Below are 60,948 nucleotides of genomic sequence, written 5' to 3'. Positions count from 1 at the left end.
TCGAGATCTTTTCCTTGAATCACTAGTAAGTTTAATAAGGTATATTACTTTAAGGAAACGAAGTTTCTCACTATGTATCTTGGAGAGAAGGGTTTGTCAAACCAGAAAAGCAAACATTCTGAGGAGTTACTGCAATTACTTTATGTGAATACAATTAGTAAAAGAGATGGATGAGGGTGGAGGGGGAAGAGGGAGAGAGAGGGAGAAATAGCTACACTCTGGCTCACAGAAACCTTTGGACAAGAGTATACATAGTAGTCACATGCAACTTTCCAATTGCTTATCATTCCTTGACTGACCTGAAATTATTATGCTACTGTGATTTTTAGCAAAAGTTTGGGCAAATGCATAAAATACTGTTGTTGTTGTATTTGTTTGTTTGTTTTTTACATTTTTATATATTTATTGTTGATTTTCAGGGTGATTCTAGCTTCTAATTCATTGGAAGTCATCTGCATCAGTCAATATGCTGCTGACTCAGAAAGCTTTTTAGAATAGGAGGGAGTGGGAGCAGAGGGGAGTATGTCACTTGCCTTAGCAATTCAATACCAGACTGATGATTTCTGTAGCATTTACATTTGGAATTTTGCTTGAGGAATCATATGACCTTCACCAGGTAAGAAACTCATGAGAGCATGTTGACTTAACATTAATTAATGCACTATAAACTGTTTGCCGTATCAATATTTTCATCAGTTTATTTAGGAACACTAGATAATTTGACTATATTTTAAGATGCTACTGACTTATTTTGCTTGTTTGTTTGTTTTTTTCCCCTAGAAACCTTGGACTGTTTTGTAAATAGAACCAGACAGAATCACTTTGATATATTAGAAAAAAAAAAATCTATATATTGACTGACAGTTCAAAAATGAAGCAAACTTGTACAATTTCTAGTAGTTATTGGTGGGTTTTCTTTCAAGAACTCCACTTGCAAGTCATTTCTATGTTTTTTGATGGAGCAATGAGCAGTTCTTGCAAGCAGTATGCTTTATCTTTGTAGAGGCCGGACACTTCGTATAAAATTCACAATATGAGCATCTCTTTCTTATTCATTACTACTATTTTTTAAGGTGCTGCAAAGCTCTAAAGAAAAGTTGTACATTGGCACCTACATAGGCTCATCTTGATGTTTTGACAGATTCTTTCACAGATATTCTGTCCTTCAAGCCCACCATCTTCATCTGTACATTCAGGGATTGCCTCAGAACAGTGATGTAATTAAAAAATGGCATATGGAGTGAAAATAAGAATACGCCATTGTACATACATGCAAAGTGACAGACTAGTCCATGGGAAAGAAGTTCATCAAAGGTCATGAAATCCGCAGAAGCCACTTCTGGCTTAGGCAGAACCAGAATTAATTGATAGAAGTTGAGAAAATACTTACGGGACTTATCAGTAACACTTGCTCCATTCTTCCCTGAGCACCTGATTTGTCTGCCTTTGTAGACATGCCTGGTATCCATATTTTTCAGAAGCTGCCATAACAACAGCCTGGTTCAAAGGGCCTTCAGAATACCACACAGTGTTTTTTCACAAACCACTGTACTTGCTAGAGGCTACAGACTAAACAGCAACATAGGATGGAAGCTGCGGATTTCTGTTGGAGACAACCAATTGAATCTCTGTTCAAGATTGTTGAACATAGTTCAAAGGTACACTTCAAGAATATCAGAGGGTAAGGAGCTGCCTTATCAAAGATATCTGTGAAAAAGCTAGTCCTTACTGTGTCGTATTTTACCCATACATTATGATGAACTGTGAAACTATGTTTACCTCTATAGATAATCAACATGGGTAGATATGAGTATGCAGGCTTCAAATCAGTTTTTCTTGTTCTTATTAAAAAAAGATGCTACTGACCTATATAATGTTACCATCAGTGTTTCCAAAATAATGCAAGTCTTTGGATATATCTTCAGCATCTCTTAGGTCTGTTTTGGGGACCTTCTCAGTTCCCATTTTATTGATTCCAAATTATTAAAAAATTAATTCCAAAAGGTCCTACCACTAATTGTACCATCAAGTTTTACACACAAAAGACACGCTACTCTCTGGTCAGGGAATCTGGAAAATGAATGTCATCCAGCATAATGTAAGTGCCAGTGTCTATAAGTATTGATGCCCACAGAGAGCAGGAATCAAGACAAGGTTAACATAGCAAAGGACTATTTGAGTCAGTTGTGACTTCGGAGAACGTGATCTTCCTTTGCTGATTTAGCTGTGCCCAGAATGTATCATAGAAAACAATTCACCTACAAAACAAATTCAGGGGTAAAAATGACCATAAAAGGAGTATGAGACAGAGAAGCCTAATGCAGGAAAAAAAAAAATGTCAGAAGACAGGCTGTACAGCTTGCTCTGCAGTATCTGTAAACGGGAGATCCTACACAAGGGTAAGTGGAGACAAGCCCACCACCCATGTGCATGGTGCAGCTTTATCCCTGCAGAAGCTGGGTATCACTCCCACGCAGGAGTTTTTGGCTGTCCCCCTGATGCCAGGCTGCCAACCAGGAAGGTGTGCAGGACTCAGACAGCACTCCCTGCTTCAGCCTCCTGTCTGACCCTGCCTCGGTAGTGCAGGCTCACGCTCTCATTGCTCAGGCCTGTGCCACTGCTATCACATTCAGGTCCCGCTAGAGTGATGCTGAGGCCATTTCATCTCCTTTGGAGCACTGACGGTTGTTTTCAGCCTCCCTTTTCACAAATTGCACTAGCCAACAGTCATAACAGACCGGACAGTTTTCTTGAAACCCTCCCTCAGAGGGTTTCACCAGATCAGGAGGAGGAGGTCGATGAGGCCTTCTACAAGCAGCTGGTACTAGCCTCACAATCCTGGGCACTGGTTCTCATGGGGGACTTCAATTATCCAGACATCTGTTGGGTAAGCAACTCGTCCAGGCACCGCACAGTCCAAACGGTTCCTACAATGCATTGAAGATAATTTTCTGACGCAGGTGGTGGAGGAGCCGACGAGGCGGGGGGTGCTTCTGGACCTTGTTCTTACCAACAGGGATGGGCTTGTTAGGGATGTGAAGGTTGGGGGCAGCTTGGGATACAGCGACCATGAGATGGTGGAGTTCAAATGGAACTTGGTGGAAGAAGTAAGGCTAGTAGCAGGATTGCTACCCTGGACTTCCGTAGAGCCAACTTTGACCTCTTCCGGGACCTGCTTGGGGGTATCTCATGGGCTAGATTACTAGAAGGCAAGGGTGCTTGTGAGAGCTGGGCAACACTTAAACAGCACTTCTTCCAAGCTCAGGATCGGTGCATCTCTAAGAGTAGGAAATTGGGGAAGGGGGGCAGGAAACCTGTGTGGATGAGCAAGGAGCTCGTCAACAAGATCAAAAGGAAGAGGAAGGCCTATGAAATGTGGAAAAAGGGCCTGTCCTTTTGGGAGGAGTATAGAAGTGTTGTCAGGGCCTGCAGGGATGCGACGAGGAAGGCTAAAGCCCACCTAGAGATGAGGCTTGCAAAAGAGATAAAGGATAATAATAAGTTTTTTGTTTGTTTGTTTGTTTTTTAAGTATGTAAACAGTAAAAGGAAGACTAGGGATAATGTAGGTCCTTTGCTGAACGAGGGGGGTGTCCTGGTAACAGGAGACGCCGAGAAGGTGGAGATACTGAATGCTTTCTTTGCTTCAGTCTTTGCTTCAAGGACTCCCCCCCGGGACTCCTCGACCCTGGAGGGAGAAGAAAGGTTCTGGGAAATGGAGGGCTCCCCCCTGGTTGATGAGGGAGTGGTTCGGGAGTGTCTGAGTGGGATCAATGATCAACTCAAATCCATGGGCCCCGATGGGATGCATCCACATGTGCTAAGGGAGTTGGCAGAGGTGATCACCGAACCGCTCCCTATCATCTTTGAAAGGTCCTGGAGAACAGGAGAGGTGCCTGAAGACTGGAGGATAGCCCATGTCACTCCGGTCTTCAAGAAGGGCAAGAAGGAGGATTCAGGAAACTACAGGCCAGTCAGTCTCACCTCTGTCCCTGGAAAGGTGTTGGAACAGCTTGTTCTGGAGGCCATCTCCAAGCAATTGGAAGAGAAGAATGTTATGAGGACTAGTCAGCATGGATTCACCAAGGGGAAGTCGTGCTCGACCAACCTCGTTGCCTTCTATGATGGCATCACCAGCTGGGTAGATTGGGGGAGAGCAGTGGATGTCATCTACCTTGACTTTAGCAAGGTTTTTGATACTGTCTCCCATGACATCCTGCTAGCAAGGCTGAGAAAGTGTGGGATAGAGGAGCGGATGGTAAGGTGGGTTGAAAACTGGCTGACTGGCCGAGCTCAGAGGGTGGTGATCGGCGGCACAGAGTCCGGCTGGAGACCTGTGACTAGCGGTGTTCCCCAGGGGTCGGTGCTGGGTCCGGTCTTGTTCAACATCTTCATCGACGACCTTGATGAGGGAATAGTGTCCAGCCTCAGCAAGTACGCCGATGACACAAAGCTGGGAGGAGTGGCTGACACGCCAGAAGGCTGTGCTGCCATTCAGCGAGACCTGGACAGGCTGGAGAGATGGGCAGGAAGAAACCAAATGAGGTTTAATAAGAGCAAGTGTAGAGTCCTGCACCTGGGAAGGAACAACCGCACGTATCAGTACAGGCTGGGGGATGACCTGCTGGAGAGAAACTCAGAGGAGAAGGACCTGGGGGTCCTGGTGGACGACAGGTTGACCATGAGCCAGCAGTGTGCCCTCATGGCCAAGAGGGCCAATGGGATCCTGGCGTGCATTAAAAGGAGTGTGGCCAGCAGGTCAAGGGAGATGATCCTCCCCCTCTACTCTGCCCTGGTCAGGCCTCACCTGGAGTACTGTGTCCAGTTCTGGGTTCCCCGGTACAAAAAAGACAGGGATCTCCTGGAAAGAGTCCAGCGGAGGGCCACAAAGATGATACGGGGCCTGGAGCATCCTCCCTATGAAGAAAGGCTGAGAGACCTGGGTCTGTTCAGCCCGGAGAAAAGAAGACTGAGAGGGGATCTTATTAATGTTTATAAATATCTGAAGTATGGGAAACAGAGGGATTTGGCCAACCTCTTTTCAGTAGTTTGTGGGGACAGGACATGGGGTAATGGCCACAAAACGGAGCACAGGAAGTTCCGCACCAACATACGAAAGAACTTCACGGTGAGGGTGATGGAGCACTGGAACAGGCTGCCCAGGGAGGTTGTGGAGTCTCCTTCTCTGGGGATATTCAAGGCCTGTCTGGATGCTTACCTGGGCAGCCTGGCACTTAAAACTGGCACTTTAGCAGAAAGAAAATGAAATTATCTGCTCAGCCAAGGGCAACAGACTGGCATCACAAAGCAGTTGTTTCAATCTCTTTTTGAATCTAGTTACAGGATAATCACAAAAACACAGACCTAAAAGGAAGATGTAATTTCAACAAGCAGGAATATGCCCCTTCAGACTCTCTCTCCAAGCAGTTGAGAGCACAAAGACCATAAAAATGATGAACGCTAAACAGCTGTCTGGAAATTTACCCTTGCTCTTCATTTTACTGTGAAGGCCACCACTCTCAGCTTTGCCTGCCTGCTCTGCCTATCTAGCATTGTGAAGTTTGGAGCCAGTCTTGACATGTAGGAGAAGTCAAATTGTGCATAAGAAACCAAGGAGGAGGGACATGGGACGCAGTTTTAGTGGACAAGTAGATCCAGGCAATAACCCTATAAAGCAGTTGAGCGCCCAGTTCACTGGTACCCTTTCTGAAGATTAGAGAGAGGGAATACTGAAATATATCCTTCTCAGTTTATTATTGAGGAGAAATGCAAAAAGGATTAATCAGAAAAATCTGCAACAGACCTGATCACTTTGCATCTAGCAGCCTAAGATCTGAACTCACTCTTTTATCTGTTAAAGAAAGGTCAAGGTAGCATCATAATTCCTCTCCCTAGGAAACACAAGCAAGAGCACATCCAAATTAAGATCATTAAAGCAGGTCACAGTCTCCTAAAGCAGTGAAGATTTTCCCAGAAAAAGTTTTTTTCTTCTCTCACAGGCAATCTGAGCAAGAATCTGCCAGTGCTAGCCTCAGTTCAAAGATGTCTGATAGAAATTTTGAAACCCAGTTCGAGTGGCAGCTTTTGTAGGAACCTATGCAGGACTGCGCGCAAGTACACAAGTTGACCCTAAAATTTATCATCAAACATAGTTGGCATTTCAGTGATGTTTTGGGGCATTACCCAGGATATATCAACAAGCAGCAACAGGAAAGAATGGATATTGTGAACACTGCCGCCCTGACATTTCATCCATTATCTTCTCCTAGCTTCTTGGTAGAGTTCAAGTTCAACTTTTAAAATTGTAAGTCAGTATCACTGGTAGTTCAGTCACTTGAAGACAAAAATTGTACACACTTCATATTATCTTAAGTTTGGACATTCTTAAAAGCTCCTAATTGAATTCTTAGCTTGACCATGGAAAGAAATGTTGAATATTTAAGAAACATTGTTGATGGATAGTCTTTCCACTCGATACAGATCTCTGTTCACGATCATATTTCAACAGTATGTGACCATTGAATCGTCTGGATTATTTAGCCTAGAAGGAAAGGATGAAAAGGGACAAAAGCTTTCAAGTTACGTGGAATATTATCATGCTTACAATGGTGCTCAGTTTTCAGGATGTCAAATATCCAGAGCTCTTTGCTCCAACAAAAACCTCATGATTGGAAGAACTTTTCAGTGGATACAGATAAGCACTACAACAGCCACCAAGAGAAGCTGAAAATGCTATGGTATAGATGCATATGCATCACTTTTCCAAGCACTTCTGTTAAACCTGAAGCCTAAACGAGTGCTGCCAGATCTTAATATGGGGGTTTAACTACTTTGTGATAAAACATAAAGGCTCATAAAATTAGCAAATAACACTATTTCCAGATTTTCATGACATACACTTATGCAGCATTTTTCAATGGAGTTTTTAATTTATTTATGTATTTTAATGTTACTATTTTGGTTCTTGAGATCTTAATTTAGCTTTTTACTGTCTTTCAGCATGTGTCTTTTTAGCATGTCTTCAAGCTCAGGAAACATTGAAGATTGTGTGTGTTTGGAACTAAAGAGCAACCTTAAGTCATGTATTCCTCTCCAGTCTTGTTAGTAAGGGGTTTCTTTTTTGGAGGTGGTGGAGGTCAATAAAAATCTAAACAGAAACCAGACACTCTACTGTTCTTTTCATGTCCCAGGGAATTACCAGATTTATGGAACAGCTTGAAAAGTCAGTGATGTTTTAAACAACCTCTGCAGGCTTGTCAAAGAAAATAGAGCTGTATTATTTTCAAACTGTTGTCTTACTTGTTTGTAAGATCCTAAACCACACAAATAGAATAAAGGAAAAAGTCAATCAGAAAAGGACTTAGGAAGATGACTCACTTTCCCCGGTGACTGGAGAAAGGGAAACATCACTCCCATTTTTAAAAAGGGTAGAAGGGAAGACCATTTACAGACTGATGAGCCTCACCTCTGTGCCTGGAAAGATCATGGAACAAACCTCCTGGAGACAACGTTAAGGCACATGCAGGACAAGGAGGAGATATGGGACAGCCAGCATGGCTTCACCAAGGGTAAATCATGACTGACCAATCTGGTGGCCTTCTATGACAGAGCGACTGCATCAGTTGGCAAGGGAAGACCAACTGATGTCATCTACCTGGCCTTCTGTAAGACTTTTTTTGACATGGTCCTACACAACATCCTAATCTCTAAATTGCAAAGATATGGATTTGAAGGGTGGACAAGGAATTGGCTCGATGGCCACACCCACAAAGTAGTGGTCAATGGTTCTGTGTCCAGGCGGAGGCTGGTGATGAATGGTGTCCTCAGGGGTCAGTCTTGGGACAGGTGCTTTTCAATATCTTCATCTGTGACATAGACAATGGGACTGAAGAGTACCCTCAGCAAGTTTGCAGATGACACCAAGCTGACTGGTGCAGTTCATACTGAAGAAGGAAGAGATGCCATTCAAAGGGAGCTGGACAGGCTGGAAAAGTAGGCCCATGTGAACCGCACGAGGTTCAACAAGTCCAAGCGCAAGGTGCTGCACCTGGGTTGGGGCAATCCTGGACATGAGAACAGACTGGGAGAAGAACTCATTGAGAGCAGCCCTGCAGAGAAGGACTTGGAGGTTCTGCCACATGAAAAGCACTACATGAGCTAGCAGTGCGTGCTTGCAGCCCAGAAGACTGCATCCTGGGTGCATCAACAGAGGGGTGGCCAGCAGGTCAAGGGAAGGGATTGTCCCCCTCTGCTCTGCTCTCGTAAGGCCCCGCCTGGAGTGCTGTGTACAGGTTTGGGGTCCCCAAGAAAAAGAAAGATGTGGGGCTGTTAAAGCAAGTCCAGAGAAGGGCTACAAAGATGATGGGATCACCTCTGATCTGTGCTGGAGCACCTCTCCTATGAAGACAGGCTGAGAGAGCTGGGGATGTTCAGCCTGGAGAAGAGAAGGCTCCGGGGAGACCTCATTGTGGCCTTTCAATACTTTAAGGGGTCTTATAAAAAAGGATGGAGAAGGACTCTTTACTCAGGTAGATAATAACAGGACAAAGCGGAATGGTTTTAAACTGAAAGAGAATAGATTTAGACTAGACATTAGGAGGAAATTCTTCACTCAGAGAGTAGCTAGTCACTGGTACAGGTTGCCCAGAGAAGCTGTGGGTGCCCCACCCCTGGAGGTGTTCAAAGCCAGGCTAGATGGGGCCTTGGCCAACCTGATCTAGTGGGTGGCATCCCTGCCTATGGCAGGAGGGGTGGAGTTAGATAACCTTTAAGGTCCCTTCTCACCCATGCCATTCTATGATTCTGTGATGACGTATGCATATCTGGAGAATTGAGCAAAGCAGTACCACACACATACTGGATGCACAAAAAAACTTTATATTAATGAAACATTGAAGAGCTTGGAGGTAACTTAGCAATAAAACATTCTTTTTCGTAATGCAACATCACCCTGTTATATAGTCGTTGCATAAAAATGTCATTTTTTTTAACAAAAAAACAATATTTCATTTCACTCAGTTTTAGCATTGATAATTTATTACTAGCTATGTAACAAACCAATCACCAAGGCTAAAATCACTTTTAAATCTAATTACTAGTCACGTCATAATTAGCCAGAAACAGTTGCCAAAAATTATCAGCAACATTGCAACATTGCTCTGCTTAGCCTAATAACCTAATTTGATTATACTATTATAGTTGCCCTGGTAATACTCCAGCAGTGACTGAGCCTGGACAAAGTACTCTGTTAATGGAGAGATACTGCTTCTGGTACTTGAAGAGTAGCCAGCTGTAAGGTTTTCGGCAACAGTAGGAAAAAGTGAAATGGACATGGAGGACAGAAAACACTGCTTCAGCAAAGCCAAGAATGTAAGAGACATATGAACACCCTGCCAGCTGCAGTAAGCCAAAAGAGACTCTGTAAAGTACAAAGGCATTACAAACATACCCTCACAGGAAACTCATGTAGATCTGAAAAAGCAACTACAGACCAAAACAAAACAAAAACTCAGCATTCTAACTCCATCCCATATGCTTGTTTTTCACAGGTGCAGTCACACAAAAAGTAACTTCTCACCTTTCCGTTGATTTTAAGAATAAAAGGCAAGTATAACGACTTTTGGCAGATGAGAACCTTTGTCACTTAGGCACAGCAAGTATTTCTATACCACAGTCAAATCTTTATAATCCCAGATGAGATGCTTTGATGGCTATGAGCCAGTTCTTGAAATGCTAATTCCTTTCCTAATGAATGGTTCATTAGCTTCAGCAGTGAAAGTAAAAACCATCACAGAAAAATCCTGTAAATATAAAGATGGGCACCTTTTAGAAAATTGCTTCATGAACTACAAAGAATGGGAAACAAACATTTTAAGTCTGACCATCTGCACACCTATCCCTACACAGATACTATATTTCTACAAAATGTCTGTTATAGTTTATATATTTATATACACATATATGCATATGTTGAAAATATAACAAGAGCTGCCAACAGAGCAATATTTCAGACTAATTGAGCTACATAACTTTCAAGCTCATCCATCTGATCTGGTAAGAGAAGATTCCTCACCCTGTGAGTTCACCAATGCAAAGCATACATTACTGTCTCAATGCAAAGTCCAATTTGCATCTTCTGGTGATAAATTTTGGCACATACTCTATGCATGTCATGGACAGCATTATGAAAATGTATGAGTACCCAGAATGACCTTCAGCTATTTGTTCATACAACACAGGTGAGGCATTTCATGGCTATGAAAGCACAAAGAAAATGTAACACTTGGAGTGGAGGGCTGGAGATCTCACCAGAGATATAAATGACAAAGACTTTCATGGCAAATATAAAAAACACAAAGAGAAAGAAAAGACAGGATAGAGGAGAAGGTGGTAGGCATGAACTAAAATAGAAGGTAGACAAGATGTTAAATAAATAAGCACAGAAATGGTATACAAAATCAGGCAGAAAATGAAAAAGTAATCCTAGAAAAAGAAGAAAAACTCTTCTGTGTGAAAATTGTCTCCTGTCGAGTACAAAATACTCCCTCTAAAAGAAGAGTTACTTGAAGTCAGTAGCTCAATAAATCTGAGACTTATACAGATTTTCCTGGGATCTTAATTATAAAAATCAAAACTAACACTTCAGGTTCTTATTTCCCCCCTAAAAATTCAAGCTAGAGTCAAAATCTGATATCAAGCCATTCTGTACACCTCCAAGGAGAAAGGAAATATAATTGACACTCATGAAACAGAACAAGTACCATGTTACTAATGATGACTGTATATGCAGTAAAGAACTCAGGCCACAAACTTCTGACTCGGTAGAGTATGCAGGAAGGAGATGGCAAAAAACTTAGGATCTGTGCAAATTACAGAAAAGGTACCTCTGGTAGTTCTGCCTCATTGGGAAAGAAGTGTCAGCACATACCACCTCATCTACTGCATCCCACAGCTTTGTAACAATCTCAGGGAATCCCTCCTATTCACCTTACATCATTCTCCAGATTATTATTAAACATGGAATGACTGATCTGCTAACTCCCTACAGTCTACCTATAGTTTGAAAATTTGGAAAGTAGCTATTGACATTTCATTTAAAAGAGAAGGAAACACACACACACACAAAACAAAAAACCAAACAAACTGACAAGGAGACTGAAAACTTGCAGCTACAGAGAAGGCAAAGGCAGGCATGCTCCACAGCAGAACCATCACAGTCAGGGTTTACTTTTGTCTCCATGCATGAGATGACCAAATTGCTTATGGTTCTCTTACTGTAGAAGCAGTAGCTTTAGTTTCCCAAGCAGGGTCAGTTACCATTTCCAATGAGAAATGCTGAAGCTGGTATAAAATACACAACTATTTTCATTTTTATGGAGTAACCAGAGAGACAATTTTCAGTGGCAGTCTATTTCTGAAGGCTGAAAGGCATAACAAAGAAAACACCGTTATTAGAGAATATTTATCAGACACAAACATATTAGGGGAAAAACATGCAAGTAAATTTCCACAGAATATATATGTTGGCAGGACACATTCATTTTCTTGGTAATAGCAGGCTTCATAAAGTTGGTGTGTAGTTGCTTCTCTTTATACTAGCCAAACCAAATGTAATTCAGTACATTTCAAAGCATGTCAGAATGGTTACACAAAAATTATCTCTACAATAGCAGCCTTTTTGCCAGTTTTTTGCTTGCAGTGGAAAGTGTTGTGGTTTAACCCTGCAGGCAGTTAAGCAACATACAACCATTTGCTCACTCCTCCACAGTGGGATGTGAGAGAGAATCAGAAAAAAAAAAAAAAAAGTTGTTGGTTGAGATAAAGACAGTTCAATAGGACAGAAAAGGAAGAGATAATAAAAATATTAAGAGATATACAAAACAAGTAATGCACAATGCAATTGATCACCACCCGCCAACTGATGCACAGCCCATCCCTGAGCTCTGCCCTCCTCCCCTGCACACAGACAATCCCCCTGTTTTATTATTCACCATGATGCCACATGGTATGGGACATCCCTTTGGACTCTTTGGGTCACTTATCCTAGGCGTCTCTCCTCCCAGCTCCTGGTGCACCCCCAGCCTCCTCACTGTCAGGGCAGCACCAGAAGCTAAAAAGGCCTTGGCTCTGTACGAGCACTGCTCTGCAACAACTAAATACATTGGTGTGTTATCAGCATTATTTTTCTCTTAAATCCAAACCACAGCAACATACAAACCACTAAGGAGAAAATTAACTGTCTCAGCCAGAACCAGGACAATATCTTCATCCAGTCCACACATCACACTTCCCCATCCTTCTGCATTATCCACCAAATGCTCCCAGGTCCTTGAGCAGAAGTAGTCCCACAGATAGGTTTGCTTTTGCTTGAGGCAGGAATAACCTAGACTGTCTTCCCTGGCATGTTGTTTACATGTACTACAAGGACTTTATCCTCTTCAAAAAGAAAACAAACAAAAAACAAAAAACATGTAGGGTGTTAGTAATTGGAGACTCCTTGCTGAGAGGCAGTGAGGCACCCACTGTCATACTGATAATCTCTCCAGAGAGGTTTGCTGCCTGCCTTGGGTCTGCATTTGTGATATCATTAAGAGGCTAAGAAGCCTGGTGGGGCCAGAAACTACCACCCATTCTTACTCTTACATGCAGGGTCAAACGAGTCTGCAACAAAGAAACTCCAAAATATCAAAAGGGACTTTATGTCCCTCAGAATGATGTTGAAGGGATTGGGAGCACAGATAGTGCTCTCCTTTATCATAGAATCATAAAGGTTGGAAAAGATCTCCAAGATCATCTGGTCCAACCATCCTCCCAGTTGGAGACTGGGACCAAAGAAGAAAGAGACAAACAGATCAGGTCAATGAGTAGCTGTGTGGCTGGTGTCTCACTCAGGGTTTTTTGGGTTCTGTGATCTCAGATGCACTTTTGAGAGACTGGGCATGCTGACACCAGATGGGGAGCACCTGACCAGGTGGGGCAAGAGTGTTCTGGGCAGCAAGCTGGCTGGGCTTATTAACAGGGATTTAAACTAGATGTGGTGGGGGAAGGGGTTGTACTTCTGAGTGATGGAAGTGAACCTGGGACCACCACATTTTAGGAAGCAAGACGGAAATATCTCTTCTGTCCCAGAAGAATTAGGAAGGGTTCCTCTGAAAAGGTTATGCAACTGATAGCCCAGCTGAAGTCTCTCCACCAATGCATATGGCATGGGAAACAAGCAGGAGAAGTTGGAAACCACTGTGCAATTAGAAAACTATGACCTGACTGCTATCGCAGAAATGTGGTGGGATGAATCACATAACTGGAACACTGCAATGGAAAGCTACAAGCTTTTCAGAAGAGATGGGCAGGGTAGGAGGAGTGGGGTTGTTGCTCTCTGTGTTAGGGAATGGATTAATTGTGAAAAGATGCCTCTGAGAAACAGCCATGGTTGAGTTGCAAGCTTGTGGGTAAAAGTTAAGGACAGGACCAATAAAGGACACCTTGACGTTGGGGTCTGCTACAGGCCACCTGATCAAGGGGAGCCTGTGGATGGGGCCTTCTTGCTTCATCTACAGGAAGCATCGCACTTGCATGCTCTCATCCTGATCGGGGAACTTCAGCCACCTCATCGTCTGCTGGGAAAGCTACACAGCAGGCTGTAAGCCATCCAGGAGACCCCTGGAGTGCATTCAGGATAATGTCCTGGTCCAGGTATTGGACAAACCAACAAGAGGAGAAGTGTTACCGGACCTGGTGTTCACCAATGCAGATGAACTCATTAAAGAGGTTAAGAACAGAGGCAGCGTGGGCTGCAGTAACCATGCCCTGGTTGAGTCTGTGATCTCAAGGAATATGGGCCTGGCAAGGAGCAAAGTCAGGACCCTGAACTTCCAAAGAGTGAACCTGCAGCTGTTTAAATACCTAGTCGATGAGATCCCCCAGAACACTGTCCTTAGAGACAAAGACGCTGAACAGAGCTGGCAACTCTTTAAGGACACTTTTCTTAGAGTGCAAGAGCTCTCCATCCCTATATGTAATAAATCAAGCTTGGATTTGAACCATTGGCTATTCTCACCCAACATCAAATCTCCTTCATGTACACACGAGACTTTTCTATACTACCACATTACCTACCAAGTGCACCCTGGTTCTTGAGTTAAAGCAATCCCATGGGTGGGTTTGCCTTTGCCCGAAGCAGGAATAACTCAGACTGTCTTCCTAGCACATTATTTACGTGCGCTACAGGGAATTTATCTCCCTCTACAGTACAAGACAGGTTTGATTGGGCAGGTCCAGCTTGGTTGGCAGATTCCTAGTGCTGACTAACCAGGTGACCTTTGCTAAACAAGTATCCCAATGTATGAAAGTCTCAGCACCCATTGCTCTCAGTGTAGTCTTTAACAATCTGTTGTATCATTTGATTTTCCCAGAGGCTGGGACCTGATAGGGGATGTGATACACCCACTCAATGTCATGCTCTTTGGCCCAGGTGTCTATGGGGTTGTTTCAGAAATGAGTCCCGTTGTCTGACTCAGTTCTTACTGGGATGCCATGTCAGCATGGGACTTGCTTTTCAAGGCGCAGCATAGTGTTCCAGGCAATGGCATGGAGCACAGAATATGTTTCCAGACATCCAGTGACTGCTTCAACCATTGTAAGCACAAGTCACTTGCTGTGGTGGGTTTGTGGGAGCACAATATAATCAGTATGCCAACCCTCCCCATATTTGTATTTCAGCTATCGTCCTCCATACCAGAGAGGCTTTAGCTGCTTGGCTTGCTTGCTTGCAGTATGTTTCACATCTGTGGATAACCTGTGCTATAGTGTCCATGGTCAGGTCCACCCTTTGATCGTGAGCCCATCTATATGTTGCATCACTGCCTTGATGGCCTGAGGTGTCATGGGCCCACCAAGCTATAAATAATTCACCCCTATGTTTAGGCCAGATCCATCTGAGCCACTTCAGTCTTAGCAGCCTGATCCACCTGCTGGTTGCTTTGATGTTCTTCAGTGGCCTGACTCTTGGGTATGTGAGCATCTACATGGCACACTTTTACAGCCAGGTTCTCTACCAAGTTGACAATATCTTGCCACAATGTGGCAGCCCAGATGGGTTTGCCCCTGCACTGCCAGTTGCTCAGCTTCCATTGCTGTAACCATCTCCACAGGGTATTTGCCACCATCAATGAGTCAGTATATAGAGAGAGCACCGGCCACTTTTCCCATTCTGCACTATCTAAAGCCATTCAGACGGCTTTTCACTTCTACTCATTGTCTTGTTTCACATTTTCCTTCAGCAGTTCTATGACTTGTGGTGTAGGATTCCACGAGCAGCCTTCCACCTCTGATGCTTTCCCACAATGCGGCAGGACCCATCAGTGAACAGGGCATATTACTTCTCATTTTCTGGTAGCTTGTTATACAGTGGGGCCTCTTCAGCAGGCATCACCTTCTCCTCTCACAATATTCCAAAATTTTTGCCTTCTTGCCAGTCCACCATCACTTCCAAGATTTGTGGTTGACGAGATTCCTATTCGAGCCTGTTGTGTGATCAGTGTGACCCACTTACTCCATGTAGCACCAACTGCATGATGTGTAGAGAGGACCCTCCCTTTGAGCATCCAGCCCAGCCCTGACAGTCGGGCCGCCAGGAGGAGCTGTGCTTCAGTACCAACCCCTTCTGAAGCAGCTCAAACCCCTTCATACGTTGCCAACGTCTCATTTTCAGTTGGAGTATAGCAGGTCTCGGATCCTCTGTATCCCAGACTCCAAACCCTTAGGGGCTGGTGTTCAGTGTCCCCCGATGCTTTCTGCCAAGGCTCCAGGTAGGGCCATTCTCCACAGCTGTTGTGTAGAGCATGTTTTTACATCTTGTCATGCCTGAACTGGCCCATGAACTACATGAACTATTTCCTATTTAATTTGTTCAAAGGCTTGTTGTTGCTCAGAGCCCCATCTGAAGTCATCTTCCGGGTCACTTGACAGAGTGGGTTTACAATCAGACTAATTTGGAACGTGCATTCTCCAAAAGCTGACAACGCCTAAGAAAGTTTGTGTTTTCTTTTTGCTAGTTGGTGGAAACATAGCTGCTATTTTGTTGATCACATCCACCGGGATCTGATGATGTCCGTCTTGCCATTTTATTCCTAAAACTGGATCTCCTGTGCACATCCCTTGAGCTTACTTTATCTTGTGACAAAACTGGCTATCAGAAATATTTGGACTATTATCTTCCCTTTCTCAAACAGTTCTGTTGTGTCACCCCACACGTTGATATCATCAATGTACTGCAGGTGTTCAGGAATTTCCCCCTGTTCCAGCGCAGACTGGATCAGTCCACAGCAAATGGTAGGGCTGCGTGTCCAACCCTGGGGCAGTAGGTTCCAGGTGTACTGGATGCCCCTTCAAGTGAAAGCAAACTGTGGCCTGCACGCCACTGCCAAAGGGTTTGAGAAAAATGCATTAGCAATGTCAGTCCTGTCATAACACTTGGCTGCCTTTGACTCCAGCTCATAGTGAAGTTCTAGCCCATCTGGCATGACAGCACTCAGTGGTGGCGTATCTTCATTCAGGCCATGATAGTCCACTGTTACCCTCCAGTCTCCACTAGGGTTTCACACTGGCCATATGGGATTATTAAAGGGTGAGCAAGTCTTGCTGATCACTCCTTGACTCTCCAGGCAATGAACCAGCTCATAGACGGGAATCAGACAGTCTCGGTTGGTGCAGTATTGCCACTGGCGTACTGTTGTGGTAGTGATTGGTACCTGCTATTTTTCAACCCTCAGTAGCCCACAACAGAAGGGTCCTCTGAGAGACCCAACAAGGTAGACAGCTGTGTAATTCCCTCCATCTCCAAGGCAGCAATGCCAAAAGCCTGCTGGTACCCTTTCGGGTCCTTGAAGCAACTTCTCCTGAGGCAGTCTATAGCAAGGATACACAGAGCCTCCAGGCCAGTCACCATGGGCTGCTTCTACTGCTCATTCCCACTTAGGCTTACTTTGACCTCCAATGCAGTTAGCTGTTGGGATCTCCCTGCCACTCCAGAAATACAGATGGGTTCTGCCCCTTTACAGCTTGATGGCATCAGGGTACATTGTGCACAGGTGTCCACTAGAGCCTTGTAATTCTGTGGGTCTGATGTGCCAGGCCATCGAATCCACACAGTTCAATAAACCTGGTTGTGTCTTACCTCCACTTGGCTGGAGGCACTGCTCCTCTAGTCCTGTTCATTGCATCCAAATTCATTACTCAGTTCTTCTAAGTGTGAATCAGACATCCCTTCATTAAGGTCAGAAATAAGATAAGCCCACCTACCCTCTCTGTAGAACCTCTCACTGGAAACTAGAGCAGCCATTTTCCTGGAAGAATCTCCTCTTACCCTTGTTTTTCCTTGCAACTCATGTACCTGTGCCTCTAGCATTGAGGTAGATTTTCCATCCTCATATCCTCCCTATGACCAAACAGATAAAACCACATAGTTGCACACGGTGTGTACCCACTATATCCTCTCTCTTGAGCAGAGGAACACTTACTACTAATAGCTTAGACACTGGCCTTTATGGGTAGAGGAGAAAACTTACTCTCCCTCCAAGCTGCTAAACCAGTTTCTCTACAATTGACATGCAGGTCTGTAGGGAGGAAGAGAGATTGTTCATATTTTCGGAGTTGGCCACTCAATTTACTCACTGTCTGTCCCTCTTTCTAGGTCATTACTGCCAATGACTTGGCATACGACAATGATGTGCTTCATACAGACTTCCACCATGTGGTTTCACCGCGTGCACTTGACTTCATCTGGACCTTTGGATATCTGGAAGGAAAACACTGAAGGCATATTTAAGTTCCTGAAACATGTAGCTACATGAGAAGTTGCCTCCTTCCTCCACTATGTGCTAATAACTTAAAGTGACATGCACATCCTTGTCAAGGGGTTTACATTGGTAAGCACACAGTTAATTTTTAGAGTCCTTTCATGTTTGTTTTTTCCCTTGTTTCATTTCGTATACATAAAGTTAGGCTATGGATAAGGCTCTCTAAAAGTCCTGACTGTGTTTGTGTTTTTCAGGACTAATAACCTTGCCTGTACAGGCTACAAAACACATCTGAATGGACATCAAATGTGTCACACAGACTTTGAATAGCACTGAATATGACTACTGTCATCCTGTCAGCTAGGAGCCAGGAATTAGGTCAACTGTGCATGTTGGTGCTTCTGGAACACATCCTAAGGCACCTAACTCTTTCTACATAACCTGCTTGAAAGCTCATGTATTGCATACACAAATTCAAGATCCATTTCAGGGATCAAATATTTCAGTGAATTATACTCACTGCTACAGTAAGCGTAAGTTTACTGCTTTTCTGGATGAACCCTAAAATCAAGAATCACGAACAACAATTTTTAAGCCTGTGTGGTGGTTTTACTCGGGTGGGCCGCCGAGCTCCACCACAACTGCTCTCTCATTCCCCCTCCTCAAAGAGAAAGGGGGAGAAAACATGACGCTAAGGGCTCAAGCTTTGAGTTAAGGAAGGGAAGATTGCTCAACAATTATTGTTATGGGAAAAACAGAGTAGGGAGATAGTAAAATGTATTGCCTATTCCTAACAAGCTAGATAAGTGAGAAACAAAGGAAAGAAACCAAAAACACCTTTCCCCCATCCACCTTCTTCCACCTCCTCCCTCCGAGCAGGGCAGGAGAACAGAGAATGGGGGCTGTGGTCAGTCCCTGATGCTTCATCTCCGCCCCTCCTTCACGGTCACTCTCTGCCCCTGCTCCACTTGGGGTCCCTCCCACGGGATGCCGTCCTTCCTGAACTGAGGCTGTGGGGACTGCCCACAGGCAGCAGCTCTTCAAGAACTGCTCCCACATGGCTCCGTACCACGGGGTCCATCCATCCCCCAGGAGCAAACTGCTCCAGCACGGGTCCCCCACGGGTGGGTGGCAGCTCCCCACAGACCCCCTGCTCCTGCGTGGGCTCCTCTCCAGGGGCTGCAGCTCCGGCCCGGGGCCTGCTCCTGCGGGGGCTCTCCATGGGCCGCAGCCTCCTCCAGGCCACATCCACCTGCTCCAGCGGGGGCTCCTCCACAGGCTGCAGCATGGAGATCTGCTCCATGTGGGACCCACGGGCTGCAGGGGGACAGCCTGCTCCACCAGGGGCCTCTCCCTGCACGGGCCACAGGGGAACTGCTGCTGCATGCCTGGAGCACCTCCTGCCCTCCCTCCTTCTGCATCTGCCTTGGGGTCTGCAAGGATATTCCTTACTCCTTGCTCTCCTAGCTGCTGTTCCACATCATTTTTTTTCCCTTTCTTAAAACTGCTCTCCCAGAGGCACAAACAACATCGCTTATTGGCTCAGCTCTGGCCAGCGGCAGGCCCCTTATCTAACATGGGGCAGCTTCTGGATTCTTCTCACAGAAGCCACCCCTATGGCCCCCCACTACCCAAAACCTTGCCACATAAACCCACTACACCCTGATTGATACTTGCAAAAATTGCTTGGGCAAAGATGCAAGGCCCCAGATGAGAAAGGAGTGAAGTCCTGCCCAACACATCCTTTCATCCAGGACACATTTTAAAACAAAGCTTAAGACTGAAGTAAGAGCAAGAGTTGGAACTTCAGATAACAGCTACACAATCCTCCATGCTTTTATTATGTTGGTGGGCACAGGTCATATTCTCTCCTGTTTTCAAAGTGCAGGGAGGGAAGACAAAATATCTCATCCAGAACAAGCTGCCAGAGGCAGTGTGTACTGCAGCCAACTCATTAACATTTTTACAAAAAAAAAGAAAACCAACAGTAACTGCAGTATCAGACTGATGTACTGTTATATGTTGGTATTTACATTCACTGAAACGGTGCTTTGATTATAAGGGAAAATGTAGGTGCCTGTTTCATATGGAAAAGCCAGTTATTTCAACTTTTTCCACCATGGAAAAAAAACGCACGTTGGGCTTAAAATGTTTTGTGATTTTAACTTAAAACTTTGAAGAAACAGACATTGGACATTTCTACTTTTTATTAATTTGGTGAAACTGCAAACATTGATTTTCAACTGTCGTAAATCAGCATTTTTGTGCAATTTCTACATTCCATTTTCAACTTTGCATCTTTCCCACCCTCAAGTTTTTTCATCATCTGTCAAACCGTCTATGAAGAGACAGGAATAAAGAGCAAATAGTTTTTACACCATCAAAAAGTAGTCGGAAAGTATGAAGTTTTACCCAACTCCTTAAAATCAGATTCGCTTTTAAAACACAGATGACAGCAGTTCTTGATTAAATAAAGATCTTACCTTATCCTGTTCCTGCTGGAGATTTGTATTATGTCTCCTAAAACAAAATAAGACAAATGGTTTACTCAGGTTTTGCACCTTTTTTTCCTGTACAGGGGAAGGAATGCTGCCATTATGTGCTGCTCTTGAAACTCTCAGCAATAAACATTTAGTCTAAAAATTTAGTGTGACTTTCCTTAAAACTCATAGAAAGGGTAAACAGTTTGAAAATGACCACTGCTAGCCCTTAATTATATCAACAAGAATCTTACTGTACACAAGAAATTGTACAGTAATGCAAAACAAGCCTCATTTATGCTTTCATGTAGTAGCTGAAAGACTGTATGCAACTTAAGGACCATCTCAGACGGAACAAGCAGCAAAAATAACATTAGTTTACATACCTGTCCTGTACTTTCCATTAACCTGCTGCTAGATCCAGAAGAGCTAAGAGAAGTATGTAATTTGATAGTCTCAAATTCTGCAGGTCTGTAAAACATGCTCCACATCTCAAGTACTACAGATTGGACACAGAGCTAGATCACTTCATACATGCAGCAAAATAGATCTGCTAAAAGGAATGAGTTTAGCTGAAACCTTGCTGAAGAATACAGTACTTTTCCATGACTTCTAGTACCAGCATCAAAACTACATCTAAAAAGCTCTCTTCCAACAAAGCCAAAAATTAAGACTGATCAGTAAGGCAGTTTGTGAAACAACACAGACAATGGTTTCCAGCAGGCATAACCTCTGAAAGTTTCCTGCCTGATCTATTATCTGTTACCTCACAACAAAATTTGCTTTTTAAGATGTATAGGTAAGAAGCCAAGTAATTCTTCACTGGGTGGGAACATTGAGTCATTCTTCAGAAGTATTCATCTTCTTGAAATCAGCACTTCAAAAAATGAAGAAAAACAATATACAAAAAAAAGTAATTAAGTTTGTATCAGAAAGAATGTACACAAATTTTTCAAATTCCTGAAACTTAAAAGCTTAGTTCCAACAGCAATTCCGTATTTTATAGTCTTCAGTAATAAATCCTGCTAAAGCCACTGACTGACTGCTCATTTGAGATTAAAACCATTTACCTGTTCTCTTAAACATAGATTTAAGAACCAAATGAAAATAGAAATACACTTATAATAGACTTATGATTAAAAGGCTAAAAGAGACTCCCCCCCCCCCCCAAATTAATTTTCCTTTTTAGCACGGGCAAGAATTGCAACTCTGAAAACATAATGAATTACGTTTTTTGGAAGGTAAAGCACATACACATGAAGAATCAAAATATGTTAATTCTAATTGATGGGAAGAGGACCAAAAATAATAGCCCAAAGCAAATTGCTTTGCCAGCACAGAACAGCTGCAGAAAGTTGACAGCACTCTTTCTCACCCTGCTTAAAGTTACAGATCTCAGCCTGGCAATGTGAACTAGAGCTGTAAACTCTTGGTAATGAAAGCATAAGTGTTTGATATAATAGTCTATATTAGATATATAGTAATCTTCTGAGAATTCTCTATCTTCCCTCTTGCAGAATACGTAACAGCATGTCCTCCATTTCATAGGACAAAATGCCTTCCCTAAAATTTTATTCCTAGAAAAATATTCTTGCCCCATTTCACAGAAACATCTGCATTGTTGGTCTCCAACATGCACCTAGTTACTTCTTCAAGGCAACTCTAGTTGGCATCAGTTGAATTTAACTTCAAAAAGGCTGTTTTTATGTATTAAAAGGTGGAATTAAAAAACGGAGAAGGGCCTGCACAATCTAGTCTGAAGTCAATGACGTCCTTGCTTAGAGGAGGAATTTGGAGCAGATGACCTGCCAAGATCCTTTCCAAACTGGATGATTCTCAGATATGGCTCATTCTTCATACTTACAGAAACTTTTGAAAAGTAAAAAAAGAAACAAGTATTTTACCCATGTTCTTGCATGTAGTTTTAATTCAACATGGTCTTGCACTTAGGAAGGTTGAGGAATTTGAAAAAGCCATTATGAAGTATATACAACAAAGCATAACATACAAACCAGGTTTCCTTTGGGTGCCTCTTCAGTGAATTACTTCAAAATATTTACAGTGAATTCTCACTTTATTTGATTGCTTTCATTCTATACACTAAATTCTCCATTAACAATATTTCAAAACAAGTTCCCAAGTTCACTACACTTTCCATTTCAATGTTTATGTATTTTAAAAAAACATGGAAGTTACTTTAACAGTAAAAGCAGACTTGCAAATTATTTCAAGTCAGAGCTTATGAACAGCAACACTTTTTCACTGTTTTGCCATTACTACTCTCCATAAATGGTAGGTACTATACAATGCTTAAAGATTAAATGCACACCAATTTACAGCATTTGAAGATAAAGACTTGCTACAGGGAAGTGTGAAGAAGGCAACAGCCTCTCATATAATTTAAAAGTGACTCTCCACATGCCTGCTTTATTTGCTAAAAATCACACCCCCCGCAACACTTTTCATTATATTCACTGATGAAACCAACGAGTAAGTTATTTAGAATGATCAAAACTCATTTTCAGACTGACAGACTTAATTTTTTTTTACTAGGTGAAGAGCACAAAAATGGTACATTTCAGTAGTTGCTTGCACATGAACAGACTGAATTCTGCTTCACAAAATATCTAATCCATCGGAGACTTTAAGCAAAGGACGAGTGCTAAATCTTAAGTAGGTAATTTTGTACATATCCCTCCAATCTAGCAAAAGAGAAACTTCAGAAATGGCCAACTGATCATTTTCCTTTCAGTACACTTTGAACATTGATACTAAATACATTTGCAAGATTATTCTACTCTTAGATGGAGTAAAACCAAACTGAAGTTATGAGTGGAAAGTGGTCTAAGAATGGCACTTACACATGCACACAGTAGCCCCTAATTTTCTTTATTCACACACTTCAGTTACTGTAAGCCTTGTGAACAAACTACAAGACAGCCACATTTTTACATTCTGTGCAACTTTATCCCCAAAAAAGTTTTTATTTTATATAAAGCAAAAGATTCATCTTCTGCCACACTGCAGCAAAGTAAGCTTATATACTTGTAAATTATGTGATTTATGTCTACTTAAGTTACTTTTACAGTTTCTGTTTTGCTCACAGGTCCATTAACAGTGAAGCTGAAAACACTTAAAAGACCATTAAGCCCAGTCTCACATTTCCAAGTTCCTACAACTTACGAAATAAATTCCTTTAAACTGTCTAGCTGTCCAAATTAAATATCAGATATGATGTTTATAGAGCAAAGATCAGGAATTCATATTCATTCTATAAGTCAGTTAATTGGCAAGAGGAAAGGTAAATCCTCATTCCAACCATATTTGAAATTATCCCCTTTTGTATGACTGCATATTATATTCGTGTTTATCATTTTAAGTTTAAACAGTACTTTTTGAATGGCATTCATCTAAATTTCCAGTTTTTAAAACAAGTTCTTTTACAAGAATCCACAGAGTGGATTCTTCAAGCTTTATTTTCTATGCCATTTTAACAATAATTAGGTTAGTAAATAACTCAATTTTGTCCACTGTGCTAAATCCACACCTGAACAGATTAAGAAACATTTTGAAGCAGTGTTGAGTAGATAATTTTGGTGAGCTGTAGAACAGCCACATGCAAGGTATACTGTACTATAACAGCTCCAAATCCTTTATAAAAACCTAGCATTCCTTCTTCACGTTTTATAGTATTTATGCAGTCTTTCATCCCCTCATACTGAGTATTGATTGGAAGCACTTCATAGCCAAGGTCTGTATTGTCAATTATTGTGCGTGTCCCTTGAATATGAAGGCGATGTAAAACTGTCTCCAGAGGGTAAAGCATGACATCAGCACAAAGGCTAGCAGCAAAGCTAGCAATAAGTTCAGGAAAATACGCATCCAGCATGCTCTGCACAGAAGTAGAGCTCTCTGTTGGAAGGTTGTGGGAATTATCTCTTTTCAGAACAAACAAAACAAGCTTCTGGACGATGGAACTGATGACATAGTGAAGAACTCCATGTACAGCAGTTGGAAAAATCAAGACCATTAGAGGAAGGAGACGCTTGCTGTGGGGTACTCCCAAGCCTACAACTCTGCCAATTCCTTCTTTCACACAGTCCAGAATACCAGGATTGTCTCGAATGATTTCACTCTACAAGTAAAAAGGATTAGTTACAACTTGTGCTGCCCATTTCCAAACCCTGCTGACATTACCACTGCTTAATTTTACCTTAAGACAGTTATATATTTGCATACTACTATGTCTACACAGCTTTACTGGTATTATAAATGCTCTGCTTTAATGTTTTTGATATGTAGCATTCTTAATAGCAACCTGGCAAACGTGCTTTAAAAAAAATGAACCCACCTTAAAGAGCTTTCTTTTCATCTACGTTCCATTTATTTGTGTTATTACCAAAGAAATACAGCTTTCAGCTTACCACTGAAAGTATCACTCTGCACAACAATGATCATGTACTGAAAACAAATAATTCTGAACTCGAATCCCAGGAAGTGTTTACCTAACTTAAAAATCCTTTCCTTTAAGGTTTTTAACTCTAGTCTTTGAACTTGTGTACACATAACAAAGACTTCCTCAACTGAACCTCAACCAAGTTGACTTGCAAGATCATTTTTACTTGGAATTTAATAAATTCAGCTATTGATATTTCCGTTTTACTTTTGGAGTCTAAAATAGCACTTTACACGTGCTACCTCTCAGAAAAGAAATAAGTTTGTTCATATAATATAGAATTTGCTTACTAATTATTTTATCGTTATATTCCACCTATGCTTGCAGGATTAAGCCAAAAGATGTTGTTTCCCTTCCTAAAGCTTATAAAGATTTGGTGTTTTATCATTACTGTTACATCCAAAATTCAAAATCTGGGAGTTCTCCTCAAGTACGAAGTCCATGCTGGCTATGTCTTGATCACATGCCAGTACAAAACTAGAATACTCCTAAGTATTTTGGGCAAAGATGAATGGCATTTATGATCTGTCTGCTGAAAAGAGAAGCTAGTTCAAATACCTCAGAATATTTTGTTGATCCAGTCTTCAAATGCAAGTAATACATTGTAACTCCTACTTAGTTCTCTTGTCCCTCATATCACTATCACTGCACTTCAAAACTGTGCTTGATTTTGTCAAACACGCCACCATGTGGTTTGAAATGTAAAAGACATAAGCAATGACATGAATACAAACTTTTACCATTTATATCTATTTTGATAAAATATATTTACTTGGAGAAGCATGTCTATTAATGGTAGGAATGGTAGGGTTTATCAGACTTAAGACAATCAAAGTTAACATGAAACTACTAGTAACAAATCCCACGATCTTTAACTTTGTTAGTCTGTAATTCACAATTGTCCTCTTGCAAGCACAGAAATATAATGTAAACCTGTTAAGACAAGTTGCCTCCCTGCAGTGACAAATACAGCATGTATTATGGACAGATGTTAACTAAGACTATTTTTTCTGTGTTTCTGTCAAGGAAATTAATGATTATGCCTCCAGGAACTGCAAGCTACATTTCATACAGCACAGATACATCTATTCAATAAAATACTTACACACAGCCGAACCCACTAAGCCTAAAATCCCATCAGATCTCACTACGATTACTTTCATAAACAATGCTTTACAGAGATCTTTACAGAGATGATCACTTGTTTAAAAGGTTGGGGGAGATGCTGTTTTGGCTTTTTGCTCATTTTCCAATTAAGCATTGCTTCCTAGCAAAAAAAATAAATAATTTGTATCTTGTAACCAGAAGACAGATTCTTAATCATGTCTGACTACCACTTGTTGGTCAAACTACCACATCCAACAACACAGCTAACATTCCCTTGTTCAAAACCACAAGCAGCACCTGAACAAAACATCCTTTTCTGTGGCTCAGTAGAACTCAAGAAACAGGAACATTGTTCTATCACTGTTTCAAGTTCCAGGATTATGATTTGCTCAGTGTCAAGCTCTTCCTCAAGATGCAAGAGCTTCCTAAGCCATTTTCTCAGTAGGAGACCAATTAAATCTCCCTATGGCTTCCACAAACTCTCAGAGATCCACTCAGGCTAGATCTCTGGAATATTGTTTTCAAAACAATTCAGCGAGAGGAAGGGTGTTTCTTAAATATGAAGCAACTTTAGAGAATGTGGGCTTGTTGTTTGGAGTCCAACTACCCTACATCCTCCCCATGGAGGCACCATCAATCTCACCTATCCTGTTAGTACAAAATGTTGCCAGATCATACAGCCTTCCTAGTGCCTTCTAAGAAATTTGGATCCTCTACATAGAGCAATCTATTAACAGTCTGTACCTCTACAGTACATTCTGGAACTAAGTCAGACTTTTTTGCCCATTCTCCACAGAAAACATACTATTTCATAGACACACACCAGTAGTCCAATTGCAGGTTTCAGAAGCTGGGTCTAAATCAGTCTTGACCGTACTTACAAATTGCCTAAATGAAAGTGATTACCTTGGAGACTGAATGACATGAGTGACTATCCTGCATCACCCTCCCCATGAAAGCTCAACCTACAGTAAAAGTGCCATTAGCAGCACAAAGATACTTTCATAATTAAGAGCAACTCATTTTATGGATATAGCTGGAAGAATTACTTTGACCTGTACTTACGTACTGTCTTTCTCTCCCCAAAGAGATGCAACAACTCACTGAAGGACAATCTGCAATATGCTATGGATTACTCCGTACTGTTACAGAGCAAGTATCCTAGATAACACATCCATATTTTCCCGAAATTTATTTTGATGGCTAAGGAAGAACTTAGGTGAAAGTTTAAAAGCAAAAGCTGACTGGATGAAAGCAAGTCTGAAATAGTGGAGTTCAGTACTTTAATAAAACAAAGCTGAATTACCAGAACAGCTTTTTAATTGTTACTGGGGAGTGGTCATGCTAATAACCTACCTAGAAAGCCTTTTAATACCTTCTTAAAGACTTCTCTATGATCTCTTCTAGCATGTGCAGATGTAACTTGTTCTTATTTCACACACAATATATTCCAACTGTTTGTATTAAGCGTGCTTTCTAATTCTAGACTTCCACTTAAGACAGCACAACCAATATACCTATCACAGTAAATATTTTTTTATCGGAGTTGGTAGGTCACACAGCCTCAAGTAAAGCAGATGCAAATGCTACAACCCAAAGCCTCACTTCTCCACATAATCTATTTCATAAAAAGAATAACAGTATCTTTTAAAATGCTGTATATATTTGTAAATTACCTGCACAGTTTCAATCAGGCTTGCAGAATAAAAAGGCATTGCTATCACATGCGTTAACCTGTAGAATTAACAAAAATGAGAATTATGTTCATGACAATACTATAGTTTTATCCAACTCTGCACCTGAAAGCAGATTCAGGTATCTACCTAGTCATGCCTGAGGGAAAACTATAACAAACCATAACTCAATTATTAGAACACAAAATAAGCCGCCAAGATGTTCTGACGTTCTGTTAAATTCTATTCTCATGTGACAGATCAATTAAAGGCTCTCAGATATCAGAATTCAATTATTAGAAGCATTTGAATTTTAAATTAGTCTGGGTCCATACAGACACAGGAGAGTCCAGTAGGAGAAAATCTGTCAAACTGGCACATGCAATCAACATGGTTCAAAAAAAAAAAAAAGCAGAATTTTAGAATTACCTTACCCTGTCAAGTAACCAGAGTTGCAGATTGCACTGCCATACATTTAACAGATTTACTATTATTGTTTAGACAATAAAAAAGGTAAGGTAATAACTACAGCTATACTTACCCTTTGAGCAGAAGGTGTCCACCTATCTGTTTGAGGTTCCATTTATGTGAGAGCTCTCTAAAAAGAAAAGCAGTATTTACTGTACTATGGATAAGAACAATTACCCAAGGATTTCTTTCATGGACATCAACATCCAGTTTTCATATTGGTATTCTATTATTACTCTACAGATGTGTCTTTTCACTATGGGAAATCCTGCAGGCACCTACACACATTAGTAAATCATGCTCAACTTTTAAAATTTATTCAGGCCTGCTAGATTTTAACAAAAAAAGCTTTAGATTACTAGTAAGGTGTCTGTAGCTCTCACAGCTACTACCTTTAGTGTTTGGCATTTATTTTGCATCCTAATGTACTACCTCTTAAAGTCATTTTCAGGCAATATTCGAAGTTTTAATATCTCCATAGTTTTCCTTTACCAAAATATTCTTTACTATGTTCTGGTTTGGTTACGTTCTTTAGGGAAGTACACTTGACTAGAACCCCGCACTAGCTCAAGGCCATACATTTTCAACATTTTCATACATATTCAACAGCCATACATTTAGTAAATACGTATAACGTAAACATATTTCTACTTGAGATATTGGACATATTTGACTTGATTTCTTTAAAATAAGCTCTAATGTATTCAGTTTAAGTTCTTGTCCAGAAATAACACTTGCACATTGCTTGCAGTTACAATAACTTTAATCCAAGAAAGGAAACTTTATTCTTTGAAGAACTGTTGATAACTAGGAGGTATCAACATCTTAAATACATAGAATTTCACTTCCTCCTTAAGAGGAAGTGAAGATTATTATATATTACAGACACTTTGATCATATCTAATGAGCCATTGAACTTAGAAAACAAATGCAGCCAAACTGATGTGTGAAAGCCTGACATGCCAATCTACCAGACAGAATAGTTCCTGCAGTGGAGGAACAAACACAGAATTAGTTTGTTTACTACAGAACAACATCCAACTTGCCACAGAAATGATAAAGTACATTTCCAGGCCCCTTTACTAACACAGAGGGATGTTTCTTATAATACCATGATATGGAATTAGAATCATCATTTCAGTTTTTGTCCTTTGGAGCTTAGTTAAACAAAGCTTTTGAGAACACCTATGGTGGCACTTCTGTTACAAGGAATAACCTCCACCTCCCTGTGACAGCCAAACGATGCGTGCTACCACTTAAAAGGAAAGCATCCAGTAGAAAACTGTACAGAGTGATGCATGTACAAGACAACCATTTTAGCCAGATGCCTTTCCCAATCCAGTTGTGACTGCTCACATACTGTGGTTGCACAAGGATGGGGGTAGCACCGAGAAAGGTGCTTTTTTTTTTTTTTTTTTTTACTAACTTTTGATTATCTCAAAGTCTCTCTGCATTTCACTAGAAGTTCTAGTGACTTTATATAATAGCATCTCTCACACATGCTGCATACTCTGAAAGTATCTGTAACAAAACTGACAGCATGCTATTACATACTGACATGCACAGTTGTCAGCCCTTACTGTTAAGCTCTGGACCATTATAAAACAAAACACTGATAAAAAGCCTACAGACAAAAAGGCTTTATCACACACCTCAAAGCAGAAAGACATCACTGTTTTAACATAACTTGGGAATTTTACTTCAAAATAGGAAGAGCTGCAAATCAAAATAAAATACTAAACATCTAAACTACTACAGCCTAGGATGGACACAGGCAGAGTGGTGAATCTCTTTAAATTAAGTCACTCATTTTTTGGTTGTATTCCCTTTGTTCACTATTCTGATAACAACATAGATATAGCTGTTGGAAAGGAGAAGAAAAGACAGTGCTGACAGCCACATGAACTCTTATTCAGCACATCTTTTAATTTATTAGTGCTGGCTACTCTATTTTCTCACCTACCACAAAGCAAGCAGTCAGCAACAGCTCATTAGCTATGCACATTTTCTGTGTTTAGATTAATGAAACCAGGACTTTATGCATCGTATTTGCTCATACCACAAAACGAAAAAAACCACGAATTTTGTGACAGTGGAATTATACTGAAGACCAACTTGGAGTATTGTTTGTGTAGTCAGACCAGTAGGCAAACATGGCTTCCAGAAAGTCTCTCACTGTTTAATTACAAAGTTGTCTTTGCCAGGACAACCCCACAATGCTAAAGCCATCTATTCAATGTCTGATTGCTCTAATCAACTGAAAAGTTTCAAACCACCTTGTATTTCTGTTTGAATATAAGTCAAAAATTGATGATCATTCTGTTAGCAGCAGTAAAAAAAAAAATGCAATACCTTGGCAATGGTGTAAATTCACTGACAATGCCTTCTGTTCCCAGGGTTATTCCCTGAACAATGAATGTGCTGCCCATTCCTTTCCAAAGAGCTCTTGGACCCTGTGTTTTGAAATACGTAGTTATATTCATGCAATGTAATACTCGAAGTCTTCTCACCATCTTACTATTTTTTATAGATTTTCAGCAAATCCAAGCTGCACAGAGGTACAGTTCTACCGTTAAACTTCAGTATCATCAAATCCAGGGGACAACTAACTTTCAATTCTGAATAAACTTGTGTTAATAGATAACTTCAGTTGTCAACAATCTTGGAGACACCTATCTTACCCTATGCCATAAATTTAACACTATTTCCAATGAACAAAATTAACTGGAGATGTTAAAACACTCTCATAAGGAATCCAGAAAGTCTTTTCTCAATGTTTGCTGATCTGAATATCAAAACTTTCATTCCACCCCATTCCCCAAGACTATGCAGAACTGGAAATTCATACAATACTGTCTTCAGAAGTAGTCATTTAACACTGGATAATCTCTTTATCTATGTAAAGATTAATGATTTTTTAGATTCCCAACTGAAAAACAACTAGTTTGAGGGACCCTTTTATTTACTAACATCTACATACCCTTCCCACCAAGTAACAATTTTCACAAGAAAAGGTTACAATTACCTTTTTGCAACATTTCTGCAACTATAAATATAACATTCCCTTACAATTGCCACCTATTTAACCATCAGCTGCATGAAGAGCTACAGATGTCAGTACACAAACATGTTAAAGAAACCTTCACTGCTCAGACACAGACTGGCACCACACACTGACCTGTGTCTTATTGATGCTGTACATAATATTGACAATAGTAAATGGAGTGAGATGATAATTCCGAGCATGATAATTAACCTGTTAAAAATATAAAGAGAGCAGCTTTATAAACACACAAGTTACAACTCTGAAGAAAAAAGCACTTCACTTTCGTAAAGGTCGAAGTGACCAACGTATGAATAAATTCTCAATGAAATTTAGGGAAACAGGCAGATCTTTCAAATATTTGTATGCTGAAAATGTAAACAAAAGAAAGCATAACACAGAAAATATTTGAAACAAAACATCCTGCTAGTAAATGGGATCTGAAAGTTGTTTCAGAGATGAAGAACTCATTTGCTGTAATTTGTTTGTCATTATCCAGACAAAAAAGAATGCTCAAGTTAAGTTTCTGAACAGAAAACGTGTACACTACAAACAGAAACATGACAATGCTGCAGCATCTCCTTAAAGTTATAAAGCTTCCTTATACTTCACAGAATATGATGACAAAAATATCATAGTACACAAAAGAGTGGACTGGAAGAGGTAATATAAAAGATATACCTGACACTGACGACGTAGAACAATGCAAGGATGTGCCAACACATTTTCTGTAAATAAGCTTTAAAAGAAAAGTGTATTTAAAGTATTGGAAGCAACTGTAAATCTATTAGAAAAGGCTTGTTATTGTTCTCTAAGAACATTACATCAGTACTTGAAAAAACTATACATTACTCAGTGAATTAATGAGGCATTTTGGAGGGCTACCTCACAGTATACCAATACTACACAGGAACAAATACAAAAATACGCAACACATATATGGCCTTTCTCACAGTGAATATATGCATATATGTATGTATTTCTCATACACAAAACAATGCACCAAAATTCTTAAGCCTTTCCTGTGTAAAGCATGAGGGGACAAGGCCAGGCAGAGGCAGGATATTGGAAAGATTACTTTCCAGTTTTATGTTAGTTCTGCACACCACAGGATTAGTCAAGACCTTTAGCGAGGCTAGCAGATTGGTACCAACAGCTACTTTTGAATTTCAGTTACACATTTCTCATCAGAAAATGCTACTGTCCCTACACCTTTCCTCCTAGTTCCAGGAAACAGTATTCAACCAAGCTTCCACAGGAAAAAAGTTTTAGTTCTAAAATAGGATTTCTAGTCACAATCACATACAGAAACTCTTAATAGATTCTTAAAGTATCTGAGTGGGGTCAGAACACTTATCTGCATGTGGTTCCAATCTGGACTATTGTTAAGAAAATTAAGACCTCCAGACTTTACCAGCATTCCAGGTAACAGCTCTGACCACCAGCTTACTGGATCATCTGGGGCAGGTGGGAGGGACTCTGGATAAACAAGTATTAAATTACACAGAAAAGTACTAAGCCTGCAGTTTCATAAACTATTGAGCTAATCAGCAGTTTGCTGCTAACAAAACAGGTAAAGCTTTCCTCATACACCATTTGCTATCTATTTAGCTCTTCTGGTAGCCAACCCAACTAACCTTGCAAAAACTAACCTTTTCTTTTGGGTGTTTTCTATGAGATTTCTGACTCAAACCATGTCACAGCGGGTCTGATGAATAACTGGCCTGGTGCAAATGCAAAAGCATAAGCTAGTAGAATTGCTCTCAGCAGTGACATGTTGATCATCTCTCTTGACCAAAACCACATGCCTGCTGTATAGTCCTGGAAGACATAGTACTCAGGATGTGAGAAACAACTGTCAGGCTTCATTAATTTAAACTAAATGTTTTGAAGGACAACAGAGCCATGCTAACATCTCTCTGAAAAAGATCAGCATGTTCCTGCCCTATGGCTTCACTCTTTACTGCTCACACCTGAGCTCATTAGCTTGATAAGTTTGGAAATAAACAACTCTTAACATGTCTGGCCTGATTTCCAACCTCTTCAATACTACTGTAACAAAAAGGCTGATCCATGTGCAAGCTGAACCACTGTAAGGGAAGAAATGGGAGAAGGAAGACAGACAGTTTCATGACATGGGAACTCATTGCTTGCCAGAAATGGTCATTCTTATTCCCTCTTCTTTATCCCTTCCCTCTCTGATCCACTGCTGGCACTACTTCCAGGTGACTAGCTGGCTATTGCAGAGTCAGCTCCCAGGTCAATTAACCTGCTTCACAAAACAGCAAAAAATCATCCAGCTCTTTTCCCTGTCTTTGCCTTTTAAAGGAGTCAAAGTGGTTAAAACAAGTTCTTAGAGTCATCAAGGGTGACAACAATAGGGTAGGGAGCAGGACAGGCTAGAGGCCAAGTAAGAGGTCTTTCTCTTTGAACAGTATACGATAGGAACCTCAACTGCACAGGAAGCTGTGCACATTTGAATCCATCACTTTCAAAAACACTACCAGTAATTGGTATCACCATAATAATGAATAAAATGGATATTAGACTACTTGGCTAGATCAGTATCACTAACCCAAGATATATTGATATTATATTTAAGGGCATTATCTTGTTCTTAGGAAACATTCACATTATCTAAGTATATGAAAAAAATGTGGCAAGTGTGTGAACAGTTTTCTTGTATGATTTTCAAATTGCTGCAAAAAAGAGTTTCTTACATTCACTGTTCCTGCAGCAATTTTGAGAAACATTTCAGTTAAAGAAAAACAGAAACCCAAATGGATTTTAGGTAGTAGGTTTCTACAGGCACTTCAGTTGCTTAAGTCTACTGGCATAAAAATAACAAAAATGTATGTGGGATTATATGACAGCTACAGTCTCACTACAAAACAATCACTTAAAATTAAATACACAAGACTTACCTTGCAAGGCCAATACCAAAGCCTGCAAATCTGTTCAACTGCTCTGAAAGACATGAAAACAGAATATACAGATTGATAATCAAAAAAGGTGGGGAGGGAAATACCATGCAGTTCATCAAAAACAAACAAACAAACAACATTTTATACTGTACTTGCTTCAAAAAGTTAGAAGTACTAAACAACAACATTTATGGCAACTTAGCAAAAGACATAAAACACTATTCACCCAGGCACATTTGCACTTTGGACCGTGTTTGAATTTGTGCACTCTTTTACAAGATTTTTCTTGTCTTAAAACAGCTTCAGGAAAAAAAGGAGTCAAAGTGAATGGTTACAGTAAAACACAGAATCTTTTAATGTCTAAAAGAGCTAACTCCAACCAACCCCTGAAACAATTAGCATGCATGACAAGTTTGCAACAGCTCCAATGCACAAACTTACATGTATAAGGTGAAATTACTTTAAAAATCAAAGACCATAAGAAGAGAGAGACTTAGGAAAAGGTAGCATAACATGTATCAGCATGACATGATTTTCTAATCAGTTGTCTACCTCCACTCCTTTGCAAAAAAATAGATACAATAAAAACTTTAAAATTGCAACTAGAATAATGGGTTCAATTCCCTGTTGTTTGTTAACTAACACATATTTACACCTTGGGAATTACCTGAACAGGTGTTTAAGAAGAGCAGTATCAGTACCGTAAATGCAATGGAGAATTAATATTCAGCCCTGCAAACTACTGGGTGAAAGCAGACTGTGAATACGGCTAGTTGAAGTAACCTCAGTGGAGCTCCACAAAGCCCTCCTGTGAAGAACGATAACACTCTCCACTTGTAGAGGCTGGACTCAATGATACAGCAACTCCTTATCAGCCTTCTAAAATGCAGAATCAACATAACTTCCATGAGCAGGTAGGCCAGAAAAAGGTAGAGTTGAAGTATCTAGGATTGGTTGTGTGTTAGGTAGTGCTTTCAGGGATGAAAACTCAATTATGGGCTGTACACAGACTCAAAAGCCCACAGAACTACAGAGTGAAAAAAGATTCATCCATGATACAATCTGATTTTATCTAAGTGAGTCTTTCATAAAACTTTGGTGCTCGAGTGTGTATATATGTTGCTCCAGAACAACCTTTTAATTAAAGCAGCCTAGACTTAGTAAAGTAAGTTTCTCTTAGTTCATGTCAATACTACAAAGGCATAAAGCGATCCTGCACTTCTGAGGGCTTCCACCGTTTCCCAGGCAGTAACTAACACAGACTTGGAACGGGGTTTCTTCCTCGCATTCTACCAGCCCCACGGCTCTTTCACCACCAGGCACGAAGGCGGTTCTCAATTCCACGACCCACGCCGTAACCCCTGCGTATTTCCCTCAAGGTGACAACGAACCGGCCGGGACACCCGCGCTGCCTAACACGACACCCAGCGGCACTTCACGGTCGGAGGGCGTCCTGCCCTCCCGACTGGCTCTCCTCCTCGCCAGGCCGGGGGAAGCCAGCAGGGCCGCGCCCCGTGCCGGGCCGCGCCCCGTGCCGGGCCGTGCCTTACCGGCGCCGGGTCCGCCCGCCCCAAGGCCGGGCTCCTCGTTGAGGCCCAGCGGCGTCCCCGCGCCGTACGGCGGCGTCTTCTCGCCCCAGTGCAGGTTGCGGCTGCCGGGGATGTCGGGCGGGCTGCTCACCCAGTGGCCCGGCTCCGAGGCCCTGCCGCCGGGGCCCGGCTCCCCCCGGTAGCCCAGCCCGTCAAAGCCATCGGGGCGCCGCGGGTGCATGGCGGGGATGACGGTGGGGGGGAGGGGGGGGAAAGGAAGGGGGGAGACCGTTACCGGCGGCGCACCAACCCCCGCCCTGCCGCCCCAAACGCCACTTCCGACTGCCCGCGGCCGGCCGCGCCCCGCTGAAGCTGAGCGCGGGGGCACGTGATCAAGGAAAGGGCGGGGCTTGCGGGCGGGAGGGCCAATGGCGGGCCTCCTCCGGCCTTCCCCCGTCACCGGTTGCCGGCTCCATCTTACCCCCGGGGCCAGGGTGCCCTCCAGCGGCGGGCAGGCACCATCTTACCTAACGTCTGGCCGAGTGCGGTGCGTCCGCCTCGCTGTGCCTGTGCTGGGGCAGGGGGACCTGCTGCCCCCAGGGGGAGGGTTCAAACACTGCAGTATAAATAAATTGTGTTATAAAAACCACCCCGGCTGCTGTTTGTAAAACAAGTTCAGCCCAGATGCAGTCAGTGCACGTTGGGAGAGGCGTTGGGATAAGGACAAGCGGTGGTCTGGCCAGGCTGCCTGGCATAGGAAGGGGGTGGCTCTGGAAAGTACAGGAACATTATAGAATCATTAGGGTTGGAAAAGACCTCCAAGGTCATCTGGTGATAGGGTGGCTGGCTGGGGGATGGCAGGGGTACCGGCTGCTCGGGGTTAGGCTGGGCATCGGTCAGCGGGTGGTGAGCAGTCGCATTGGGCCAAGCCCCGGCACGTTGCAGTGATTTGTGTCTCTCTGGAATTGCCAGGGTGATGACACACCTTTTTCAAGCATTCTGCCATTTTTCTGGCATTTTAGGATTTTGCATCTGTTCAGGGGTGAATTCCCAAAGCACTGGAGGTGTGCACTACTCTAGATGCCTGCCCATATCCTCTGACACTGCCTGCCACTCATAACTATCCTGCCTCAGAACAGACCTCTGGATATCATTCCTAAGTAGTTGGTTAACCTTGGACAATACCTGAAGCGTACTCAGGAGACATAACAATAAGAACATGCTGGTCTGAACATCCCAAGGATATTCAAAGACCTGAAGAGCTATCGTAACTAGCCTGGAGGACAAGAGGCGGGTGAAGGAGAGAGGGAGAGTGAACAAGTGGGAAAAAACATCTCCCCCTGTCCCCTGCATAGATTGGCTCCCTGAAGAAAAAAGGTCCTTGAAATGCCCTCTCTTGAGAGAGCCTATGCCAAGGATGCACAGAGCATCCAGGCCAGTCACATTAGGGTGCTTTTGCCACTCATTCCCGGTTAGGCTCACGCTGGTATAGGCCTCGGGTAGTTCTTGATGCCCTTATGGTATCTTCCTGTTCGTCTTCCTGTTCCTCTGATGGGCCAGCCACTTTGGAGTAGCCTATCTCGTCTTCTTCTCCCTCCCCAGTCTGAGTAGGAGTTCCTCTGCTTTCTAAACAACCTGACTTTCTCATCCCTTTTTAAAAAGGGGCATGATGTTTGCCTTTTTGCACTCACCAGGACATCGCCTGACTGCCAGGACTATTCAACTACGATGGAAAGAGGCTTGGCCACTACATCAGCCAGTTCCCTCCGCACCCTGGGATTCATGTCATCAGGTCCCATAGACCTGTCCCTGTTGTGTAGATTCATCAGGTGGTCTCGAACCTGCTCTTCACTTACAGTGAGTGGGACTTTGCTCCCCCAGCCTCCATCTATGGGTTGAGGGAAATGAAAGACTTGGGAAGCCCGTCTACCAGTGCAGACGGAGGCAAAGAAGTTGTTGGGTACCTCAGCCTTCTCCACATCTGTCGTTACCAAGTACTCAGCTAGAGAAACTCACTCCTAGGATAAGAAATTAGGCACCTCTAATCGCTTACACACTCCTATTTTCACCCCTCAGTCTATTTGCACAAATGTAAGAGGTGCATGGTGGCCCTCAGGGACTCCTCCTGTCACTCCAGTGCAGCAGCCCAAAGGAAGCTGGGTCCTCTCTTGTGCTCTTCCTCGAGGCTCTGTGCAGAAGGGATGCCACCTCTGGCACAAGGGCTGGGGGATGGGAAAGAAGCACTCACACAACCCCTGAGAATTGGCAACAGAGTGGTTTATTGCTGGGACGTCTTGCAGGTAAGTCTGCGGCATGCCCATGGTGTTTGGCGGCTCCAAGCTAATGCTTGGGATGGTGCCTGCGCGATGACAAGTAGGGGGCTGGCCGGGCACTCCTGTGACGCTCTTTGTGCGCTTGGAGAGCAGAGAGCAAAGACATGCTGCGGGAGTCCCAGGTCTGTTCTGGCGGAGGTGGATCCACTTCCATCGGTTCCTCCATGTCTTCTGGTGGATCCAGCTCCATGGGCTCCTCGGTGTTGGGCAGAAGGCTAAGCCAGTCCTTGCCTTCCGTCTGGCATGTTTTCAGGCCAGGGTGCCGAACCAGGGGGTCGTCCAGTTGTACGCCTCGGTCCCATGCCACTGTCGGTTTGATTTTCATGTGTGGGTCCGACGCTGCTGTCTGGTTTCTGGCCCTGGCTGGGTCCCGCACTTTGTTCGGTGTGGTAGGCATGCCTGTGCTCCCCGCGTCTGTCTGGCTGATGGTCCTTACTTTGCCCCATGCCACTGTTGCGGCTATGGGAAGGCCCAGGCCCCCTGTCGCTGTGTGTTTGAGGGGCCGGCCTGCTCCCCGCATTGCTGCGGTGCCAATGGTACTGCTTATATGTGTCTGGGCTTGCTCTATAGACATGCCTCTGCTCCGCACGGCTGTCTGGACGATGTTCCTGCCTTTGCCGCATGCCATCATTGCGACAATTGGAAGACTCATGCTGTGAGTCGCTGTCTGGTTTAGGGGAAGGGCAGCGCATGGCTTGGACTTGCTGGTGTTTGAGCCCGTCCTTGCTGGGTCCTGGCCGCATGCGATGCCTTTGATCAGGAGACTTTTCCAGCTGGGGTGCCGAACCACGGGGTCGTCCACTTTCACACCTAGGTCCCATGCCACTGTGCGGTGGATTTCCATTTGTAGCTCCAATGCTGCCGTCTCGTTTCTGGCCATGCTTGGATCCCGCACTGCGTTGAGGACTACGGGCACGCCTCTGCTGCATGTGGCTGTCTGTATGATGCTCCTGCCTTCACCCCACGCGACCATCGCATGAATTGGAAGGCCCATGGCCCAAGTCGCTGTCAGGTTTAGGGGAAGGACGGTGCACGGCTTGGAGCTGCCGATGATCAAGCTGGTCCCTGCTGGGGCCTGGCCGCATGGGATGCCTTTGGTCCGGAAGCCTTTCCAGCCGGGGTGCCAAACCATGGGGTCGTTCACCTACGTCCCGTACCACTCTGCGCTTCATTTCCATTTGTGGGCCCGACGCTGCCATCTGCTTTATGGCCATGCTTGGGTCCCAGACTGCGTTGCGCACTGTAGTCACACCTGTGGTCCTTACGGCTGTGTGGCTGATGTTCTTGCCTTTGCCTCATGCCGCCATTTCGACTAGGAGAAAACCCAGGCCCCCTGTCACTGTGTGGTTGAGGGGCCAGCCTGTTCCCTGCATCGTTGCGGTGCCAATGGTACCGCTTATACGTGTCTATGGGCTGTGTGCCAGAGGTCCCGTGGGCACTGGTGTCTTTTGTGCCGCTGGCGCTCTGCTTCTGCCCATGACGCTTCTCCTTCTCCTCAGCTGCCTTCCTTGTTGGTGCTTGCTGGGACTGCATAGCTGTCCTCTCACACCAACAAGGGCTGCCTCTCGCCTTGCTGCTCCTGGACTTCTTCCTGCCACACAATCTGGCTGTCAGAGTGCCTAGAAACTCAGCGAGTGGCGGGCCAGCAGCAGGAGTCCTGTTTTATAGGGCCCGCAGCAAAGGCAGGGCAGTGGTGGCCACTGTGACCTCCCAACACAGACACCCAAATTTGGCCACCCATTGGCCACTCCATCGCAGAGGCTTGCTGAGGTCAGAAACCAGACAGCAGCGTCGGACCCACACATGAAAATCAAACCGACAGTGGCATGGGACCGAGGCGTACAACTGGACGACCCCCTGGTTCGGCACCCTGGCCTGAAAACATGCCAGACGGAAGGCAAGGACTGGCTTAGCCTTCTGCCCAACACCGAGGAGCCCATGGAGCTGGATCCACCAGAAGACATGGAGGAACCGATGGAAGTGGATCCACCTCCGCCAGAACAGACCTGGGACTCCCGCAGCATGTCTTTGCTCTCTGCTCTCCAAGCGCACAAAGAGCGTCACAGGAGTGCCCGGCCAGCCCCCTACTTGTCATCGCGCAGGCACCATCCCAAGCATTAGCTTGGAGCCGCCAAACACCATGGGCATGCCGCAGACTTACCTGCAAGACGTCCCAGCAATAAACCACTCTGTTGCCAATTCTCAGGGGTTGTGTGAGTGCTTCTTTCCCATCCCCCAGCCCTTGTGCCAGAGGTGGCATCCCTTCTGCACAGAGCCTCGAGGAAGGGCACAAGAGAGGACCCAGCTTCCTTTGGGCTGCTGCACTGGGGTGACAGGAGGAGTCCCTGAGGGCCACCATGCACCTCTTACATTTGTGCAAATAGACTGAGGGGTGAAAATAGGAGTGTGTAAGCGATTAGAGGTGCCTAATTTCTTATCCTAGGAGTGAGTTTCTCTAGCTGAGTACTTGGTAACGACAGATGTGGAGAAGGCTGAGGTACCCAACAACTTCTTTGCCTCCGTCTGCACTGGTAGACGGGCTTCCCAAGTCTTTCATTTCCCTCAACCCATAGATGGAGGCTGGGGGAGCAAAGTCCCACTCACTGTAAGTGAAGAGCAGGTTCGAGACCACCTGATGAATCTACACAACAGGGACAGGTCTATGGGACCTGATGACATGAATCCCAGGGTGCGGAGGGAACTGGCTGATGTAGTGGCCAAGCCTCTTTCCATCGTAGTTGAATAGTCCTGGCAGTCAGGCGATGTCCTGGTGAGTGCAAAAAGGCAAACATCATGCCCCTTTTTAAAAAGGGATGAGAAAGTCAGGTTGTTTAGAAAGCAGAGGAACTCCTACTCAGACTGGGGAGGGAGAAGAAGACGAGATAGGCTACTCCAAAGTGGCTGGCCCATCAGAGGAACAGGAAGACGAACAGGAAGATACCATAAGGGCATCAAGAACTACCCGAGGCCTATACCAGCGTGAGCCTAACCGGGAATGAGTGGCAAAAGCACCCTAATGTGACTGGCCTGGATGCTCTGTGCATCCTTGGCATAGGCTCTCTCAAGAGAGGGCATTTCAAGGACCTTTTTTCTTCAGGGAGCCAATCTATGCAGGGGACAGGGGGAGATGTTTTTTCCCACTTGTTCACTCTCCCTCTCTCCTTCACCCGCCTCTTGTCCTCCAGGCTAGTTACGATAGCTCTTCAGGTCTTTGAATATCCTTGGGATGTTCAGACCAGCATGTTCTTATTGTTATGTCTCCTGAGTACGCTTCAGGTATTGTCCAAGGTTAACCAACTACTTAGGAATGATATCCAGAGGTCTGTTCTGAGGCAGGATAGTTATGAGTGGCAGGCAGTGTCAGAGGATATGGGCAGGCATCTAGAGTAGTGCACACCTCCAGTGCTTTGGGAATTCACCCCTGAACAGATGCAAAATCCTAAAATGCCAGAAAAATGGCAGAATGCTTGAAAAAGGTGTGTCATCACCCTGGCAATTCCAGAGAGACACAAATCACTGCAACGTGCCGGGGCTTGGCCCAATGCGACTGCTCACCACCCGCTGACCGATGCCCAGCCTATTCCCGAGCAGCCGGTACCCCTGCCATCCCCCAGCCAGCCACCCCACATTACTTGTCCAGCATGACGCTGTATGGTACGGAATACCCCTTTGGCCCGTTGGGGTCTGCTATCCTGCTTCTGTCCCCTCCCAGCTCCTGCTGCACCCCCAGCCTGCCCGCTGGCAGGACAGAGCGAGAGGCTGAAAAGTCCTTGGCTTGGTGTAAGCACTGCTCTGCAACCAGTCAAACAACATTGTGTTATCAACATTCATATCATCACAGAACCATAGAACCATAGAAACACAAGGTTGGAAAGGACCTACAAGACATCTAGTCCAACCATCCTCCTATCACCAATAGTACCCACTAAGCCACTAAATCATATCTCGTAGCGCCTTGTCCAGGCGCTTCTTGAACACCGCGATGGATGGTGACTCCTCCACCTCCCTGGGCAGGCCGTTCCAGCGCCTGACCACTCTTTGAGAGAAAAAGTTTTCCTGATATCTAATCTAAGTCTCCCCAGGCGCAACTTGTGGCCATTTCCTCGAGTCCTATCATTAGTTATCTGAGAGAAGAGGCTGACCCCCTCCTCATCACAGCCTCCCTTCAGGAAGTTGTAGAGTGCAATGACATCTCCCCTGAGCCTCCTCTCCACCAGACTAAACAACCCCAGCTCCCTCAGCCTCTCCTCACAAGACTTGTGTTCCAGATCCCTCACCAGTTTTGTTGCCCATCTCTGGACATGCTCCAGGGCCTCGATGTCCTTCTTGTAGTGAGGGGCCCAAAGCTGAACACAGTACTCGAGGTGCGGCCTCACCAAAGCTGAGTACAGGGGGACGATCACCTCCCTGCTCCTGCTGGCTACACTATTTCTAATACAGGCCAGGATGCCATTGGCCTTCTCGGCCACCTGGGCACACTGCCGGCTCATGTTCGGCCAAGCATCGATCAACACTCCCAGGTCCTTTTCCTCTTCACAGTCTTCTAGCCACTCTGCCCCAAGCCTATAGCGCTACATGGGGTTATTTTGGACAAAGTGCAGGACCCGCCACTTGGCCTTGTTGAACCTCATCCCATTCGCCTCAGCCCAGCAGTCCATCCTATCCAGATCCCTCTGAAGGGCCACCTACCCTCAGGCAGATCCACACTACCTCCCAACTTGGTGTCATCTGCAAACTTACTGAGGGTACACTCAATCCCCTCATCCAGGTCATCAGTAAAGATATTAAACAAGATAGGCCCCAGTACCAACCCCTGGGGAGGACTCCACTGGCAATGGGATGCCAGCTGGATTTAACTCCATTAACCACAACCCGCTGGGCACGGCCCGCCAGACAGTTCTTTACCCAGAGAAGAATATACCTGGCCAGGCCACGGGCAGCCAGTTTCCCCAGGAGAATACTGTGCAAGACCATGTCAAAGGCTTTGCTGAAGTCTAAGAAGACTCCATCAACAGCCTTTCCCTCATCTACCAGTCTGGTCACATGGTCATAGAAGGCGATGAGGTTGGACAAGCACGACCTGCCTTTCGTGAACCCATGCTGGCTGGGCCTGATCCCCTGGATGCCACGCAAGTACCGTGTGATCTCACCCCAGATGATTTGCTCCATAACTTTCCCTGGAACCGAGGTCAGGCTGACAGGCCTGTAGTTCCCCGGGTCCTCCTTACGGTTCTTCTTGTAGATGGGAGTCACATTGGCAAGCCTCCGATCCTCTGGGACCTCTCCAGAGAACCAGGAACGCTGATAGATGGTGGAAAGTGGCTTGGCAATTACCTCCGCCAGCTCCCTCAGCACCCTAGGGTGGAGCTCGTCTGCTCCCATGGGCTTGTGACATTCCAGGTGGAGGAGCAGGCCTCTAACTGTCTCGTCCTGGATCACAGGGGGGGATTCTCTACCTGAATCATAGGGGACATCCAGGTCAGACAGTAAAGTACCCTGAGGATAACTGATCCGACTACTAAAGACAGATGTAAAGAAGGCATTGAGAACCTCAGCCTTATTCTTATTCTCAGTGATCACATTTCCTGTTGCATCAAGTAAAGGATGTAAATTCTCCTTGGTTCTTCTCTTGCTGTTAGTATATTTGTAAAAGGGTTTCGTGTTCTCTTTTACTGCAGTGGCCAGTCTGAGCTCAAGATGGGCTTTTGCCTTTCTAACTTCCTCTCTGCATATCTTAGCAACTTCCTTGTAGTTGCCCTAAGTAGCTGGTCCTTTCTTCCAGCAGATGTAGACTCTCTTTTTTCTCCCGGAGTCTCAATAAAAGTTCCCAGTTCATCCATGCCGGTCTTCTTCCCCTCCAGCTCGCCTTACGGGACACAGGGACAGCCTGCTCCTGTGTCTTTAAAATTTCCTTCTTGGGGAGCGTCCAGGCTTCCTGGACCCCTTTGCCCTTCAGGAGTGACTCCCAAGGGACCCCTGCAACAAGTGACCTGAAGAGGTCAACGTTCACCCTCCAGAAGTTCAAGACGGCAGTTTTGCTAGTTACCCTTCTGACATCACCAAGGATAGAAAACTCTACAATTTCATGGTCACTCTGCCAAAGACAGTCCCCAGCTTTCACATCTCCCACTAATCCTTCTCTGTTAGTGAAGAGCAGGCCTAGCGGGGCATCTCCCTGGGTAGGCTCTTGAACCAGCTGTGTTAGGAAGCTATCTTCCACACACTCTAGAAACCTCCTGGACTGCTTCCTCTGTGCAGTATTATCCTTCCACCATATACCAGGGAAGTTGAAGTCCCCCAGGAGAATGAGTGCTGGTGATCACGTAACTTTTACAAGCTGCTCATAGAATGCCTCATCCAATATGTAGGAAATATATTTTTATGGATATATGTATATATGTAATATATTTAAGGATATATGTAGGAAAACACAAATTACCTTTTCTGTCTACACATACCTAACACTTAGTTTATGCTGCTTCTTTGTTCCACACTAAGTGTGTTTGTGCAGCGGTGGTACTCAGAGCTCACTGCCATGACTTCTCAAATATGCTGGACAGTGCCTAAGGAACTTCATCTTTCAGTTTCTTCAGGACCCTCAGATGCATATCATCAGGTCCCATGGACTTGTGCATCTTCAGGTTCCTTAGCTGGTCTTGAACCTGGTCTTCTCCTACAGTGAATGGTTCTTTGTTCTCACAGTCCTTTGGGCTTGGGGCTGTGTGGCTAGAGCTCTTGCTGGTGGAGAATGAGGAAAAAAAAAGAAATTGTTGAGTACCTCAGCCCTCTCCATGTCCTGTGTAATCAAGTTTCCTTTATTTTTTTATTTTATTTTACTTTTTTTTTCAGAGAGGGCCCACAATTTCCCTAGTCTTCCTTTTATCACTGATGTACCTATAGAAGCCTTTCTTTTTGCCCTTGATATCCCTGGCCAGATTTAATTCTATCAGGGTTTTAGCCTAACCTGATACCTTGCTACTTGGACAATGTCTCTCTACTCCTCCCAGGCTGCCTGTCTTGCTTCCACCCTCTGCAGGCCTCCTTTATCTGTTTGAGTTTGGCCAGGAGCTCTTTGTTCATCCATGCAGGTCTCCTGGCATTTTTCCCTGACTTCCTCTTTGTAGGGATGCATCGCTCCTGAGCTTGGAGAAGGTGATCCCTGAATGTTAACCAGCTTTCCTGCACCCCTCTTCCCTCCAGGGCCTTATTCCATGGTACTCTTCCAAGCAGATCCCTGAAGAGGACAAAGTCTGCTCTCCTGAAGCTTGGAGTTGTGAGCTTGCTGTGCAGCCTTGTGAGAAAAATCTCAATAATTTTCTTCAGACAGGACATTCTGTGAAGCTATTTTATTTGCGATTGCAATGGCGGGTGTCCTGCCAATTAGGAGCGCATTATAGTAAACATCATAACCTTTATTCCCTATTACCCAACACCTGATCACCTCCCCTGTTTCCTCATTGGCTGAGTACTACAGGTTTACAAGCTACTCAATGCTCCTCTATTACCATATATGTACATTTTTTTTTTTGATCAACCCTTTAATTTCTCCTTTTTCTTTTCTTTTCTTTTCTTTTCTTTTCTTTTCTTTTCTTTTCTTTTCTTTTCTTTTCTTTTCTTTTCTTTTCTTTTCTTTTCTTTTCTTTTTTTCTCTCCTTTCTTATGCTTTGAGAACTTGCGATCTTAGATTTACTGTTCTCACACTGCTCATCCTGTTTTTCTCAAGCTTCTACCTTATTTTGGAACAGCGAGGCCTTCTACTGTCCACTTATCTACTTAGCATTTCTCCTTATTACGACTACACAACGACCTTTGAATACAGAAGGTTAGTTTTCTACTGCAAAAACACACTCTACTTCAAAAACATGTTCTACTGCAGAAACAGAACTTAGTTTCTCACAGCTTTCTTGCTGCCTTAAGGATCTTGATCTCCATCATTTTGTGGTCACTGTAACCAAGGCTGCACTTGACCTTCACATTCCCCATCAGCCCCTTCTTGGTGGTGAGAATGAGGTCCAGCACAGCACCTCTCCTTGTTGACTCCGCTATTGGATAACTCCTACTCACTAGGAGAAGGAAGTTATCATTAATGCATTCCAGGAACCTCCTGGATTGCCTACGTCTTGCTGTGCTGTCCCTCCAACAGATTTTGAAGCCCCCCATGAGGACCAGGGCTTGTGAACGTGAGGCTGCTTCTATCTGTCTGTAGAGGGCCTCATCTTCTTGTTAGAATCATAGAATCATAGAATAACCCGAGCTGGAAGGGACCCGTAAGGATTATTGAGTCCAACTCCTGGCTCCACACATGTCTACCCAAAAATTCAGACCATGTGACTGAGAGCACAGTTCAAATGCTTCTTAAACTCTGACAGACTTGGTGTCATGACTACATCCATGGGCAGCCTGTTCCAGTGGGCGACAACCCTCTCGGTGAAGAACCACTTCCTGATACCCAGCCTGAACCTCCCCTGTCACAGCTTGACACAACTCCTGCAGGTCCTATCACTGGTCACTAAAGAGACTAGGTCGGCGCCTGCCCCTCCACTCCCCCTCGTGAGGAAGCTGTAGACTGTGAGGAGGTCTACCCTCAGCATCCTCTTTTCCAGGCTGAGCAGGCCAAGTGACCTCCGCTGCTCCTCATACGTCTTCTCCTCTAGGCCCTTCACCATCTTTGTCGCCCTTCTCTGGACACCCTCCAATAGCTTCACATCCTTTTTGTACTGTGGTGCCTAGCACTGCACACAGTACTCGAGGTGAGGCTGCACCAGTGCAGAGTAGAGCGGGAAAATCCCTTCCCTTGACCAACTAGTAATGTTGTGCTTGATGCACCCCAGGGTATGGTTGGCCCTCCTGGCTGCCAGGGCACACTGCTGGCTTGCTATTCAGCTTGCTATCAACCAAAAACCCCAGATCCCTCTCTGCGGGGCTGCTGTCTAGCATCTCTTCGCCCAGTCTGTATATATAGCCAGGGTTGCCCCTTCCCAGGTGCAGGACCCAGCACTTGCTCTTGTTAAACTTCATGCGGCTGGTGATCGTCCAGCTCTCCAGTCTGTCCAGATCTCTCTGCAAGGCCTTTCCACCCTCAACAGAGTCAACAACTCCTCCAAGTTTAGTGTCATCAGCAAATTTGCTCAGAACACCTTCTAGTCCTACATCCAAGTCACTTATGAAAACATTGAAGAGAACTGGCCCTAAAATGGAGCCCTGGGGGACCCCACTTGTGACCATCCGCCAGCCTGATGTGGCCCCATTTACCACAACCCTTTGAGCCCTGCCCGTCAGCCAATTGTTCACCCATCTTATGATGTTTTTGTCCAGCTGTATGCTGAACATTTAGTCCAGTAGGATCCTATGGGGAACTGTGTCAAAAGCTTTACTGAAATCCCAAAAGATCACACCAGCTGGTTTCCCTTGATTGACTAGATGGGCAATCTTATCATAAAAGGAAATCAAGTTAGTCAAACAGAACCTACCCCTCATGAACCCATGTTGGCTGGGACCGATGACTGCATTGTCCCCCAAGTGTGCTTCAGTAAGTGCAGGGATAATCTTCTCCATAATTTTACCAGGTACAGACGTGAGACTGACAGGCCTGTGGTTGCCAGGGTCTTCTTTCGTGCCCTTCTTGAAAATTGGTACAACATTTGCCAGCTTCCAGTCTACTGGGACCTCTCCAGATTCCCAAGACCATTGAAAAATAATTGAGAGAGGTCCTGTGATGATGTCACCCACCTCTCTGAGCACCCTGGGATGAATCCCATCCGGACCCACAGACTTGTATAGACCCAGGTGGAGCAGCAAATCCCGCACACATTCATGCTTGGTTGGGAGCTTATCATTCCCACCATCACAGTCCTCCAGCTCAGGGCACCCGGGGTCCTGAAGCCCATCATCAGCATTGAAGATGGAGGCAAAGACGGCATTAAATGTCTCTGCTTTGCCTAAGTCCTGGTCTGTGAGGTGACCTTCCCCATCAAGTAGCAGACCTAAGTTTTCTCTGGACCTCCTTTTTCTATTCACATTAAAAAAAGAAAAAAGAAAAAAAAAAGAAAACAAATAAACAAACAAAAAAAACTTTTTCTTGTCTCCCACAGACTTGGCCAGCTTCAACTCTGTCTGGGCTTTTGCTGCACAAACTTTCTCCCTACAAACGCAAACAGTGTCCCTGTATTCCTTCCACGTTGCCTGACCCTGCTTCCAGTAGCCACACACTTTCTTTTTCTACCTAAGCTCCAGAGAAGAAGATCCCTGGTCAGCCAAGCTGGCCTTCTGACCCACCTGCTTGACTTCCGATATTTTGGAATTGCTCCTGTGCTTAGGAGGCAGTGCTTAAAGACTGACCAGCACTCATGGATTCCGATGCCTTCAAAAGCAGTTTCCCAGGGGACCTTGCTGACTAGTTCCCTGAGCAGCCTGAATTCTGCTCTCCCCATATCCAGGGCTGAAGTTATGGTGGCAGTTTTCCTCCTGTCACCAAAAATTTTAAACTCAACTGCTTCATGGTCACTATGACCAAGATGGCAGCCAACTGCCGCGTCCCCCACAAGACCCTCTCTGTTCTCCAGCAACAGACCTAGGAGAGCACCTTTCCTAGTTGGCTCCCTTAGCACCTGCACCAAGAAGTTATCATAGAGGTGCTTTGGGAACCTCCTGGACCTGCTCATGTCGGCCGTGTGGTAATCCCAGTTGACGTCTGGCACGTTGAAGTCCTCTATAAGGGCAAGGGCAGTTGATCTCGAGGCGTCTCTTAGTTCCTCAAAGAATAATTCATCAGTGTTGTCATCCTGGCCGGGTGGTCTGTAATAGACTCCCACAACAACATCCCCTTTATTTGTTTGTCCCTTAATCCTTACCCAGAGGCTCTCAACTTTGCCATCGCCAACAGCGAGCTCCACACGGTCCAGCCCCTCCTTCACGTACATGGCCACCCCACCACCTCGCCTACCCTGTCTGTCCCTCCTGAGGAGCTGGTAACCATCTATTGCGACACACCAGTCACAGGACTCATCCCACCAGGTTTCACTTATGCCAATGATGTCGTAGGTGTGGGACTGGGCCAAGACTTCTAGCTCATCCATTTTATTCCTCATACTGTGTTCATTTGTGTAGAAGCACTTCAAATGTGCCTTGTTTTATGCAGCACCTTGTGGAGCAGACCAAAGGACCTCACTAGCACACAGTCCCTCTGATTCTAGTGCACCATCCCTTAGCTTATGGCCGGTGGGCCTGGTTTTATCCCTTTCCCGCTTCACTTCTAGTTTAAAGCCCTATCTATCAGTCCCGCTAACTCATGGGCAAAAATCCTTTTCCCCTTCTGAGAGAGGTGCATCCCATCTGGTGCCAGATGGGTGATCTTCTTCCTGGTCAGGTGGCCTGTAGCAGACACCCACTGTAATGTCACCTGTTCCTGCTCTACCTTTCATCCTGACCCAACAGCTGCCTGTCAGCTCCTCATCCACCCTCAGGCAGAGCTCCATGCACTCCAGCTGCTCATTGACATAAAGGGTGATGCCCACCCCTTGTCTCCCCTCCCTCTCTTTCCTACAGAGCCTGTATCCTTCCATGCCAACACTCCAGCTCTTTCCCTGGCCTCCATTAGCCTGACCTCCACAGCAACCTTTGTCAAGTCCCAGGGGTGGGACTGGTCTCATAAAAGCTCTTTTCCAGCAGCTGCGCACCCATGAGCGTGCTCTCAGGTAGGCATCAGCTCCTGGAGAAAATCTTCGGTTTGCTTCAGTCTTTTCCTAGGCACAGACATAAACCCTGAGTCCCAGGAGGGCCAGCAAAAGGGAGCCTGGGCATTTCAGGGCCTCCTGGCAGTCCAGATCTGGATCTATGACATCTCCTTGCAGACATCATCTTGTGGGGGTAACTGTTATCCATAGGTTTGTGCCCGGTGTGCCCTGCCAATAAGCACACACAGTCAGAATCCACACGAAGGCCTTTTAATTAAATAATTAAATATATAACTCTGCAGAGTCAGGTGCTTGGCAATTGTTCGCAAAGTAAGCACACCTCTGACTTGAATCAACGTTATTTATACACAGCAAACTTGTGAAAATTGCCTCTCTGGCTACTATTAATTGGCTGTTACAGCTCACCTAACTTATCTCTACTGAGTTTCCTCATTACAGAGGACCAGCGGGAACACCAAATCCCACATTAGCATGCATTAGCATTTTGATGGGTTTAATGACCCTTAATGAGCAAAAGGTTACAATAGGTCAGTCTGGAATACTCCTGCAGCTGTTTTCTCCTTTTTTTTTTTTTTTTTCTTCACCTTTTGTCCCTTTTCTTCCTTGCTTCAGCTAGCTCAAGTCTACCAGTCTCTCTGTTTCCTTTAAGGTTTTCTTACTTTCTCAGCTAAAGACTACACAAGCTAAAAGCCTCCCTGTTTTCTTCAAGGTTTCCTTGCTTTTTCCCAGCTTGGGACTACATAACTAGTCTGATCCCACCCACCCAAGCTTTAGTCTCACTCACAGCAGCTGATAGACACCAACCATCTGAGAAGAAAAGTGGTGGAAAAGGAAGGATGTGTATCCAGCAGTGTCCTCCTTGGTCCTCTCGCTAACTGATGTGTGCGTATGCCAGCTCTTGAGCAAGATGGGATCCACCTGAGGAAGCCACCTCCGCAACTCCCTGATTCAATAGAATGGGAGGTGGGAAGGTGCCCCAGGCTCTCGTGTGACACCCTTGTGGTGAGGGCTGGCATCCAGCATGTCCGTGCTGCTCAGTGCTCACCAATGAATGACCCGTGCCACTGTGCCAGCAAGAAGTGGATACAAATCCCTTTTGCAGAGGGATATATTTTACTGAGTTGAAAACAAGCAATTCTCAAAGTTAACCGCTTTTTAATTTAATTTAATTTTTACTTTATTTTATTTTATTATTTTATTTTATTTTATTTTATTTTATTTATTTTACTTTATTTTATAATTTTCCTGAGTGTTGTTTTTCTACACAACTGGGAAGAGCAGAAGCCTTGTAGCTGACTTCCTAGAACTCACACAGACTTGCACTACCTCCTCCCACTGTCCGACCTCTTGAAGCAGTGGAAATGTTTAAGAGACGTGTGGGAAGGAGCAATCAGACATAAAGCAGTGAAAAGATTCCTACTGGTTTAACTGGTGACTAGAGCTGCTAAAAGGTGATATTATCCATGTGGTCTGTGACAAGAAAAGTGCATTTTGGGACTCAAAGAACCTGTTTCTGATATTTTTATTTATTTAATTAATCTCTACATACAACGACAGAGGTGTGCAATGGTGTGAGTATAGTGAGAAAAAAACAGGGAAAAGTGAAATTGAAAATCAGGGTAGTACACTTGATCTAAAATTTTTGTCATCAAGTTGCCAGAATTCAAGTAGTGTTTGAGAAATCACAACCATCAGCTGTAGACTTACCTTTTAAGTACAGTTATTGTTCAATAAAGCAATACAAAAATTAAAAGACTTATGACCACCAGTATATTTTTCTACAACTGTCCTTTACATTACATGAATGTGTCTAAGAGACTTAGCTGCTGTTTTGGAAAATTTTGGTTGAACTTATTCCATCCAGAGTGGTCTGTAAATTGGCAGCTCCACTGGAAATCAAGGCTTCTTCTTTGTCTTCATAAACTGATTAATAACTCTAACATAGCAGAGTGCAGTTTTATGGTAGACATGATTAAACTGGTGTGACGGGAAAAACTAATCAAGCTTCTGGGTGCTCAAACCTGAAAATCGGGAGAAAGGTTTGAGCACTTTAAAGTTTGGCCAGATCTTCCTGTCATCCTAGCTGTTTGCTACAGCACATCACTTCTGCCAGCAACCAATGTGCCTGCCCTGCCGTCTTTGTCCTTAGACGACCGTGGATATGATGTCATGTCATTCTGACAAAGGCACGAGGCAATAACGTAATTTAATAATGATTAAATGGGTCATTTTACTGATGAGATTAGCTGCTAGCTGTTACATCTTAGATGTTTGCTTGAGAATTTAACATTATGGAAAGGATTATTTAACCGTGTCTCTGATCCTGTCAAACGATGCTTTTAAACTGAAATCCAAAAGGCTGTTTTCTACATCATTTAAGTGCTTACTGTTCACACGGTCAAGGAGCTTCAATCTTTCCTCTGTTCCTTGGCAACTTGTTACTTTTTCACATCATACCCAGGACCCCCTTCTCACCTCTTTGATGCTAGCTTGAAACATCTGCTTTGAGGAGGGATGCGCACAAGGTACGCGGGTACAGCGCAAGAAAAACCCACCATCATCAGCCATGCAGTAAATGAAAGAAAGACGTACCAACCCTTCTTGCACCATCGGAAAGCACGCCCCCCCCCCCCCCCCCCGCAACAAATCAACCGATGCATTTGTATAGTTGTATAGTTTTCTGGGACAGATTTTCCGTTTGCAGCGCGGCAGCACCACCGTGCGACACACGCCTGCAGTGCTGCACAGAGCTGCGGGCTGCAGACTCGTGCTGGCCCCACCAGAGCCCCTGCACAGCTGCTGGGCTTCTTTCCGGTCACAAGAACAGCAGACCCCCTTACAAATCACTCTGATCTTCTTTACTTCACGTTTACCCCAGCTTCTCGTGCACTTACGCATGAAACACAGACAGCTGATCCAGTGATAAACCAGCTCCCAAACCAGTAGCCTAGGAAGGTGAACTGGGCTCCAGATCTGGAGCCCTACCCCCCTTGCTGGGGCTGAGGAGAAGTACAGAAGAAAAGCAACCTGTATGTGACATCCGTGAGAAAATGTCAGGGGCTGTTTGAAGGTGAAGAAATAATCCCAGCATAGGCTCCAAGCAACAGATTGGAAGTCTGCACATGGAAACACGGTTAGGCTTCCTGTCTTTGAGCGCATACATCCTCCTGCACATCTGTCCACCCTGAAGTGTGCAAACAGATTTCCACAAATAATGACTAGCAATTATAACAGCAAGTACCACAAGAATATCATGCTCTGGCAGAAGGAAGGCTGTTGGAGACGACAAAGGGCAGAGATCTGTGGGTTAAACTTACCCTTGGCAAGGTAATGAATTTACCTCATTTCATGGTAAAATGCAGGAGTCTGATGTCATTGGTAGTTTCTTGGGATTTCTACTCCTGGTAAAATAAAGCCTGCCCTCATGTGTTTTACGGTCTTTTGGGGCCAACATCAGCATCTAAGCAGATGAAAATAAAGATGACTGCTGACACATTCCCTAGCACCCAGAACTCTACAAAATACTATGTTTTTTTGTCACTACCTTCAGGATGACCTTTCAGACGGGACAGGGTGCAAGTGCTTAAACATAGGGAGTGACAGCAGGTATGTAGTGTTAAACACTGCCATGAAGTGCTGCTTTGGGTGCCCCAGGGTGTCTTCTTGGCCCTCCAAGGTCAGAAAGGCACAGGTCCCAGTATAGGTCTAGTGCTGGCCTCCTGTGGCTGGCTTGTCTATGCACAGGTGTCTGAGGTGTGCTACCTGAGTGCAGTCCTGGGCTTTGGGATTTCTGGGGTTCCTCTGCTCTGAAACAGTTTCTGGTGGTTTACTATCTGGTGTCCTCATTTGGGATTGGCAGAAGTGTGTTTCCTTATCTCATATAGTCCCTGGGAGCAGGAACACCTCAGATACTCACAAAGACGCGTGGGTATGAAAGTTGATATACTTCTCATAGACATGATGTGGATATTTCACAGCATTTTTTCCCATTGGGTAGCATGCTATTGTGGCAGTGTTGAGGACAGACAAAGCCCCTCTCCAAAGCAGCTCACAATCTATGATAAATGACGGACATAGGAAAAGCATCCCAATACTGTTGTCAAGGTGAGAGAAATACTTTGTAGATACTACTTTTCCATGTTATTTACTCAAGTAATTTGTTTATGTCTTTGCCCTATTAATCCATTCAGCCGTCATACCATGCTTAGTGTTTTATAGATGATAACTAACTGTCTTTGCAATAACACACTGAGGCTGTTAAAAGTGATCATCCTCAAGTTAGGAAATGGAAAACTGGCAGAGGTTATATCTTCTCAAAGTCTCACAGTGAGACAATAAAAGTTTTCCTGCAAGGTTAAAAGAAAAGATTTTGTTGCTTTCTGCCCTGCCTTCAGGCTCCAACTAAGCACAGCTTTCCACAGCAGTCATCTCTATTTAGCAGGTACTTTTATTTTCTTGAAATGTATAGTACTGAAACGTTTATTTAATGTTATATTAGGGAAGTCTGTTCTTTCCAAAGCAGTTACCAAAATCACAGTCTTGTCTTGCCTGGTTGCTAGCACTTAGGATCTTTGTGCGTCCCTGTGAGCTTTAATGGCCATTCCCTCAAGCTGAGACTATGATGCCTTCAATGTCCCATGGCCAGCTGCTCCTGAGCCAGGACACTGGCAGTTCCTCAACGTGAGCCCTTTCTGGTGGGGACGCATGCTATTACCTTGGTCCAGGGTAATTCTGTACTTAGCCCTAACCTCTGCTGCCCTACTACATACTGCCTGTCCCTGGTCCCTACTCATGGCCATCCCTCACAAAATTCCTAGCCCTCCACCTCCAATTCCTAACACAGTCTGCTTCCATATGTGTAGCCCTACCATTTCAGTCACTTTTTTTCAGGCAGCATTTATCCTTTGCAGAGACACACTGAAAGCAGGATATGTATAGCTTAAAATACAAAGCAATTATCTATTAGTATGCAGAAAAGACAATTTTATTATTAAGTTGTTAAGATTTTTTAGCAAGCTTTTGTAACAAGCTGCTGGGTGAGGCATAAATAAGATCAGCACCCTGAGCAGAGCTGAAATGCTCTGTTGAAAAACACACTTCCTGGACGTAGGAGTTTGGCTTGTCATCAAAAGAAAAGAAAGCTTCCACAGAGAAGAAAAGAGATTGTTGGAGTTTGCTATATGTTTCTGAAAGTTGTGTGTTGTATGTTACCGAAAGTTTCCTAGCTTCATGTTCTGTCTGAATTGTTCCCCAAGCTTGTCTTAAGGAGTATGTGCACCTGCCTCCCAGGGCCAATGTGAAACACAAAATCCACTCTCTCCTTTCTGAGACCTCTGCAGCTCATTGAATTTCATGTTTCAACTCCCTGCTACCTGCTAGACTCCCTGAAGCATCTTGTTCAAAGGAATAGTCATGGTAGAGAAGACATAATAGACAATGGAAATTTGATCTTGGCTGGTGGAAGAAAGTGAAGAAACTTGTGTTTTCAACCACTCAGTAAAAAGATCCATCTTCTGTGAAGTGATGATTCTCCATGTATCCTTTAGCCCTTTTCCAAAGCTCCTTCCAGCAAGTAGCAGGATATGAAGGTAATGTGATTCCTGTGAAACAGAAACATCAGCCATACACAACGGTGGTCTAGAGAACTCAGAAAGCTTTGAGAAATGTTTGAGTGTGCTAATGTAGTCTTGGTTTACACTTTAAAGGGTGGATTTACTAGTATTTCCTACGGAGGACCTCCTCTTGTCTGTTAAAGACAGCCTTGTCATAAACAGGCAACATATTGATTTAGGGTTTGGCTTTACAAGACAGGATGCTAACAGTCTCACATATGTCTCTGTTTCATGTAAAGCCAAATGATCTTGCTATGTTAGCAGAGTTAATATAGGGTTATATCAGAGTCCTGATCATAAAACTTCTATTTTTATTTCCTGTCTTTTCAAGAGTTTTGGCTAAGACTACAGGAAGCACAGCCCTGGATATCTGTAAAACAGCTATTTTTAATGTAACTGAAGAAGATGTGTGCATATGAGGTGTCTTGTGCAGGTTTTAGATGACCCTCATGCGAGTTCATTGAAGGCTTCATTCCTTCTTCCAGGGTTTCATTTTTTTTTTTAAGGGCTTAAGTGAGGTGGTTAAGGGTTGCTTTGTTCTGAACCACCATAGAAGCTGTCACATAAGGTAGGATGGCTTTTGACTTGGTGCCTTGGGAAGGCACTGAATAGCTGTCTGTTCTCCATTTTTCTTCCTACCTCCAAAGTCAGAAGTAATGACCCCCACCACAGCTTCTTCTCCCAACAGACAGAAACAACTAGGGCACAAGCTAGTTCATTTATTTGGATGGTGGATGGGTTGACTGTGGATAAGGGTGCACTGTGGATAAGAACTTGGTTAAAATAGATGTTATGGGTGAAGCAAGTATTTGTGGGATAAGTGACATCCCCCAGAATCTCTCAATTTGGTTCCATGTAGAAATAATTGGCAATGGTAATGTATGCCTGTCTCATTTAGGTCTTTTGTGTAGGTTGGGTCATTATTTTCTTCTTATAAGCGAGCTGGAGAAAAGTAATCATTGCCAAACAGAGTCTACAGACAATAAAGATGGATTACTAAATGAAGGAGAGAGAATCATCTTTAGGGAACTACATGCCATTAAAGGTTTGCATTTAACAAGCATACAGTATTATCGCTGCCGTGTATGAGTCACTGCTGTGGTCGTTTGCAAGAAACATATTAATTAGTTTTAAAGTATTTATAGCTTCTATGCCATTTAGGCTGACAGTATTAAGAAACTGTAACTCAGCCTGTGGATTTGTATTACAAAGTGTTCAATGGCAGCACTGACGTAAGGTCTGGCCTGCTTCCCCAGTCCCCAGCCACTCATTTCTGTCTCCACGCTAAGGCAGGATTTATGCTGCATCTCAGCTGCATTGGTACAAATGTTTGTGTGACTGTAATATTAACTTAATTTGAAATAGAATAGTCATGAATTTTGGCAATAACACTGAATGCACAAATACAGCTTTTAGCACGGCTGAATATGAACATGTTGTATAGATCATTAATAGAAGTACATCTAAGGGATACAGACACTGTCTCTTACTCCATATGTACTCCAATTTCCAAAATATTATTTAGAAAGCTTCAAGCATAGTGGAGGAAACACTACTTTCTCCATATTCTAGGCAAAAAAGAGAAGAAATCTGGATAACTTGCACAACAAAGGTGCACGCACACTGGTAGTTTGTCCATTTTGCAGTGTCTATGTGGCAAGAAACCTTCTGAAGCTGTACAATGATTCATGTTTATTTACAGTGAGGCTTGTACTGATTAGTATAGACGTTTGAATTCAATCAACTAAAGTGCTAAAACTCTGTGCAAGAAAAATGCCTTTTGCTTCAGTTTAATAGCATTTCTGGTAGGGAAAAATCAATTCCAAACAAATAAAATGTCTGTGTCAGCCTTATCTAAATTTGTTTGATCACGCCGTAACATTTATTTGAAAAGCACTTTCAAGTTGCAGAAGGAGAGTAAAGGTTAAGTATCAACAACAATGGGCAAATGCAGCTGGTAACGTCATACATAGTTAATGATATTATATGGGTGTCATGCTCTTCCAAAGTTATTACTGCTGTTTTGTCTTCAAAACACTGTGGTGAATTTGTGATAGGCTTGACACCAAATGTCACTGAAAATGAAAAAAGAGAAATTACAATTCTGAATGTGATGACAGAAATGCTTGCAGCCTATTATTGTCTGCCCAAATGAATAAAAGAAAGCAAATGATACATTTTTTCTGGCTTTTTTTTCTTCCTGAATTAGTCACAGGCAAGCTTGCAGCAAGAAAAACAAAACAAAACAGAGCAACAACAACAAAAATAAACCCGGCACACTGAAATAAAAGGAAATGTAAAAAGAGCAGAGCGACTGGTAGAGGGGCCATAGGGAATTTCAAAATATCAGCCTTCTGCCATTGTGGTTACAATGCCGAAATGACAGATTTGGACTAGCTTTTTCTGGCCCAGAGGAGGACACTGAAGGCAAAGTGAAGCTAGCTGCTTAATATGCCTGGAGCCTTTGTCATTGCTTTTTGTCACATCATGAACAAGATGGCTGTATGAATCTTTGATTCATAAATGATTTGGGATTCATTTTCACTTTAAGTACCTTCCAGATTTCCATAATCTGCAATGAAAAAATAATAAAGAGAGGTTAAAACAGGTCTCCATGGAAGGAGACCTCCATATTTCATCCCTCTCTAAGGATGATTTCCCATCTGGGAGGTGAAAGAAGGAAGCAAAAATCCTTCCAAAATGCTGCACATCCTTTTTCTCAGGCTTTATGTCATCCTGCAGGTCCTAGAAGAGGTTCTTGTTCTTTTGAGTCACTTACAGGTTGATTTTTTCTGCCTAAACTCTTTTTTTCAGTTATTTTCACTCATTATTTTCCTCATTGATTATGATATATATTTTTATATATGTAAGGTACATACATAGCCATCACTGTTTGAGTATATCCTTGCTTATTTCTGTTGAATGTCATAAAGTAATGATTGTTCTTTCCTATGCAATTGCCACCTTATAGTCCTACCCATCATGGTGAAATTCAAAACATTAGGAAGCATAACCTTCCCCCCCCCCCCCCCCCCCCGAAAATTTAATGTTTTTTAGAAGCATGTACCAAATGTAGACGCCATTTTAGGCTGTCTCTTTAAATTACTATTTTAATCTTCCAACAGAGAAACTTCCAAGGGAGTTCTTGTACGCTCTGTTCCAGTGGAATCCTGTCATATTAGGCAAAATACCAAGAAAAGAAAAAAAGGAAGAAAAATAAAAATCAACCCAGCATTTAGTGAAGCTCTGATTGATGACCACCAGCTGCCTGCAAATACTCCTCATGTCACTGAATACACTCGTGCCCAAACTGCAGGTGAAGTTGTCAAGGGCACACAAAGCAGAAGTGTGCATTACTCAATTGCTTCCCCTAGCACAATCATTACAGTAACTTGTAATTTTCTCTGAAGGTAGATGGCCAAATCCTTTCTCCTACAGCTGTCCCCCATGTCTAGTGAACAAGCTTTTGGACTGTGCCAAAAGGCTAGAGGCTCTGGGATTCTGTAGTGCCCTTACTGAAATGTTTATTTGTATGTGACAGTTGAAGCTTCTGCAATCCTAAGTACTTTAAAACTTTTGAAGTGCTAAAAGACTGCATGGTGGTTAGTTATGTTACTATCTATTTCTGTTTATTTTCTCTTTTTGAAAGGACGATGTTAGTTCATTGACAGTGTCTTGACACTATAACAAGTTGCTTTGACATTGTACACCTTTATAATTAACCATAATAAGTTGCTTTACTAGATGTGAAATGACAGATTCTCCGGGTTCCTGCAGTTGTCATGCAATGCCATCCAAGTGCTTTAAGAATATTGCATGTAGTTAAGAGAGTATAATTTTGAAAAGAAAAAAGCACACGTCAAGACTGGGCTGAGAAGTAGAGTCTGCACTTGTAGTACAATAAAAAAGTGGCTGGGTGGCTGGGCCCAAAGAGTCATGGTGAATGGAGCTAAATCCAACTGGAGGCCTGTCACAAATGGTATCCCCCAGGGCTCAGTACTGGTGCCCCTGTCTCTTCTATATCTTTGTCAATGACCTGGATGAGGTGATTAAGTGCACCCTCAATAAGGTTTCAGATAACACCAAGTTAGGTTCGAGTGTTGATCTCCTAGAGGGTAAGAGGGCTCTTTAGAGAGATCTAGATAGGCTGGACTGATGGGCTGAGGCCAACTGTATGAGGCTCAACAAGGCCAAGCGCTGGGTCCTGCACTTGGGGCACAACAACCCCAAGCAGCACTACAGGCTGGTGGAAGAGTGGCTGGAAAGCTGCCCAGCAGAAAGGGATCTGGGAGCATTGGTTGATAGCTGGCTGAATATGAGCCAGCAGTGTGCTCAGGTGGCCAAGAAGTCCAAAAGCATCCTGGCTTGTATCAGAAACATTGTGGCCAGCAGGCCTAGGGAAGTGATTGTCCCCCTTTACTTGGCTCTGGTGAGGCCACACCTCAAGTACTGTGTTCAGTTTTGGGCCCCTCACTACGGGAAGGACATCAAGGTGCTGGAGCATGTCCAGAGAAGGGCAACGAAGCTGGTGAGGGGTCTGGAGTACAAGCCTTATAAGGAGTGGCTGAAGGAGTGGGGTTGTTTAGCCTGGAGAAGAGGAGGCTCAGGGGAGACCTCATCACTCTCTATAGGTACCTTAAAGGAGGCTGTAGCGAGGTGGGGATTGGTCTATTCTCCCACGTGCCCAGTGATAGGATGAGGGGGAATGGGCTAACTTTGCACCAGGGGAGGTTTAGGTTGGATATTAGGAAAAACTTTACTGAAATGGTTGTGCAGCATTGGAACAGGCTGCCCAGGGAAGTGGTTGAGTCACCATCCCTGGAGGTATTCAAAAGACCTGGAGGTAGTTCTTAGGGACATGGTTTTGTTGTAGTCTTGGCAGTGCTAGGTTAAAGATTAGTCCTGATGACCTTAGAGGTCTTTTCCCACCTAAATGATTCTATGAATCTCTATTTTCTATATTTCTCCAAACATTGTCATATCCATTGTCAAAAAAAAAAAAAAAAGTTAAAACACCAAAGGTCTTTGTTGTGTCAGTTTATGTTAAATATATATATATATATAACTTTGAAAAGTTATATATATATATAAAAGTTATATATATATATATATATATATATATATATAACTTTGAAAAATGTCTTAATCCCAAATGTTCTTCTATTTAGGAAAAAAAATGACCTTACAATGTAGCTTAAGGGTGCTGGTCAGGAATGGCCTTTTTAAAGAAAAGAAGAAGCAAGATGCTTGCCCCATACCTGGGGCTGCAGCTCTAGCACTCACATTTTCCCCAGTGTGGTCCTGTCTGGCAGCTATCCAGGATACATCAGAAATCAGTACAGTCTGCAGGAGGAACCATACCCAGCTGCAGCAGTGCTATGAACAGCTCACTAATACAATGTTCTTCATATGGTCCTTACCATTATTAAAAACTGCAAAAGTTACCTTTCTATCATTTCACAAGGCTTGGCAGAAAATCACAGACCTTTCTAAGTGCAAACACCCATCATAACACCTGCTTGCACAGGAACTCACATATGAGTCTCCTGGACAAGTGCTACACTGCTTCCCAAACAGACTTACTGAAACAACGAGGCTGATTTGTTGTCCTCTCTCCACTGCATGCAGTCCTGCAAATATCATACCTACAGCTAATTCAGGTAGGTTTTTGCCTTCTTGGTAGTAAGTTCTGAAGACACTGACCAGAACCTAACTGAGCTTGACTGCAAAGGTTTAGTTAATATGCAGAAAGTTTATGATTTTCCCAGTTTGTGATAAGGAAGACTAATATTCTTGTTGCAGTTTAATCCCTAAATCCCCAAATCTCCATTTGTCTG

The 60,948-nt window shown here is 43.7% G+C and overlaps 1 protein-coding gene across 1 annotated transcript; it reads right to left on the bottom strand.

Annotated features, from left to right (window-relative positions):
* Positions 1-22,182: 22,182 nt before the first annotated feature.
* Positions 22,183-35,841, bottom strand: SLC25A46 (solute carrier family 25 member 46). Its single transcript, XM_035562634.1, has 8 exons — positions 35,495-35,841; positions 33,945-33,987; positions 31,702-31,759; positions 31,156-31,233; positions 30,330-30,430; positions 28,051-28,107; positions 27,513-27,570; positions 22,183-24,408 (listed from the first exon to the last, which is right to left on the bottom strand). Exons 1-8 carry the CDS (start codon positions 35,712-35,714, stop codon positions 23,830-23,832), a joined length of 1,194 nt encoding a protein of 397 aa, XP_035418527.1. The 5' UTR covers positions 35,715-35,841; the 3' UTR covers positions 22,183-23,829.
* Between the last annotated feature and the right edge of the window lie 25,107 nt (positions 35,842-60,948).

The sequence above is a fragment of the Cygnus atratus genome, chromosome Z, assembly GCF_013377495.2.
Source record: "Cygnus atratus isolate AKBS03 ecotype Queensland, Australia chromosome Z, CAtr_DNAZoo_HiC_assembly, whole genome shotgun sequence".
NCBI lineage: Eukaryota > Metazoa > Chordata > Aves > Anseriformes > Anatidae > Cygnus > Cygnus atratus.
This window is presented reverse-complemented; position numbering and strand designations above follow the sequence as displayed.

What these genes read in the sequence shown, in the direction of transcription:
- SLC25A46 (XM_035562634.1), bottom strand. Translation starts at nt 35,714, where the DNA reads ATGCACCCGCGGCGCCCCGATGGCTTTGACGGGCTGGGCTACCGGGGG. An exon ending in GGACACCTTCTGCTCAAAGG is followed by an intron (nt 27,571 to 28,050) that starts GTAAGTATAGCT and finishes TTAATTCTACAG; the next exon opens with GTTAACGCATGTGATAGCAA. An exon ending in GCCTGATTGAAACTGTGCAG is followed by an intron (nt 24,409 to 27,512) that starts GTAATTTACAAA and finishes TTTTACTTGTAG; the next exon opens with AGTGAAATCATTCGAGACAA.